At 40.1% G+C, this 55,413-nt stretch overlaps 1 protein-coding gene across 2 annotated transcripts; it reads right to left on the bottom strand.

Moving 5' to 3' along the window:
- Positions 1–16,507: 16,507 nt before the first annotated feature.
- Positions 16,508–38,497, bottom strand: LOC130922940 (integrin alpha-M-like). Of its 2 annotated transcripts, XM_057848228.1 has the most exons (30): positions 38,207–38,497; positions 38,010–38,112; positions 37,834–37,937; positions 33,181–33,251; positions 32,401–32,515; positions 28,325–28,452; positions 28,105–28,247; positions 27,875–28,025; positions 27,638–27,788; positions 26,384–26,457; positions 26,194–26,308; positions 25,975–26,111; positions 24,760–24,906; positions 24,475–24,684; positions 24,191–24,324; positions 23,923–24,065; positions 23,690–23,844; positions 23,497–23,619; positions 23,339–23,412; positions 23,132–23,273; positions 22,901–23,011; positions 21,143–21,222; positions 20,491–20,577; positions 20,350–20,419; positions 20,186–20,284; positions 20,010–20,090; positions 19,819–19,929; positions 18,044–18,157; positions 17,871–17,981; positions 16,508–17,791 (listed from the first exon to the last, which is right to left on the bottom strand). In XM_057848228.1, exons 1-30 carry the CDS (start codon positions 38,241–38,243, stop codon positions 17,678–17,680), a joined length of 3,435 nt encoding a protein of 1,144 aa, XP_057704211.1. In that variant the 5' UTR covers positions 38,244–38,497; the 3' UTR covers positions 16,508–17,677. The 2 variants fall into 2 exon arrangements, with proteins under 2 accessions (XP_057704211.1, XP_057704210.1); XM_057848227.1 differs by having other exon boundaries at positions 26,194–26,457.
- Positions 38,498–55,413: the final 16,916 nt, after the last annotated feature.

Genomic DNA, 55,413 nt, shown 5'->3' with positions numbered 1-55,413 from the left:
TTCAAGAAAGAGACCAGGTAATATGTCCGACTTGCTGAACCTTATTAAATGGGCACGTACTCATGAGTGCTGTCAAGGAAACAAACTTAACCAAAATAATTTGTTTTTACATTTGAGGAGTACTTTTAAAAATATAAACAAAATGTCCTTCTCATTCAAAACAAAATGATAATGCTTAATAGAAAAAAAATACGCCTCAGACTTGGACACAACAAATTGGTATGTGAACCAGAAGATAAGATGGTTAGTAATAATACTTGTAATAATACTTTCAAATGATTTAGAACATCATTAAATTAAAACCACATCGCTTCATCGGACATAATGCTTCCAGTGGTGGAAAGTGCTTTATTTACATCATGCTATCTTAATACAAAGAACAACTATTCTATTGTGTCTAGATGTAATGAGAGGAGCTGACATGTCTCAATGAGCAGTTGATATGGTGTTGCAAAAACTGTTGAATTCTCTTTAACCTTTATGCTGCTGTTGACGGCGATAGATGTCCGATCCAATTGAACTGGAAGCGGTTGACGGTGAATGGTCATGTTTCAGTGCCATTCAGTGCCGTCCAATCTATTTGCATTGGTACTAATGCAGATTTACGGATGTAAAGCAGACCTTTGCATATTAAATTAATACCATTTAAAATACATATGGCGGAAAACACAGACAAGACTGAAAAAGCAGTTTCTGCTCTTGCACTCCTCTTTAAAGGAAACTGCGGTATTTTAAACCAAAACAACTGTTGTGTTTCATAGAACAATATGTCTATATTCATGATTCATGTCGAATGAAGCCCCTGAACTATTTTTAATTTGTCCCTTTTACCCTGGAAACCCCTGTTTACAGACATCGCGCAACCGCTTTTGTTGCTGGAGCCTATGCCAGTTTACTATTGGCAGTAGGCAGGGTACACCCGGAATTGGTTGCCAGCCAATCGCAGGGCACAATGAGACAAACAACCATTCTTGCACATACTCATACATATGGAAAATTTGGTGTTCATTCAGCCTAACATGCATGTTTTTGGGATGTGCGAGGAAACCGGAGTACCCACTACTCCACACGTGAAGGCCGGAGCCGGGATTGAACCCCTGATCTTAGAACTGTGAGGCGGACACGCTAACCATTTTTCCTAATAAATTACCATAATTTCTGTTGTTTTGCAATGGTCGGTTATTAATATATATATTGTTTACATTTCCAAGATATTTTGAGATACAAGTGTTATGAGCCTGGTCAAAGACATTTCTTCCCTTTGTATCAGAAGTGAGCAAACTGGGATCTGAAAAGCCACAGGGGGTGGATGGTGCAGTGGTGGGATGTGTGGGTTTGACTGTTTCCTGAAATCGGATTAGCAGCTACTCTACACTTAGATGGAAGGGGCTTTAGTTTAGGCCAGTCTAAGACCACCCATCAGGTAAACAGGTTAGCTCCTGTGGAGCTAAAAAGGAAAGTGAATGGTGACAGGTGGGGTGGGGGGTGCTGAATGAGTGAAAGGGATATGGAAATACTAAGAAGGCTTTATTGATCTGACGTAATGTAGGTAAAAGAATTCCAGTTTGAAAAGATTCCTGACTTTTTGAAATGTATTCTCAAGTAATTTGTGAGCTTTCCTTTCTCAGACAAGCTCTTTGGACCTTTACAAAAGACCAACACAATGTATCCCCCCCTTGCCAAGACATCAGAACCTTACTGTGTCATGCCGCCGCCGCAGCGTCCCACATATGCCCCCCCAAATAAGTTTTCTGGCATCCGGCTCGCAAACAGCCTCTCTGCTGTCGCTGCGAGCCACCGAGGCTTTGTTAGGCGGGCCTTCTTCTGAGCCCGCAGCCTTCAAGACCCCCATTATGCAGCAGGACTCAGCGGGGCAGAAAGAGCAGGAGTGTTTTTGGCCAGTCATGTGGGCACACAGGCATTATACACTCTTCAGTGGCACTGCGGATATTTTGGAAGTCTTGCAAACAGACAGGAGGGCCGTAAAGAGGAAGAAGTTTTAATAATTGGGAGTTATATAAGTTTTCAAATCCTCACAGGAGGATTGCAAGTTTTCTTCCTTACGCTTTGGCCTATTGTGGCTGGTGACAAATCCTATCGTTGAGGAAAAGGTTAAAGAAGTACAGTCAAGTGATGTCAGGGAAGAGCCTCTAATTGCCTGTTTTGACAAATCAAACATGATCGTTTATACAGTCATCGTATGCGTGGGTCTTTTTTTATCAAGCCTGGACAGATTAATCAATTTGTCAATTAGTGATCGTTATATATGTAGAAAGGAAAATAGCACGGTGATGATACGATGATACAGTACAGTGTATAAAGAAATGAATGGGTTTTACAAAATGACTGCCTATATTTTAGTTTAATTATTGGGCTTTTGCCTATTAAGGAGCGTGCCTAATGTGTAACAATACATCGATCTGGATAGATAAATCAAATGGTTAAACAACGATCGAATCAATCGAAATGCAATACATGGATCAAAATCGTGTTCTATCAGATTTGCACTTTTGTCGGATGGGTACCACGCAGCAGTTTCATTTTCCGCATGAGTAACTCAGACGCTAGAGTGGGGACACACATGAGTAGGTGCTACTAGACACATAAAAGTATATAAAACTGTTGGTGCCAGGATTAGTGATCTGATAGCTAAAAGTAGGATGTGAACTCGTTAATACGCACAGGTGATTTGCCCCAATACTGGATTCCCTACTACACATGACTGAAATTGTTTGCACTCTCACCATACTGTATTACCCTCCTATCTGATCTATCTCACCTCTTCATATGGTTTAGTATCCCCTCCCCACACAGTGTCCCCTTGGTAAGAGTGGTCATAGCAAGATAGCAATATTACTTACCGTATTTTTCGGACTTTAAGTCGCAGATTTTTTCATAGTTTGGCTGGGGGTGCGACTTATACTCTGGAGCGACTTATGTGTGAAATCATTAACACATTATTATATCATTTCACATGTTATTTTGATGTTTTGGAGTGACACTGATGGTTTGGTAAACTTGCTAGCATGTTCTTTATGCTATAGTTATCTGAACAACTCCTAATAGCTATGTTACGTTAACATACCGGCTACTTTCGCATTTCGTTGTTCATGCATCATGTAACATTAGCATACTGTACACTTATTCAGCATGTTGTTCTCTATTGTATTCCTTATTTTAAATTGCCTTTCAAGATGACATATCTGTTCTATGTGTTGGATTTTATCAAGTAAATTTCCCCCAAAAATGCGACTATACTCTGGTGCGACTTATATATGTTTTTTTCCTCTTCGTTGGGCATTTTATGGCTGGTGCGACTTAAACTCAGATGCGACTTATAGTCCTAAAATGCGGTACATTAGCTAGCATGTATATTCAATCATTTTTTTTGTATCACTCTTCCCTCTGTTCCTTCTTTCTCTCTGTCCCTCCCTTACCATTTTCTGTCCAATTGTCTTCTTTCAATAAGCAACACTATACAAACAATATAAATAAATACATTAAAACTGTTCTAGCTTTTCGAAGCACTCAGATATTACCATTCTCCGTGCTTAAGGAGCTGAACAAAAAAGGTGCACTTTTTTTGGAAAGAATGGTTTTGATTTAAATGTCTTAAAATTTGTCAAACACATTAAAATTGTTTTACATTATACACAGCTAGTTGCTAGTGGGCGACATCAAGAGCTGGAGGTGGTGAGTCAGCCTGTGAGTGTCAGAGTGTGAGTTGTGGACGACAGCAGCTCTTTGCAAGAGTTTTCATTTTGTACGTCATTGTTCGGTAATTTTGGCTTTCCCAGATGCCAGCACATTTCTGTCAATAAGTACAATCGGATGTTGATTTGTATGTATCTCAACAGCCATCGCCACCTACTGGCCTGGAATGCACAATGCAGCTCTTTTTGACATTTTTGATGGTCTTTGTAAACAGGCATATTTTTGGCAACATTGATATCTCTCCATATTTCTCGAATTCCTGTTGCGTAAACAAACCTTAGTGTGTTGTCGAGCTTATATCAAAATCCACCACCGAGAGTATCAGCCTCACTTGGAGTTTTTACTAATCAGGGCTGGAAAAACTCAGGGCTTCCTGCATCTCAAACATCACTGTTTCTGTCAGATCCCCTCGCAAGTGCATAGCAGACGAACTGAGGAGCTCTGATCAGCAGTGTTGTGTTGTTTTTCTTTTTTTTTCTCGCAGAGCATCACACTGGGGAACACGTGTGTGTGTTTGAGATGCAGGGATGCATGGTGCTAACCCTCCCCTGAGTGGTAATGCATGAAGTGTTCACAAAACATTGTTGCCGCCGCTGTTGGTTCTATGTTAATAAGGGTTGAATCGGGGCGGGGGTACAGTGAGTCCAATAAGACTATGTTTTGTGTTTCCTTATTATTATATCTAAAAACATAAAGATAAACATAAACTGAATTGAAAAAAATAAGGGAATAAATAGAAACAAATATATGAATAAATAGAAATAAAAGAGGCCTTGAGTTGTTTAAGTGTTTTGCTGCCATTGACGTCCAATCCATTTTGACTGGCAGGGAGGGAGGAATTATTTGCCTTTTTGTGTTAATATCCACAGTAGCTTCTATTCATCTCCTTTGTTATTAGGTTCACTGACTGTATTTAAAGCAGTCAATAAATGATCAATGAATTTTTGTGCTTTTTGAGCTATATGTTAGCGTGACGCTAGTGGACGTTAGATAAAATGACTTGATTGGTTTCAACATTTTGGAGTGACGTTGAAGCCTCTTATTTGATTTTGTGAATAAAAGCATGTGAATAGGCAGTAAGGAATTATTTAAATGGGTGTTATGGTAAGTTTATGTGTGCTTTAATAAATTGATTGGTTTAATAAATCAATAAAAAATGTGTTTAAAGAATGTTTTAGCTGTAAAACTATCAGAAATCCTTTTGATATGGTCTTAAATGTGAATTTTTTACTTACTGGCTGACCCAATGCAGATGTACTGTCATCACTAATTAATGCTTGTGTGATCAGTATAATGCATATACTTTATACGATTATTTTGTTATTGGACCCCCCCCCCCCCCCCCCCCCACACACACACACACACACACCTACTACCACCCCCCATGACTCAACTCATCAGCTCAAATATACAGTATATAATGTTACATGCGATACTGTTATGCTTCCCTGGCCATAATTTCTTTGCTGTACATGTGCATTTGAAACAAATGTAACGGTATCATTGTTTTTCAAAACAGTTGTTTATTGGGACAAAAATCTATATACTGAGAAAAGTTAGACTATGAATACTGTCTAATTTTATAACTATGTCATTATTTCCCAGAGTAAAACCAGATGTTTGAAAAATATTATTTTATCCTTTATTTGAGGAGTAGAGAAATGAGAGAATATTATTTACTGTTAAGAAACTCAAAGACAAAGGTTTGGGCAATTTTGTGGTGAAAAACGTCTCTAAAGATGAATTGATTATCAAAATTGTTTTTGATTAACTTGATAATGAATTAGTCATTGACAAGGCAATTAATTAGGACAGTGCTAATCCTGTATAGTGATTGAACTTGGCAGAAATTTACAATAAATGTTCAAAAGTCCACTTGCAGGTAACATCGAAGCACAAATGAATAATAGGGACGATATGATTTATAGGATTTTCGTTCATCCCGAAGTATTTGTAGCATTATTCTGCTTTGTGTCGAGCCAATTAGAGTCGCTGTGTGTCGTTCACATTTGAAGCTGTCAAACGACTCCACGTCACTCAGTTATGTGTGGTGGTAAGTCGCAAGCCTGTAAATGTATTTATGAATGCATGATTTGGTGAAAAAGTCCACTCGCCTCTCCCCTCTTGCTGTCTAATAACTGCTAACCCCAGCTGTGAGTGTGTGTGTATTTGTCTGCCTGTGTAACGGCGAGGCTCGCTGAGGCACTGAGGCGGAACTTGGCCCCAGTCAGACCGGTGCACTGAGGGCAAAGACCAAAGGAGGAAAAAAAAGCCTCCAGCCGTGCTTTCCCTCTCTTTCAATCTCACTTTTCCGCCGGGATTTGGAACTAGGAGATGTAACATGTATTTATTTTGTACACAACACTCAGGGATTCTTTGCTGTTTTGTCCATGTGCATAAAGCCCACTTTGCTGACCATGAAGTGTCAAACAAGCAAGAGGGAGTACTAAAAATCAACTTTGCGGAGGATTCTGTTCTCCCAGCATGGAGCCAGGGCCACTAGTTAAAGCGTTTTCATGCTGAATTTGAAATCAGATTACACTCAATTGACTTCATGGGTTTAAAAGGACTCGATCCTATTAATAAAAGAATAAAAGAGACTACAGGAAGAAGAAAAGGCGGTGATTTTGCCCCTGAGGCCGTGGCCCCACCAGTGGGACTGGAGGGCTAATCTGCCATGCAAATTAAATCCTGCCTCCATAAACCGGGCCCCCCTAATGTCCCCCATTACACACCTTTTATTTGTAGTGATCTGATATTGCTGCGAGAACATCAGATTGATATGGGAATGATTGCTGGTAAAAATGGAATTTGCATCCTTTCGCATGCCAGCAAACTGCATTTTTCCCTCGGAGTGCTGAGGGAATATTAGACCGTGTTCCTCAGATTGGGACTGACACTCATATATGGAGGCTATACTCTGTGGACCTCCTCCCTCGAAATAATCTGCCAGGCCGAGTTCCAGGCAGGATTATGATGCAGTTGAGAGTGAGAGGTTTAATCAGCGAGCGTGGCAGTATTTGCGCGGAAACACACAGCTTCCCTTGCCTTTTCTCTTTGCTCTTAATGAGCTTGCATTTGGCTTCATTCCTTGGAAGTCTACCTCTCACACTGTTTCTATTGCGCTGTCAAAAGCACCTGTAAAAACACACATATGTCACATATCCTAATCCGATTTGCACTTAATCGTGACGGGGATTAACACGTACGGACTTTCGCGGCAGAGCTGTGAAACTTTCAGTGTTCTTGCTGCTGGTATTCTGTGCCAGAGTTCACCTTTCAGTGAGCTTGGCACATGTTTTTTCAAGACGGACACTTTTTATGAGGAATTACTGTAAAGTTGAACTGGAAAGATACATATGTGTGCACTGCTTGGTTGGTGAGAAAGTGTTTACTGTTACTTGAGTGAGAATTAAAGTGCCTATAACACCAAAATGCATGTTTATTTCATATTTCATGCGGTTTTATGCTCCTGAATGAAATGGACCGCTTGGATGTGTGTCGAAGCGATTGTTTTATTTATTAAATTTTTGAATCCCTCGCTATAAAAATGAGTGACTTCCTGGATTTACGAAGACTGCGAATGTGTCGTCAGCAGCAAAAACATCTTCAGTATACAGCCAATACTACGTTATGCAAAACGACTGCGGATTTAGCTGATTCATTTTTTTATTTATAGCATCACACCAGCTAAATGTGCTGCAGGGATTTGTTGCTGCACCAGGGAAAGGCGTGCGAGCCTTATTGGGTTTCAAAAAGTTCCCGTTCACCCTCGGACACAACTGTGGGACCATTGGACTTACGAGGAAGTGAGTGAACATCGTCTTTTGTATTATGTCAAATACTGGGATCATGACACACGTTTTAATACGAAGGTGGCTTGCATATTGTGGCTGACAATGCTTCTTGATCACCGAGAATGCCACTCGGCCGACGACTGGCAGCTTGTACTCGGCTTATTGCCCTCTTTGTGAGCCCGATGTTCTGTCAAATTTTTCACCCCATCAGAAATTGCAACTTTGTGGTAAAAATGGCCGCGAATACAGCAATTACAAAGTAAACACTACAAACTTTCTTTAAATAAAGGACTATGTACTTTAATTTGATCATGGACGGTCATGTGGAAAAGTTCTCCTCAGACACATCCTGCCATGTTAGCTGCACAACAACTGCACGCCGCTCTCTCAATGTTTACGTCTTCGCCATGTAGTTAAGCATTAATTTATGCCATATTTGTGTTGACCATGTGGCAGCTACGCGCTCCTCCGACGTCGGCCGGTTTGTCCGGCGCTCATTCTCCAGCTGCTTTCCCGGCAAACGAGCTCTCCTGCCCGCAGCAGGGGAACGACGAGCTGTAACTTGCTCCCGCCGGGCGGGTTGCCAATCGGCGAAGACAATCGACAACCCCGCCGCAGTGTCCTGGGTAGTTTTGAGCGATTTTTCGCTTCGAAAGGCGAGTATAAGATTTTGAAAAGTCACTTGGTTTGGGTTATCATTTCGGCTAGCAGTCACGCCTCCTGGTTTGTTTATGGTCTCCGAAGCCGGGGCAGGGAAATGACAAACGCCGGACTAACTCCGGTGGCATAAAATGCGCAAGAAATTGACAGTTTTGACCATTATGGAAATTTAGCTAATTTTGCCATGTCGTACTGAATAAATGCATTTTTAATATTTCATATTCCATTTAGCACAAGACTATTATTTGTCATGACCATACCATTTATTTAGCAATTGGGGAAAAATACTTCGATAAAAAGAATATCCTGTAAAAATAGTGGAGTAAAGAGATTGAAACAATGACATTTTGCGGCTCTCTTCGTCGCATTTTCCTCGTTCTGAATAATTCTCCCTCATTGGGCCGAATTCTAAATCAGATAAAACCATGACCCTGCCGACGTCATCCTCCTGTTGAGGACGCTAGTGCGCTATAATGACAGGCAGGGGCTAAACGGCAGATTAAAAGACTGATTTCTCGTCATCTGCGCTTTGCCAACTTGTTGTATAGTTGAATCATCTCAAAATATGATTCTAATTCACATAATAACGCTATTTAAGACTTTTTTATCCTGTCATAGGTATTTTAAGGCAGTACTGGTAGTAAGCATTCAGTCACAATGGACTGGACATCTATCGGCGTCAACGGCAGTAAAATATGATCATCCACTATACTACAACTAGATTTGCTCTAAGTGTATCCGTTTAGTTCTGTGTTGCAAATGAAGAAAATGTGCTCTTGAAATTTTATGACAGAAATAATGTGTTGTTTCAGCGTGGGCGGAGCAATGTCACCATCCAATCATATCTGGGAAAACCCATCTCTGTCTACTTTTGTTGCCTTGCTTTTGGACCAATCCCTTTCAGATCCACAAGCCTCCTACGTAAGATAAACGCAACAACGAAATGTATCCTCTGTCTTTGATGTCAACATCCTGCCAAATAAAAAAATGAATATCCACCTTTCAAACAAAGGTATGCCTGGGAGTGTGGACCTCATTTCAAGCACAATTAACTTGAAATGGAGTGCTGCAAGATCAATAGTCCCCAGTTGATCCAGAGGGAGCTGTCAGTCTATGGAAATGGCACACATATGGTAATATCCCCAGCTTAACAACAATTTAGAGGATTTACTGTTGCTGTTTTCAGACCCACATGAATAACAAACAGTGGGCCACCCCCTGGGAACCATTTTGTTTTATCCCAGCTTCAATTAATCTTTAAGGGGGAGGATACCATTCGGAGAAATGGCAGGGGGGATACTAAAAGGGCGTTTGTAGAGCTGAAAAGGTAGATTGCTAATTATGGTCATCACAAATAGACCGTCAGCTAATGCGAGTGCTGTTAGGCGGCATGTGTTGTGGTATCAGGCATGTTCATTTTCTAATTAGGTCAGCATGAACAGACATGTTTGACAGGCACGTACTGAAAAGTATATGGATTTAGCCTGCACCTTTTGCTTAAGACATAGAAATAAGTGAGAAAGATGGTGAGCCCACCCATTCATCTTCCTTTTCGCTCATTCTCACGGGTGTTGCAGGGGTGATGGAGCCCATACTAGCTATCCCAGTACACCCTGAATTGGTTAGCAGCAAAAACGAGACAAACAACCATTCATACACAAATTCATACCGACGTACAATTTTGGAGTGTTCACTCAGCCTACCATGCATGTTTTGGGGATGTGAGAGGAAACCTGAGTACCCAGAGAAAACCCACGCAGGCACAGTGAGAATATCAAACTCCACACTGGAAGGGCGGTGCCCAGGACTGAACCCTTGATCTCAGAATATGATACTAACGTGATAACCACTCATACAGCGTGCCACCCACTATAGTTATTTGAAATTAATCTGACATAATCAGGGACGGTCACAGCGAGTGGACCGACAGCAGCCTGTTACCGATCGGATTGAAGCCAATTCAGAATTGATTTACCTCCACTCGACGATTGATGAAGTCCGTCCGCATTAAACCGCAGGCTTCTCCATTGGACATTAGAATTGACTTTTGTGGGTAGCCGTCAGCTCAAGCCAGGTGGGAAATTGAGTTACAAAGCACAGGTATGAGATGGATTGATGGCTTCTGTGGCAGCGATAACATTTGTATCTGTCTTTTACAACTGGAGTAGTATAAGAGAGAAAGGAACTGAGTACTTTGGTGAAAATCCATATTGGGCATTTCAGAATACAGTGGCGCTTTCGGCTATGAGTTCAATTTATCCTGTGACTTTGGTAGTTATCAACATTTTCCCCAAACTTTACAGTGGAAAGACAAACCGTAACACTTGTGTTGGAAATGTTAATTCATTTCCAACACCACATACACTTGTTAGGGTTGTGGAATGTCAGAGCCAATCCAAACTTTTGACGAAAGGTGGAGGACTACACCTTGAACTGGTTTGCCAGTCAGTGGGAGGTCACATCACACCGTCAGCGAGTGGGAATCCATTGCGCACTGCCAGGTGTATGTACCACTACACCATCAGTGTATATTACTAGAGATGTCCTCACGTCATTTTCAAAGTATCGGAATCGGCAAAAAAATATCGGCCATGCCTTTTTTTAATATATATATATATTTTAATTAAATCGTTTTCTAATTGTATTTAACGTTACAGACGCAATATGTTACACTCATCCAGAGTCTTTAGTTTAGGCTTAAGGTAGGGTTATCAAATTTATCCCAATAACGGCGGTAATTAATTAAAAAAAAAAAGTATCACGTTAAAATATTTAACGCAATTAATGCATGCGCTGCACGACCCACTCACGCATTGTCGCGCTCAATCTGTAATGGCGCCGTTTTACCTATATAGAGAGATAAAAGGCAGCGTAAAATGAGTAGAGTGAATTTTGGCAGCCTTTGGAGCCTATTTTTAAATGGCTAAAGCCTTACAATCCCTCTCCCTACATATCATGGGAAGTAATGTGGGGAAGCAAGGTAGCAATTGATCTTTTTCTTAACACCTTGTGATATTTCCCAACGCAGAGAAGATATATGAATTGGTAGCACTACGCACAGTCATGGTTCCACTTCCCATCATGCATTTAGGCATGGCTACAGTATCATTTACTGAAAGCTCAACAAATACACTAGATGGCAATATTTAGTCACAATTTACAAAGTCACAAGTCTTTCTATCCGTGGATCCCTCTCACAGAAAGAATGTTAATAATGTAAATGCCATCTTGAGCCTCTTCATGGGTCAGGGGTTAAAAAGGGGAGAAGGGTGTGGAGGAAATATATTCTGGTACACTAGGGCTGTCCTAAACGACAAATTTTATCCTGATTAGTCAGCCGACTAGTTTTACGATTAATCGACTAATCTAATAATTTTCTTTTTTTTCTTTCTTTTTTTTTTTTTTTTTACTAATTTAGCAATGAAATTTTTGTTGACGCTTATTAATTCACAAAACTATTTTGGAACACTTAAATTCTTTATTAAAGTACAAATAATCATGTAAATAACAATAATTAATCACAAATAAACAATGAGGCTAAAGGCTGATAGCATTTACTAGTGCAAAAGAATGGAAGGTAAACAGATTCAGAACACTGACTTTGCCTTTCCAACATTATTCAAAACAATTCTTAAAAATAAATTCTAACAATATTATTATAGTATACTACTATATATAATAGTAGTATAATAATTACAGTAATTATTCATTGCCAATCATATTTGTCATGAAGTGTCATTTAAAAGCTATTCTTATTTTGTATTATGTAGTATTTACTCAACAATATTAATTCTGAAGTATGTGGGATTAACTCCAGAAATCATTATTTATATGAAGAACATGATGTGCTTTTGCTGTTAACCAGCTGTTGAGTGTTATTGTATGACTGATTGGAACTGTACTACATTGTTTCGCCACAGGGTGTGCTGTCGTGTATTTTATGTTCGGTGTGAAGAAGAAGAAGAAAGTTAAAAGAGGCATTAGAGGCCTGTTCTCAACTTCTCCCTCACTGCACTTTGGCTCTCATGGAGAGCACGTTCGCTAATGTGTTAGAAATAAACGATAGCCGACGTGCAAAGTAGCAAGTGAGCTGTAAAAATCGCGAGCTTAGTGGCGTGAAAACTGCGGGAGAGCTAAGTGAAGCTAACAAACAGCTAAGCGATAATAAACGGCGCTAAATGAAGCTAAGCGACTGATACTCTGTCCGTCGTCGTGGAACAATCAATTGTAGTGCGTGTGTGTGTGTGGTTGGGGGGGGGGGGTGGGGGTAATATAAATGCAGCATTCAAATGGCTTTCTTTTTTGTTTTGTTATTTGTTTGTTTGGTATGCTGACATAATTACACATGAGGAACAGTTGGGGGTGCTGCTTGCTCTGGTGGCCCAAGCCGTTGCTCATTGGGGCAAGGGCAGCTGGTTGGGGGCCTAAGGCGATCATCTACTACGCCTGAATAGTAGATCCGCCTATGGGTATATAACTTGATCGGCAACTTTCAGACATAGCGAAATGTACCGCTACTGTACCGGTTCTTTCACATGAAGCATGCGACTTGATCATGACTGTTTACTTTTCAATATTCCAAGAATAAAGGAATAAAGTTAATTTACTATACCGATCTGACCCATTAATTTGTAAGAGACCAGACAACAAGTCCTCGATCACGTTTATTTAATAATATTATTATTACTATTTTTTAATACAAAGAGAAGACGCTATGAATAGTTATACTTCCTTTGTTTAGCCACAGTGTCCCACGCTGTCCCATTCAAAAGTTATTTCTCTTGCTAAGCCCAAGAATCAGATCTAATTTATTGATAAGTTAGTAAATTTGTTATTTGTTCACTGCTTGTCAAATATTTCTATTTTGTCTTACATTGAGGAAAAATGAGGAAATCTAGTACATGTGAAAGGGTATGTCATCAACTTCTGTGTGGCGTTACATTACCTGCTGAATTCACACATAAGGTGACTTGGCACTTGTGACCAGGTTACGAGCTGGTAAAGTTCCGGCTAATGTCCAAATCAACCGAGCTGGTACATGAGCGTGTACCGGGAAAATACAGTAACCTTATCGGACTTCAGAGCATGTCTAAAAGGGTGTATCTTTGCATTATAAATGCACTTTCTTTTTTTTTTTTAAACTATGGTCACAATTTCATGCAGCTGATTGATAGTAGCCAATTAGCTATTGCGTTTGCCTTGTCTATTCAAACCACATTGAACATAAAGTTGAACATGGTATTGTGGGGATACTTAAATACGGAAACAAGGTTGGCCCTCGAAGCAGACAACAAGCGAGGGATGCGTACAAGTGTTTATTAAATACAAACAAAAAAACAACACGCTATCGCGGAAAAGTGGAAACAACAAAAGGTGTCCGTGACAGCAGGTCGACGGGGCTCAATAATATTACCTGTATTGGCCCGAATATAAGACTGTGTTTTTTGCATTGAAATAACACTTAAAATGAGGGGGTCGTCTTATATTCGCGGTGTAGACATTATACCGATTCACGACGCTAGATGGGGCCAGATATCATTGAAGCGATGTTCTGTCATGACAGATCTCAGCTACTTTGAAGTTGAACCAGTTTGCATTATTTTATTGCAATGTTTTTCCTTATTAGGGCCCGAGCACTAAGCGTGCGAAGGCCCTATTGTTTTGAAAAGGATTATTATTATCATTTTTATTTTTTATTATTATTATTTTTTTTTTTTTCAGGGCAAATGAAAACGGCCAATTTGGAGGCCTGAACATGCACGAAAAGTCACCAAAATTTGCATATACGTGCGGAAAATTGTACATTTCCATAATTTTTCAACGTTGCAAAAAAATCTAACAAAATGGCTCCGTGGCGCCCCCTTGAAATTTTAAAATTGGCCTATAACATTAGGGTCTGTGAGCGTAGAGCAATGACATTTGGGGAGTCTATAGACTCCACTCACCAACGTCACACAATGACGTGTCGCTTTTTCCGGCCACCATATTGTCCGTCATTGTTTATCTGTATTGTCAATGGTTTCAATTTGTCGTGCAATTTATAGTGCAATTCATGGAAGCCCCGGTGCTTTCAGACGCTGTAAACTCATTGGATGCGTTGCATAAAAGGCGTTATGTGGAAAAGCTTCAGTCTATCCATTTGCCAGATCCATATTTGATGCCGAAATCGATATTTTTCGACCCGCTGTCTTCGCCGTCTCTGCCTGACATCTGCTACCCTGATATCTACAACTATCTTGTCCACAGAAACTCAGCCATTCTCACGAAACTTTGAAAAACTTTAAGAGCAGCACTCTAAGCAACATTACCCCGTGTGACCCTTTACTTTCAATTTTCTAAAATGGCGACTGTCTCAGGAAATTAGAATATTGTGTATTCTAATTTCCTGAGACAGTCCTGTATATATACACAGAACTGTCTCAAAAAATTAGAATATTGTGTATTCTAATTTTCTGAGACAGTCCAGTATATTAATTGTATGACAACTGTCTTATTATCCCCTTATAATTATATATTTTCAGGTAGTTCATTCACAACGTCTGAGTGTATGTTGTCGGGGATTAGCCTAGCAATGATCTTAATTGTGGTTGTCAGCCCAAAACCCTCTAAATATATATTAAATGCATCTTACCAGATATAAAATGACTACTACATAATCTGTGGTAATCGTTTGGAGCCCAGTTTTCTCGTCGAATTGCAGCAGCCCATCTCGCTCTCCTCTCCGGGTCTCTCGGAATCCGGTAGAACTTCAAGTCTCTCCATCTATCTTCTCTGTTATTGCAACCGACTGCCACACACGCCTTTACCATTTTGGTTATTAATGTTAACGAGCAGAAAAACACGCCATAATAGGAGGAATTTACGTAGCTGTAATGCATCAACAGTGATGAGTTGACGGACAATATGGCGCGGGGGCGTGGTTGTGACGTCATGTGAGTAGGGTCTATTGAATGCATCTTACCAGGTATAAAAGGACTACTACGTAGTCTGTGGTGATCGTTTGGTGCCCAGTTTTCTCGTCGATTGCAGCAGTCCATCTCGCTCTCCTCTCCGGGTCTCTCGGAATAAGGTAGAACTTCAAGTCTCTCCGTCTATCTTCTCTGTTACTGCAACCAACCGCCACACACGCCTTCACCATTTTGATTATTAATGTTAACGAGCAGAAAAACACGCCATAATAGGAGGAATTTATGTAGCGGTAATGTGTAAACACGACGAGCTGACGGACAATATGGCGCGGAGGCGTGGTTGTGACGTCATGTGAGTGGGGTCTATACCTTGTCCAAAACCGCTCCAAAAAAGCATTGGCACCCATATTCCAAACCCAACAGGAAATCGGTTATTCTGGATCAAATATGACATTTTTATCGATTTATAGGGTGCACATTTGAGACCTTTTCGCCGAGGGAGTTAGTTGGATCATCTTCAAAATTGGTATATATCAGGAGACATATGAGATCTTAAGTTTTTAAAATGGTGCGTTTTCATTCACGGGTCTGACCTGGGCGTGGTGCCAAAGTCGGCCATTTTTTCGGCAAAATGACAAATTCAGTAAATGATTAATAGTTCCTTGACACAACGTTCAATCTTTTTGATATCTGGCATGTATGTGCGGTATCCCACCCTTAACATGAGTGCATTGAAATATTACCCATTAGGCCTAGCGCCCCCTAGTGAGAACAGGAAATGCCTTTTTTTTACGAGACAGGTTCCTCCTCCAAGGGAAAAAAAAAATCTGTTGGCCTCAAACCTGCATCAGGGGAGCATTAAGACCTGTGTTCAGGTGCCTGATGAAAAATATTGAGGTTTCGTTGAAGCGGAGGGGTCCAAACAGGAAAGTGAAAATGACCGTCAACAATTTGTCTCGCAAAAAACTTTGAACAGTAATAACTCGGCAGCTATACAACATACCTGCGCCAAACTTCCCGTGCTTGTTGAGAGTCATACCTTGAATGGTCTTATAGGGGTCATTTACATCAACTCTACAGTGCCAACTAGTGGCGACAGAAAGGAGTTTTAAAAAAGGCCTTTCCTATTGGTTTTTTTCAACGTAGAGCAATGAAATTTGGGAAGTCTGTACCTTATGCAAAACTGTTCCAAAACGTCTCTTGCACCCATTTTCCAAATCCAACAGAAAGTCGGATATTTTGGATCGAGTGTGAAATTTTTATCCATTTGTAGTATAGTTGACATTTGGAGGCCTGAACATGCACGGAAACCCACCTAATTTTGCACATACATGCGGCTTTGCGTGGATTTCGATAATCTTGTGACGTTACAAAAAAATGTAACAAAAGGGCTCAGTGGCGCCCCCTTGAATTTTTCAAAAAGGCAATTCCTATTAGGTTTTTTTAACGTAGAACAATGAAATTTGGGGAGTCGATACCTTGTGCAAAACTGCTCCAAAAAGTCTCTTGAACCCATATTCCAAACCCAACAGGAAATCGGGTATTTTGATCGAATGTGAAATTTTTATTAATTAACAGGGTGCACATTTGAGACCTTGTCACAGAAGGAGTAAGTCGGATCATCTTCAAAATTGGTGAGACTATTCAGGAGACATAGGAGATCTAAAATTTTCAAAATGGTGCGTTTTCATTCATGGGTCTGACCTGCGCGTGGTGCCAAAGTCGGCCATTTTTTCGGCAAAATGACAAATTCAGTAAATGACTAATAGCTCCTTGACACAACGTTCAATCTTTTTCATATCTGGCATGTATGTGCGAGTGCATTGAAACATTACCCATTAGGCCTAGCGCCCCCTAGTGGGAACAGGAAATGCCTTTTTTTACGAAACAGGCTCCTCCTCCAAGGAAAAAAAATCTATTCACCCAAAACCTGCATCAGGGGAGCCATAAGACATGTGTTCAGGTGCCTGATGAAAAATACTGAGGTTTGGTTGAAGCAGAAGGGTCCAACAGGAGAAGTGAACATGAGTGAAGCCATTTCGTCTCACCACAAGTTTTGAACAGTCATAACTTGGAAGACCTACAACATATCTGCGCCAAACATCTCGTGCTTGTTGAGTCATACTCTGAAGGGTCCTGTAGGGGTCATTTGCATCAACCCTACAGCGCCAACTAGCGTTTCGAGCATGTTAGGTTCTAATGAGATTATTTGAGAGGAGGATCTGCCATCACCCTGATCTGCACACTGTCCGAGTTGCATGACGTTGCGCTAGATTGCCAGGGCCCGTTCAGTCCTGCTTGCAGGCCTAGTTGTTTTTGTTTGTTTTAAATGAGAAATATTTTTAATATTTTCAACAATACAATGAAATGCAAAATAAGATACAAAATAATGATACAATTCTAAAGTTGTTTTGCAGTATGTTTTTCATGTTGATGCAAATACGGCAGGTGTCTTCAGCTTATAAACACGCTGTAAAATAATAGTGCAAAAATGTCATCTTTTATCTGAAATTCCTTAAAATGATGTGTTGAATGGCCATTAGCAAGACGAATAATTGACATTGACGTCAGTGTTTTGGATAGCTGAAAGCAAAAGGCTCAAAATAATTTCTTGAATGTTATTATTGCCGTAAGTGTGGCTTCGTCATTCACTGCTACTCCGCCGTCAGCCTCATTGATCACATACTTGTATTTACTGTTGAAAAATCCAGCCTGTGAATACAAAGTGTTGGAATGCTATCAGGATGTATTTGTGTGATTTATTCATTCCTTCAAGTCCTTATTTTCTCACCTTATACAGGACAATTGAGAGTATAGCCACTATTGCCAGTCCTCCTATGGAACCGCCAACTATCGCTTTGGTAATGTCTGGTTGGGGATACACTTCTACCTCTGTTTCAATCTAATATGGAGATAACATTTGAGCCAATACATTCAAATTCTGTCACCTAATTGTAAAATTACCTTGTGCATGGGAGGGTTACTATTAGATGATGTTGAAAAGAAGATGTACTGGTTCAGGTCATACTCAAGACTGGCCGTGCTGATGAACATTAACTTCGCCTTGTTGAGTCCGACCTGTTTTAGAGTAACAGCTGTGTTAGATGGGCTGTTCACTTCAGTACAAAGTACCACAACCCGATAACATACAGTGGGACAAATAAGTATTTAGTCAACCACTAATTGTGCAAGTTCTCCCAATTGAAAATATTAGAGAGGCCTGTAAGTGTCAACATGGGTAAACTCAACCATGGGAGACAGAATGTAGAAAAAAAAAACAACAGAAAATTGCATTGTTTGATTTTTAAAGAACTTAATTGGAAATCATGGTGGAAAATAAGTATTTGGTCAATACCAAAAGTTCATCTCAATATTTTGTTATGTACCCTTTGTTGGCAATAACGGAGGCCAAACATTTTCTGTAACTCTTCACAAGCTTTTCACACACTGTTACTGGTATTTTGGCCCATTCCTCCATGCATATCTCCTCTAGAGCAGAGATGTTTTGGGGCTGTCGTTGGGCAACACGGACTTTCAACTCCCTCCTCAGATTTTCTATGGGGTTGAGATCTGGAGACTGGCTAGGCCACTCCAGGACCATGAAATGCTTCTTACAAAGCCACTCCTTTGTTGCCCTGGCTGTGTGTTTGGGATCATTGTCATGCTGAAAGACCCAGCGACATCTCATCTTCAATGCCCTTGCTGTTGGAAGGAGATTTTCACTCAAAATCTCTCCATACATGGCCCCATTCATTCTTTCCTTTACATATAGCAGTCGTCCTGGTCCCTTTGCAGAAAAACAGCCCCAAAGCATGATGTTTCCACCACCATGATTCACAGTGGGTATGGTGTTCTTCGGATGCAATTCAGTATTCTTTCTCCTCCAAACACGAGAACCTGTGTTTCTACCAAAAAGTTCTATTTTGGTTTCATCTGACCATAACACATTCTCCCAGTCCTCTTCTGGATCATCCAAATGCTCTCTAGTGAACCGCAGACGGGCCTGGATGTGTATTTTCTTCGGCAGGGCGACACGTCTGGCAGTGCAGGATTTGAGTCCCTGGCAGCGCATTGTGTTACTGATAGTAGCCTTTGTTACTGTGGTCCCGGCTCTCTGTAGGTCATTCACTAGTTCCCCCCGTGTGGTTCTGGGATTTTTGCTCACCGTTGAGATCTTGCATGGAGCCCCAGATCGAGGGAGATTATCATTGGTCTTGTATGTCTTCCATTTTCTAATAATTGCTCCCACAGTTGATTTCTTTACACTTAGCTATTGCAGATTCAGTGTTCCCAGCCTGGTGCAGGTCTACAATTTTGTCTCTGGTGTCCTTCGACAGCTCTTTGGTCTTGGCCATAGTGGAGTTTGGAGTGTGACTGACTGAGGCTGTGGACAGGTGTCTTTTATATCGATAATGAGTTAAAGCAGGTGCCATTAATACAGGTAACGAGTGGATCCTCCTTAGACCTCATTAGAAGAAGTTAGACCTCTTTGACAGGCAGAAATCTTGCTTGTTTGTAGGTGACCAAATACTTATTTTCCACTCTAATTAGGAAATAAATTCTTTAAAAATTAAACAATGTGATTATCTGTTTTTTTTCCCACATTCTGTCTCTCATGGTTGAGGTTTATCCATGTTGACAATTACAGGGCTCTCTAATCTTTTCAAGTAGGAGAACTTGCACAATTGGTGGTTAACTAAATACTTATTTGCCCCACTGTACATATGCTTGTGCGTTACCTGCTGGATCCATGCTGAACTCATATTGCCAGATATTTCGTACTGCTTGTTCTCTAAAGTTTCCATGAACCTGTTGCAATGAAACACCCTGCACGTAGCAACTGAGCAGTCCTGTGGACATTCAAGCACATGATATGCATGTATACCTAACAAAGTGCTTACTTCTAAACAGATGGCTATGCTGCTCTTACCACGATCTTATTTCTTTGCACCAGTTCAACAAAATTTGTTATATTTGCGCTTTCATCATTGCTAAACTGGCAGTCTGGAATCTGAAATAAAGACAGTTCATGTCAACAGAGATGTGAGGACGTTCAAGGTGTGTCCAAACAGCTATAGTTACAGATACACTGATATGATGGGCTACCTGCAAACTGTTCAAATTCTGCCAGATGTCCATTTCACCAAGCTTCACTGGCACTCTGATCACAAATGTGAGGTTCAAGGCTCGGATGGTATTGGAAACCTAATACAAGCAGTGCTTAGTCTAATATAACAACTTGTACTTTTTTCTTTTTATAATAATCTTACCAAAACTGATTGCTGGATTGATTTTTGCACATCATTTTTTCCATAGGTGAAATAGATGTAGCTTAGCGAACTGAAAAAAAAAAAAGTAATAATTATACACTTAAGTAATGATCAAATTATCATTACTATCCATTTACACACCTTTCCATTGTAACAAAAATGCTGTACTTCACACCAATGTCTTTGAATTTGTAAGGCTGACTTAAAGCCGAGTGCTGCGCATTCCCACTAGAACAGAAGACAACAGTTGAAGTGTGCAAAGAATGATGATATCCTAGCCTGGAACTCCAAACTCAGCGCTGTTACATCTATAGAGTGTAGGACCCAGCTCTTTATTGGCCTCTCGAGCCCGAACAAAATCATCCGTGCAATCAGATTTGTTTGCGTGACGTGCAACGTCACTCTTGCGCGTCGGAACTCGTCTCCACAACAACACAGATGGTGAACGGGAGAGCCGAGAATTTGTTCCTATCCGCGGTAAATTCAGTTTTGAATGACCAAAAACGCATTGAGTCGCTAAAACCAACAGTCTGTCTCGCGTTAGCCATGTTGAATAAACTTCTCCGTTTTCCGCTCCCCTCGTATCTTTATGTCCTCGCGCTAGAGTTTCTTGTCGCTTTACCAACGTCACTTCCGCCCTTCGGTGATTAGTCCACTCCGCTGTCTGTTTGCTGTGGCTTGCTCCGCCCAGGGAATTTGACCCACGAAACAGTCGCCAGACTCTATAGCTGGAACAGCGGCCAGTCTGGAGTTCCAGGCTAATGATATACCACAAACTGGTGGAAAACCCTACCTTGTTGCATTTGCTGTGACAAACATCCTGTTGTCCAGTTCGCTGTTGGTGTCAATACTGTACGTCACCACGAAGGTAGCCTGAAATGTAATCGAATTAAATATGTTTAATTTGGGTCTTTGGGTTAATAGAATATTATCAGGTACTGTTCTACCAGAGGTGGTAAAATCAATCACAATCTGTACTTGAGAAGTACAGATACTTAAAGAGCATATGACACCAGAAAAAAAGTCTTAAATGGCATTATTATGTGAATTAGAATCATATTTTGAGACGATTCGACTATATACAACAATTTAGCAAAGCGCAGATGACGAGAAATTAGTCTTTTAATCTGCCGGTTAGCCACGCCTACCATTATGGGGCTTTAGCGTCCCCAACAGGTGGATGACGTCAGCGGTAGACTGGGCTCATCGGTTTTACTATTCAGCCCATTGAGGGGGAATTGTTCAGAACGAGGAAAACGCGACGAAGAGAGCCGCAAAATGTCATTGTTTCAGTCTCTCCACTCCCAATATTTTTACAGGATATTCTTTTTATCCAAGTATTTTTCCCCAATAGCTATATAAATGGCTTGAGAAGGACCAGTCAGCCCGTCGAGGGGGAACTATTCACAATGAGGAAAACGAGACGAAGAGAGCGGCAAAATGTCATTGTTTCTGTCTCTTTACTTCAATATTTTTACAGGATATTCTTTTTACCCAAGTACTTTCCCCAATTGCTAAATAAATGGCATGGTCATGACAAATAACAATCTTGTGCTAAATGGAATATAAAATAATAAAAATCCATTTATTCAAGACGACATGGCAAAATTACTCCATAATGGTCAAAACAGTCGACTTCACCTTTACTGTCACACCTCCCGAACGATATTTTATGACACCTAAATCGGACATATGTAATTTCCCTTCCCCGGCTTCGGAGAATGTAAACAGACCAGAAGGAGTGACAGCTAGTCGACATGCTAACCCGAAACGAGGGACGTTTCAAAGTCTTCGAAGTGGAAAATCACACATAACTAGCCTGGATTATTTGACATGACGACCCGGTTGTCGAGTTTCTTTGCGGATCGGCAAACCGCCCGGCGGAGAGCAATTTACAGTTCGTTCCCTGGAGGAGGGTGGCTGGAGTTGTTGTGGAGCTAACGTGCTAACAGCTACCTGCTAATGAGCATGAGGATAGCTTTTTACATGCCTATCAATGATCAAACGTAAGTAGTCCTTTATTTAAAGGAATTTTATAGTGTTTACTTTGTAATCACTGTATTCGTATTTGACATAATACAAAACAAGATGTTTACTCACTTCCTTGTAAGTCCCATGGTCCCACAGTAAATATCCACGGTGAATGGGAACCTTTTGAAACTCCAATAAGGCGCATACGCCTCTCCCGCATACAGAATGATTTTTCTGCAGCCGTTTGGCTGGCGTGATGCAAAAAATAAAAGTATTAATCCGCAAAATCAGCTGAATCCTTCGTCCTCATACACAACAGTACACTGTATAGTGAAGAGAACGTCTTCTACCGTACACGTCACAGCGCCCTCCTCCTCAATGAGAGACCGAAGCCGGAAGTCACTCATTTTCATGGCGCGGGATTAAAAAAACTAAATAAATATAGCGATCGCTTCCACACACATCCAAGCGGTCCATATCATTCAGGGGCATAAAATACCGCGTGTATTATGAAATAAACATGCTTTTTCGTGTCACAGGCACTTTAAGTGAAATCTGTTAGTATTGGCACGGAGCAAACCTTTGCGTTGCTTCTGAAAATAGGTTTGTCAATGGTGCATTCTGTCCTTCCACGGGCTTGACCACCTTCACTGTCCAAAGAATTGCACTCAATTCGTCCCTTTATGGAAGACTAACAAACAAACAAACAAACAATCATGCCTGTGTAGATTGTCGGCCATCTAGGTGTTGCCAATTCACAATCCAGAATCCTGCTAAGTGAAGAGGAAGTCTGGTTCATGTTCACCCTTACCTGCAGAGCAGTAAATTTCCTGTAAGAGAATCCGACTGGGTACGTGAGAACAACAAGGGTGTTGTAGGAGTTTTCTCCCTGGTTTTCCACAGATATGATGACGTTCAAGAGTTCATCAATGCCCACTTTAACCTCCAAGGAGCTGCTCCGTAATGAGGGAAGTCAGACATTGCAGAAGCACAACTTCAAATATGATGAATGTTTTACCTGCTGAAGTTAAAATCAATGTTGAGGTTATCTTCACATGTGTTGTCCTCGCCACAATCGATCTCAAAATACAACTGTGGAGAGCAGAAGATGGATGACATTGAATCATTGTGAGATGTCTACACGTTATGAGGCATGAATGGATGAAGGTGTCTCACCGGATAAGGGGTCATTTGGGCCTGTTGAGCCAAAGAGGGACTCAGATTATTAGCGGCGGGCAAACCTTCAAATGTGAATTGAAGCTCATTGTCAAGAGGATTATAAGAGTCTTCTGGGCAGGGCTGCAAAATTCAACATGTTATGGAAGAGTATCCTATGAGGTTTTTGGCAATTCACTATCTGGCAACCTACCTCGATGTAGAACTTGACTTGGAAGCATTTTGGCCCTTGTAAGTCGAGAATCATGGTCCTGCTTGTTTCCCGTTTTTTTTCATTGAAGTAAGCTCGGTTGCTGGGAACCTTGCGGGTGGCGTCCAGCGTTAAAGTATAATTAACTCTCGCTCTTGCTGTGACATTTTTGATTAAGTGTTAGCAAGATACCTGCACGAGTCATTGAATGAAGATACAAACGGATTTTTAAGCACCTCTTTCCAGGGATGAGATGTTGCTCATCAAAAAGCAGATTTCTGCATTGAAAAGCGTTGGGTTTTCACAAGTAACGTTTTCTGTCAAGACTTGTTTTGGGTTGTAGGAGAGCGTGCTGTCTACCATTACTATGGGTTTGGATCTGGGAACAAAGAGGTAGACACAATATTTACACATTACAACAAGTAGTAAAGTCAAAGTGTGAGTAACTTCTGTATTACTCACAAGATATTGCCCTAAATAAAGTATCGGTGGAGAATCATTTACCTGAGTAAGATGACTGTTCCTTTTGAACCCACTGCAAGGTCACTCAGGTTATCCCCGCTGAGATCCGCTGAAGACTGGCCGATGGACATACCAAAGAACCTGAGACCTGAGTCCGATTCTGATCCAGCAATCCTCTAAATGAGTCAGTGAAAAACTTTTTGTTTTATTGTGTGAGTGGTGGAATCACAACACTGTTCAATGTGGTGTGTATTTTCATTTTAATAGGGGTTATATTGCATAATTCATGTGTGTGTAGGGAAGATTAGTTGATATTTGCAATTTACTTGTGAGAAAGTAGCAGAGATTCCTTTTTGCTCGCCGTGAAATATGTAGACGCTGCCCTGGCCGTCATCCTCCAACGGTGCCCCGACCGCCAAGTCGTTAAGTCCATCTGAGTTGAGGTCAGGCAGTATGGCGAGGGAAGAACCGAATCGCCCTCTGGTAGATGGGACTCCTCTCAGGATTAAAGGAGTCTCGAACCGACACTCTACTCTCTGGTGGATAAATAAGGACGAAAGTCATTGTTGAGACAATCTGAAGAGAAAGCCCCCCAAAAATGAGTACCTCACCGAACGGTTCATGCTGCAAACGTAAACCCTCCCCTCTCTATCGTCCTCCACAAACATAGGGGCAGAAATGAGCACGACGTCCGTGATGGCGTCTTGGTTCACATCCATGGCACAGACCACTGCCCCGAAATATTCACCTATCTGATACTAAAGCCAGAATTAAAAATGTTTTTAAAAATTCCAAAGATGAATGTTTTATGTACAATTTCAGTGGCACAAAGTAAACAAGAACAAGCTATGCTAATATTTACAACAGTACAGTAATCCCTATTTTTTGCAGTTAATGGGAACCCTCCCACCCTGATAATCAAAATCCGCGAAGTAGAGGTGTAGGTTATTTACATTATTGTTTTTTTTTTTTTTTTTGTGTGTTCAATATATTTATTCAGATTTAGCATTGAAAATAGATACATATAAAACATGATTTTCCTTTTTTTCTCACAAAGTATAATTATTTTTTAAATTCTTCATTGAGTGAGTCCTCTCAAAACGACTCATACTGCTTAGACCAGCATATGACACCACAATGAGTTGCCATAGCGACTACAGTCAATGTTTAAATAGCTAAACGAGGCAATGGCCTTTGAAAGGTAGTTGTCTGGCCACTTCAAAGCATCTCTCTTGTCACTCATTGTTTACTTTAACAAGCTGCAGCTGCCTGGTGGGAAAGAAACCCTTTTTTTTTTTTTTTTTTTTAAATGGAAAAAAAAATCACGATGGATGGACTGAGGGCGCGAAGTACCGAGGGATCACTGTAGATGCATTTTACACTACTATTTCAGGTACATTAGAAAAAAATCATATAATACTGAAATGCCCCAAAATCTACAGGAAGTGACCCAAGGTCAGCAGAAAGTGAGGCGGAAAAGCCAGAAAATCAACAGGAATTGACTCAAAGTTAATAGAGACCCTAAATGAAAGGAAGTGACCTTGAAATATACCAAAACCAATAGGTAGTGATCCCAAAATGCCCCCAAAAAACAGTAGATGCCCCAAAATAATAGGAAGTGACCTCGAATGGCCCCAAAATGAGTAGGAAGTTACCCTAAATTAAATTTCCACAATGTGTAACTACTAAGGACATTTTTAATCTCAACAAGACTTTTTCCTGGTTAAATAAAGATTAAATAAAAAAAAAAGAATAATTTCCCATAACTAGTGGCCAGTTCTGAAATCAAAACTGGATACAAACCATGTGACACTGTGAGAGCATACCTGCCATACAAAGGGGTCTATTGTTTGTATAGCTGTGTTTTGAAGAATCACCATAACAATTCCTCTATGTTGATATCTTGGTGCACCAACTACCGTCAGTGTTTCAGAGTGCGTTTGGGCAATGGTTATGGAATAACCTGAAAGTTAACGAACAAGGCGATAAAAATGTACAGTGTGGCTCCAGATCCAGCAGATTGAAGGTGATTGTCATATACGTACCCAGATAGCTGTCAGGATCAATGTCCGTCGGCAGATAGGAACTCTGTTCCTTGTCTGTGTATGTATGAAAACCTCCTCTCCAACCGTTCGCCCCGACAGAAGCTATTTGTATTCCCTGGAATGACCACAGAAACGTCAATAAAATTTGCGACACGTATGTTGGTGTGTGTATAAGTGCTCTGTTTATTACATCAGGCATGTAAGCGGCACTGAATCCATGCTGAGCCATCTCCATTTTTAGCTTCTCACCGCTTGTTTGAGATCCTACGATCGCCACAAAAATACATAGTAAATCATGCAGATTACTACGAAAATGTTGTGATTTAAAAAAAATAATCTATCCATGCAGTGATGTTTTGGGGCTGTCGTTGGGCAACATGGACTTTCATCTTCCTCCACAGATTTTCTATGGGATTGAGATCTGGAGACTGGCTAGGCCACTCCAGGACCTTGAAATGCTTCTTACGAAGCCACTCCTTTGTTGCCCTGGCTGTGTGTTTGGGATCATTGTCATGCTGAAAGACCCAGCCACGTCTCATCTTCAATGAAGATTTTCACTCAAAATCTCTCCATACATAGCCCCATTCATTCTTTCCTTTACACAGATCAGTCGTCCTGGTCCCTTTGCAGAAAAACAACCCCAAAGCATGATGTTTCCACCCCCATGCTTCACAGTGGGTATGTTTTTCGGATGCAATTCAGTATTCTTTCTCCTCCAAACACAATACCTGTGTTTCTACCAAAAAGTTCTATTTTAGTTTCATCTGACCATAACACATTCTCCCAGTCCTCTTTTGGATCATCCAAATGCTCTCCAGCGAACCGCAGACGGGCCTGGACGTGTACTGGCTTCAGCAGTGGGACACGTCTGGCAGTGCAAGATTTAAGTCCTTGGCGGAACATTGTGTTACTGATAGTAGCCTTTGTTACTGTGGTCCCAGCTCTCTGTAGGTCATTCACTAGGTCCCCCCCCCGTGTGGTTCTGGGATTTTTGCTCACCGTTCGTATCATTTTGACGCCACGGGGTGAGATATTGCATGGAGCCCCAGATCGAAGGAGATTATCAGTAGTCTTGTATGTCTTCCATTTTCTAATAATTGCTTCCACAGTTGATTTCTTTACACAAGTGAAGAGTTACAGAAAACGTTTGGCTTGTTATTGCCAACAAAGGGTACATAACAAAGTATTGAGATGAACTTTTGGTATTTACTAAATGCTTATTTTCCACCATGATTTGCAAATAAATTCTTTAAAAATCAAGTAATGTGATTTTCTGTTTTTTTTCCCCCCACATTCTGTCTCTCATGGGGGAGGTTTACCCATGTTGACAATTACAGGCCTCTCAAAACTTTTCAAGTAGGAGAACTTGCACAATTGGTGGTTGACTAAATACTTATTTGCCCCACTGTATATATATTTATTGCTGAGTACTTTCCATTTTTACCTTCAATAGCAAAGATGCTGTCCTCCAAAGTCTTCTTTATTGCATCAAGCGCGCGGAAGTTCCTCACGTGAAACACATGCTTTTCCAGGGGAAGAGATGCGATGGTTTCCAGCTCCGTTTTTGCATCAGAGCTGTCAAATGCACTCCCCACCTTGTCAAAAAATGTTTGAAAAAAATGGGTGTGTTTAAGAATTACAAATTCCAATTTACTGTGAACGTTCTTGACATACAACTTACCCCAATAGCAAATCGAACTATATTTTTTGTCTCGGCTGCCTTTATTGCGTATGGTAATTTGGTGCTATCGCTAGATTTTCCATCTGTGATTACTATAAGAATCTTTTTCACATTCAACCTGGAACCTCTTGTTTTTAAAAAGACTCTATTCCTATTAAAACAAAGAGCACCTTCAATAAAGAGTATGCATTCAGATTATAGAAGATGTGTGGAGAAAAAAAAAAACATACGCAACACTTAGAATTGCACTGGCTGTGTTTGTCGTTCTTTTTAATTGCTTTATCCCTTGAATGTCATTTCTCCAAGTTGCAAAGTTGAAGGTAGAAAAATCAGAATGGACTCTGGGCTCGTTGGAGAATTGGATTATGGCAAACTATGGAGGAGATTAAAAAAAATGTACGTATTAAAATACTGTACTTACAAAACAACAAAATAAGCCAAGTCTCTCACCTTGGAATCTTTGCCCATAAAGGAGTCGATGAGACCTATGACAAAATTCTTCATTATCTTAAACTGTTCGTTGTCGACGCTGCCCGACCCATCCAACAGAAATGCGATGTCTGCTGTACTACGACACTCTTGTGAAAAACGAAAAAGGACAATTATTGTTTTCATCGTACTGAGGGTCATTTCTAAAGTCTAACATCATGAAATTATGAAAATAACCTGCCCCAGAAAAACGATTAGATTAATAATTAGCCACAAGGGGGTGGGTTTGGTCTCAAAATTGGTAGGGACTAGAAATGTGATCGGGTCCGATCACGTCATTTTCAAAGTATCGGAATCGGCAAAAAAATATCGGACATGCCTTTTTTTAATATATATATATATATATATATTTTTAATTAAATCGTTTTCTAATTGTATTTAACGTTACAGACATAATGTGTTGCACTCTTCCAGAGTCTTTAGTTTAAGGTTAAGGTAGGGTTATCAAATTGATCGCGTTAACGGCGAGAATTAATATTTTTTACATTTATCACGTTACAATATTTAACGTAATTAACGCATGCGCTGCACGATTCACTCACGCATTGTCGCGTTCAATCTATAATGGTGCCGTTTTACCCATACAGTATATACAATCCCTCTCCCAGCGATTAGAATAATCGTGGGAATCAGTGTGGGGAAGAAAGGTAGTAGTTGATCTTTTTCTTAACACCCTTTGTTATTCCCAACGCAGAGAACATATATCAATTGGTACCACGACGCACAGTCATGGTTGCACTTCCCATCATGCATTTGGGCAGAAGTTAAATGGCTACAGTATCATTTACTGAAAGCTCAACAAATACACTAGATGGCAATATTTAGTCACAATGTACAAAGTCACATTTATCCTTTCAGAATTACAAGTCTTTCTATCCGTGGATCCCTCTCACAGAACGAATGTTAATAATGTAAATGCTTGAGGATTTATTGTCATCATAAACAAATACAGTACTTATGTACTGTATGTCGAATGTATATATTCGTCCGAGTTTTATTCATTTTTTTCTTAATGCATTGCCAAAACGTATTTGATCGGGAAAAATTATCGGGAATGATTGGAATTGAATTGGGAGCAAAAAAAAGCAATCGAATTGGGAAATATCGGGATCGGCAGATACTCAAACTAAAACGATCGGGATCGGATCGGGAGCAAAAAAACATGATCGGAACAACCCTAGTAGGGATGATATAACATATCAAGATATCCAAAGACCGATCTACAGTACATCTGAGGCATACTAGACTACCCCAAGACTCGAACCAAAGTACTCTCGTGAAATTCTGATGTATGATTTCATTTCACAGATTTCTTTTTCACGTCAGTTTGTGTTTATGTCAGTGTCCCCCTGAAGTGAACCCATTCTTAGATAGCTCCCAGTTTTTTTTTTTAATAAAGGGACTTGCACTCTCAAGCTACCGCGTTGCATTACCGCAATGCACACAATGCAAGCAAGGATCCAAATGAGGGAATCTAGCTTGACTCCGTCGTTCCTTGTGGAGGCTGTCCTGACCGCAGTAGTTTCGCAGGTTAGCAAGTTCACGCAGTTTAATTTTATGCTAACTGTAAAGCAGGTCTGACTTTCAGTAGCAAAATTAGTGGTGTTACCCCAACCTCCACAACATTGAGATCTTTTTAAGTTACTTGCAGTGGCTGCTGCTGGCCCAAAAAAACCTAATACTTCTCCCCTTCGTAGGGGGCAGAGGAGGCAGCATGATGTCGACATGAATCTCTCGGGGCTGTGTGACTGTGCATGTGTGTCTGTTTGGGGTGGGCGGAAGGGGCAAGTCATCCGCCAATCACCTTTCGTTTGAGGGTAGGGAGAATGGATCGGCACATTCAGCAAGTGAAAAGGGATAAACGTCAGTCTGAAAATAATGAAAATAGTTCACTTAATAATGGTAGGGTCTATTGTATTCTTACAAAGTATGGTAAGACAATCTAAATTACCTATATACAGTAACTGAAATCATTATACAGTACAATCCAAACAAGGTTGCTTAAAAGTTGGTAGGAACAATTTGAGCATCCTGAAAAGTTCGGTACTGTTATGTCCCTACTATGCAAACCTATGCCCTTGATTAGCTATCTGTGAATCGAATCATATTCCATGCACTGAATTGATCGCAACTGGAGTTTCCCGACTGAACTTTGTTGCATGAACTGATGAAGGCTGTTTTGGTAAGAGGTGAAACTTGATTTTATCGAAAACAACCAGCACAAAGCTATTGCGATTGAATCACTTCCCTGACAAGTTTGTTGAAACAGAGGTTTTCTATTTCTGTATGATCCTTTTCTATTGTAATCCAAACATTTATTTATGCTGTCATAAACGTTCATATTTGTTCTTTAAAGCGTACACAGGTCATTAAAGCGTGTTAGACAAATAACAAACAATATTGTGTGGGTGGTCCTTAGAGGCAGACAGTTGAGGCACAAGGCGGGGTTGCAAAATAGGTAGCCTAATAAGCAGTGTTGTTAATAACGGCGTTAGAATATAACGGCGTCACTAACGGCGTTATTTTCTTCAGTAGTGAGTAATCTACATAAATGCTTTTCTCATCTTGGCAACGCCGTTACCGTTACTGAGGCGGAAAATGCGTACGTTACTATGCGTTACGATGTAGGTTGACTGCCGCGAGAAAAGTCTGGAAAAAGACAGACTCACGGAGACGAGAGTGCAGAGCAGGAGTGGGGAGGAGGCAAGGGAGTGTGACGCCGTTGCAAATGCGATGCTGCTATGCTAGGTGGCTCCAATAATACCTGACTGTCGCCGATAGCCTACAAACTACGCCCACATGATGCTTCGGTAGATATCACATATATATAGAACTAGATGCAAATGACAGACACGGCGGCATTAGCAACATATATAATAAATAACTAGATGCGTTAGTAAACAGCTGCCATCTTAAAGCAGTTGACTTCTCATGAAGGCTCTGTTATAGAGAACCTTCCTGGCGAACCTAAGTCACTTTTTATCTAAAATCCTCCTAAATCGGCAAAACTTAAATCTATCTTTAAATGATGAAACAGTTTTAAAACTTACACATGTCAAAAATAGATGGAAGGGAACTAATGCAATAACTGTAGCAATTTTAACAACTTTAACGATTGAGTCACAACATTAAATAACTTGCACACATAGCAAAGGTTATTATCTAGTTGTTATTATTATTATCTAGTTATCCCAATATCCGCAATACACGTTGTCCCAAAAACCCTTTAAACTTCAGATTGTGTGACCAGTTTTTTTTTTTTTTTTTTTTTTTTTAGGGGGGAAAAAAAAAAAACATGAAAATTGTCACCAGTTACTTTGTCAAGTAACTAATTACTTTTACATCCAGGTAATTCAGTTACTAATGCAATTTCTTTTTGGGGGAAATAATTTGTAACTGTAATTAATTACTTTTTAAAAGTAGGATTAACAACACGGCTAATAAGTGGCTCTTATGATTCAGTTTTTAGGATATATGTCTTTGATGGAAATAGTATTTTTTTATACAGCAAGCTCATTTCAACATAGACTTCCTTCACCCTTCTCAGCATCCAGCTGTGTTCGTTTCCAAAGACTGTAAAAAATCTGGAAGCAACAAGGAAGTAGCAATATTTCTTCTCGAGGGGTAAGTTTATCACCTATTTTTGACGTTTAATTGATTATTCATTCACCATTAAAAAAAAAAAAGTTGGTGACATTTAGGTGTCTACTTTCAAGTTTGCAAGGACAGGGTATTGTTAAGTCGGCATAGCTGAAGCAGTTGCAGGCTTGGGCAACGCATACGCCATTCGCCATCAATCACAGCGGCTCTTCTCATTCCCTTAAGCGGCGGACAGTGAGTTCTTGCATGACTAAAGAAGAAGCGCAGTCGATATGTGCAGAGTACGTTTTTGCAAACGAGTTTACAGATCTGCGCTTTGAAAGTGCGCACTTTGAAGACTCCAATCGTCTGTTGATTTTCAAAATTTAACAAAGCTGACAAACAACAATACGTTCAATGAATTGCTTGCTATACTGAATGAATGAAAAAATGAGCACCATCAAGAAAAGCAGGCAGACGTGATCTGGGGACATTTGAAGGGGGTATCTCCAAGCACACACCGTTGAACATGGTGATGCTTTCACAGTCTTTTGGAATGGTGGGACCACATGCCTGCAAGTGACCAGATGTGATGAGTGGGAATGTAGTAATCCCTCGCTACTTTGTGCTTCAAACTTCGCACCCTCTGTCCATCCCAGATTTTTTTTCAGTCAAAAACTAAATAAATACATGCAGTATTTTATAAAGCTGTCCCGATCTGATAAGTAGTCTCTTACTCTCGCTTCTGCCACTTTTCTTGGTCAGGCAGTGCACTGAAGTTGCTTATTCAAGTTTACGATGATTTACAGCTGTTCAGGTTTGATCTTGCCAGAGATGTTTGGAAACTGAAACTTCAAAGCGCTGCATGCGTAAATCATCGTTTAACTTGTTAAACAATTGCTGTGGCAACTCATTGTGTGTAAGTGAGCAGTCTGAGCGCATGTGAGTGAACTCACTCAAATGACGCATTTAATAAACACAAGCATTTTCTACTTTATTCTTGTTTAAAAATAAGTGGGGAAAAAATGGAAAAAAAAAGTGAAAAAAGATGTCCTATATGTATCTCTTTCCAATGCTAAATCTGAGTAAATACATTGAACACACACACCAAACATTTTTTTAAATGTTACATCGCAGTTTTTCACATATCGCGGCAGGTTCTGGTCTCCATTAACCGCGAAAAATGAGGGATGACTGTACACAGATTTCACATATGCAAAACTATGAATATGATTTACCGTGATATCGTCAGTGGATGGATTGGCTGTCATGGTCAAGCCAAAAGACATGTTGACAGCAAAGTACGGCACTGTGAAGGATTAAATTAATAATATTTAAGTATTTGATTGACATTTTTATTATTTTGATACATTTTTGAAATATAAATATAGGTGATTGTAAATGTTTTTCCTGCAAAACAAAATCCAATTTTTCTAAGAGGCTTACTGAAGTTCTGCGTATGCATTATCCACATATGACACAATATCTACTAACAGATTTTGATAACAGGAAGTCACTGTAATTACTTTACTTCGTGCTGTTGTTTGCATGAAAATATTGTTAACTGCTTAGCCTATATAAACTCACTCTTTCAGTACGATTGACGGTGATACACGTCCAATTGTGTGGCTCTAAATTAAAACTCTTGTTTGTCACAAGGAGATGCCCACTCCATTTGAAGTGGAAGGACTTGCAGTGAATGAAGATTTGCTCATTTGATGTCAGTACTCCCACTTCAAATGAATTGGACGTCTAACGTTGTCAATGGCAGCCAAAGAACTTGCCAGTTGCTTACTTGGATATACAGTGAGGAGCAGAAGTATTTGCACCCCTTGTGATTTTGCAACTTCACCCACTGAGAATATAGGTAGAGGTCTGAAATTTCAATCATAGATGCATTTCCACTAATAGAGAAGTAATTAAAAAAAAATCCAGAACTCACATTGTATGATTTTTTAAATAATTTATTTGTAGTTTACGAGGGTTCGTAATTATTTGTACCCCTGAGAAAATCCGTTCTAATATACACTGCAGAAGCCTTTGATTGCAGTTACAGAGGTCAGACACTTTCTGTAGTTCTTCACCAGGTTTTCACACATGGAAACGGGGATTTTGGCACATTTTTCCACACAAATCAGGTTTCGGCGCTGTTATTGGGAAACACGAAGTTGCAACTTCATCTAAAGATTTTCTATTGAATTGAGGTCTGGAGATTGGCTAGGCGACTCCACAACCTTGATATGCTTTTTACGCAGCCACTCCTTGGTCAGCTTGGCTGTGTGCTTCGGACTATTGTCATGTTGGAAGATCCAGCCACGGTTCATCTTCAAGTCTTTGACTGAGGGAAGGAGGTTGTGGCTCAAAATCTGACGATACATTACACCATTCATCCTCTGCTTTATACAGTACAGTCGTCCTGTCCCCTTTGCCGAAAAGCAGCCCAAAAGCATGAGGTTTCCACCCCCATACTGCACAGTGGGGATGGTGTTCTTGGGATTGTACTGATCCTTCTTTTTCCTCCACACACGATGAGTAAAGTTTGCACCAAAAAGTGGTACTTTGGTCTCATCTGACCACATGATTTTCTGCCATGACCCCTTTGCATCATTCAGATGGTCTCTAGCAATCTTTATACGGACTTTCACATGTACTGGCTTCAACAGGGGAACCTTCTGAGCAATGCATGATTTTAAACCATTGCGCAGTAGTGTTCTACTCACAGTAGCCTTTAAAACTGTGCATCCAGCTCTCTTCAGGTCATTGAAAAGCTCCTGCCGTTTAGTTCTAGGCTGAACCCTCACTTTTCTCATCATGAGTGATGCCCAACGAGGAGAGGTTTTACATAGAGTCCCAGTCCGTGGTAGATTATCAGTCATGTTTAGCCATTTCCATTTTCTAAAAAATGCTGCAACTATTGATTTATTCTCACCAAGTTGCTTTCCAATTGTCCTATAGCCTTTTCCAGCTTTGTATAGCGCAACACCTTTTTTTTGGTGTCTTTTCAAAGCTCTCTGGTCTTGCCCGTGGTAGCATTTGCATTTTGACTGACTGTGAGGTGCACAGGTGACAATAATGAGCTCAAACGGGTGGTGGGTGGGTGGGGGATTACCAGTGTTGGGAATAACGCTGTTCCATAACGGAGTTATCTTTTCAGTAACGGGGTAATCTAACGATTTTTTCCGCCGTTACAACGCCGTTACCGTTACTGACGGTCAAAAGCGGTGCATTACTTATTTTGAATAAATTGAAGAAACTACCAGCTGGAGCAAGTCTACTCTGCTCTGTTTATTTGTCATCTAAGACTTGGGGTGCGTTCAAAAAACTTCAGAGCCGGTGTTTTCACACACAAACCGGAACAGCGCGTGTGGCAAACACACACACGCAAAACAGATGCAGAGGGATATGATGGCAGAGCATTCAGAGGAAAATTTGTCCTTTACGAGGTGGAGATATAAACACTATTTCAAGTTGGTCGAAATTAAAGGAAAGAACGTGCATGTAAAGTGTAATTTATGTCCCGGGGCAAAGCTTTTGTCGACATCTGTGGTAAGCAATTCAAATCTGTTTATTTTTGTTGCACTTCAAGTGTAGGATAAATCTGTTGCTGGTGAGGTGCAATAAATATTACAAGGTTCTATAACACAACTACCTGTCTGTTCTTTCATTTCAAATTTCAAATTCTTTGACATACAAAAACTTCTTTTTAAAGTAACGGAAATAGTTTCCTTTCCTGGTAACTACCATAATTTTCGGACTATTAAGCGCCCCTGATTACAGGCCTCACCCATTACATTTTTAAAGGAAAAAACATTTTGTACATATATAAGCCTCTCCTGTTTATAAGCCGCGTGTGTCCACATAGTAACATGAGATACTGTATTTATGAAGAAATACACAGAGCTTTAATAACATACTTTAACAAATCGGGTTATAAATATAGCGCGTGACTTACGGGAGTAAAGGAGGCACGGAAGAGCCAGAGACGTGCCTTCCTGTTGTTGTCGGGGTGTGTGCGCGTCGACTGCTCCAGACAGCAGTCATGTGTTCTTCCACGAGTTTCCAGAATAAAGAATTGCAACCCAACTAAGCGGGTGACTCTTTGTCAACGTTACAAAACCCTAACTTTTCTTTCCAAAACGGGACTTAGCTGACTCCTCAAGCTCACTCCTGAGCGTGTGTCGTCCTCTTCGTCACACAGCAGACCGGCTTTTCGAAACCCGTTGGTGATGGTGGATTTTTGTACACTGCTCCACGATGTCAGACTTGTGCAGAAGTTGCTTTTCGCGTGCGGCCAGTTTTGGTAAACGATCTCTCATCCAAGCCTTCAATTCAACTCGGCACGTCATATCCATTTCTTCTTGCATTTTCAATGATGCGGGTCTGCTAATTTTACTAATGCACAAAGATGAGGGTCTGCTACTTTCATTCGTGCACAAAGCACAAAGTTAAAATAGGGGTAAGAGTGCAAACTAGTGTCTTCCTCAACACATATATTCCACGTGTTTTATTTACTGTTAATTTTATGCTCGAGCGCTCCTGGCGGTTGTTAGAAAAATTGATAAATTGGCTGCATCATTGCATACGCCGCAGGATTCAAAATGAGGGAAAAAAAGTAGCGGCTTGTAGTCCGGAAATTACGGTAGTTACTTTTAGTTTTTTTAAGGTAGAGTGAAAACTCTGAGTGTCATAATTATTGCTGATTCTCAGGGGTACAAATTAGAGATGTCCGATCGATCGGGTCCGATCACGTCATTTTCAAAGTATTGGAATCGGCAAAAAAATATCGGCCATGCCTTTTTTTAATATATATAATATATTTAATTTCATCGTTTTCTAATTGTATATAACGTTACAAACATAATATGTTACACTCATCCAGAGTCTTTAGTTTAAGCTTAAGGTAGGGTTATCAAATTTATCCCGATAACGGTGGTAATTAATTTAAAAAAAAATGTATCACGTTAAAATATTTAACGCAATTAATGCATGCGCTGCACAACCCACCCACGCATTGTCGCGCTCAATCTGTAATGGCGCCGTTTTACCTATATATAGAGATAAAAGGCAGTGTAAAATGAGTAGAGTGAATTTTGGCAGCCTTTGGAGCCTTTTTTTATTGGCTAAAGCCTTACAATCCCTCTCCCTATGACTAGAAATATCGTGGGAAGCAATGTGGGGAAGTAAGGTAGCAAATGATCTTTTTCTTAACACCTTAAGTTATTTCCCAACGCAGAGAAGATATATCAATTGATAGCACTTCGCACAGTCATGGTTCCACTTCCCATCATGCATTGGGGCATGGCTACAGTATCATTTACTGAAAGCTCAACAAATACACTAGATGTTGAATGTATATATTCGTCCGAGTTTTATTCATTTTTATCTTAATGCGTTGCCAAAATGTATATGATCGGGAAAAATTATCGGGAATGATTGGAATTGAATCGGGAGCAAAAAAAAGCAATCGGATCGGGAAATATCGGGATCGGCAGATACTCAAACTAAAACGATTGGGATCGGATCAGGAGCAAAAAAACTTAATCGGAACAACCCTAGTACAAATACTTATGAACCCCAGTAAATTACAAATAAATTATTGAAAAATCATACAATGTGAGTTCCAGATTTTTTTTTTTTTTTAATTCTCTATGCATCTATGATTGAAATTTTAGATCTCTACCTATTTTCTCAGTGAGTTAACTTGCAAGAAAACAAGGCATGCAAATACTTCTGCTCCTCACTGTACATCAAGGGATGTACTAATGGCTGTTAGAAAATCAGTTGTTTGTTTGCATTCGAATTTCAGTTCTCATGAATTGATGATTTACCTTCAGCACAATTGTACAAACAATTCCTGAGTAATGAACCACCATGAAAAGCAAGTCGCTTACCTGAAATTTCTAACGCATTGCAAGTCGAGGTGTGAACAGAGCAACTGAAGATTTGTCCTCTTCTGTTTGATGAAGTCTGAGCAAGGGGCGCACTGACAAGTAAACTGACAAAACAACCAGACAAACGATATCATAACAAACTGTAAAAAGATTTGCAATTCAATTCCTTTACTCACTCTGATTGTCTTTGCGCTATCTGATATCCAAAACCCTCTGCTGAGTTGGTCAAGGTTTTCCACGCCACAGGGTCAATATTGAAGGCAAATGCAGCTTCCAAGACTTAGGGGAAAGAAAAAAAATCTATTTGTGGAAAACTGTCTCTTTATAAGGTATACTGAAAAGAAAATTTCAGTTTAACAGACTCTTATCTTACCTGACATTAAAAGTGTGATGAAAATGAGGAAATCCATTCTGTTAAACCCACAAATCTCCCTGAAACACCGCAAATGATGCACTACAACAACCGAGCAGGAACTTGGAGACAAATGACTTGTGTAATCAATTCTGCAAAAACTGAAGGAGAAGAAAGAAAAACTTGATGTAAATTCACAGTATTGTCTCACTTTTTGAACAGCACGGAAACATCAGCTAAGTGCCGTTTTGCTGGCGCTCTTTGGAAAGAAAAGTTAAGGTATTGTAACGTTGACAAAGAGTCACCCGCTGAGTTGGGTTGCAATTATTTATTCTGGAAACTCGTGGAACAACACACCACTGCTGTCTGGAGGAGTCGACGCGCACTAGTGATGTGTCGTTCGCGAACAAACCGGCTCTTTGAAGTGAACGACGGGAGCGGAGCCGTTCCTAATAGGAGCCGATTTTTTTTTTTTCAGTTTTTTCCCCCCCTTCAGTTAAAGCCACAAGTGATTGGTCAAGATCCGTGGTAGAAGAGAGAGGGGAGGATTACACACACACGCTGCAGTGAGGAGAAGGGGGAGGGGTTAGATATATACTAATCTATATATATAATATATTTGGATAATATATGGTTGTGATATGTTTTTTCTTAATGCCAATCTTCGCTAAAGACTAGCTAAAACTTTTCGCTGGATGCTTTTTTTCTTTTTGTTTTACAAAATTTATAATTTGTTGTGAGTGAATCAAAGCTTACTTGTGTTGTTTTACTGTAAATAGTTCAAAGCATATAAATAGTATACACAATCAGAGATTGGAACTTTTTGTTGACCTTTTTTTGAATTGGGTCTTTGTTTTTGTAGCACTCCATGTTGTACTCCATGTTGAGTATGTTCAGAAGAATAAAAATAAAGCCATATAAATAATAAATATTTGATATACTGTATATTTTTTACATTAGTAATTCGTTTTACACATAATTTGACATTATTTTTGGTAGTAAATTATTTTTAGCAACAAAAAGACTGAGGAGCCATTTGGGAGCCGAAAGATCCGGCTCTTTTTAGTGAGCCGAGCCAAAAGAACCGGCTCTCTAAAAAGAGCCGAAATTCCCATCACTAACGCGCACACACCCCGACAACAACAGGAAGGCACGTCTCTCGCTCTTCCGCACCTCCCTTACTCCTGTAAGTCATGCGCTAGATTTATAACCCTATTTGTTAAAGTATGTTATTAAAACTCAGAAAGCTCTGTGTATTTCTTCATAAATATCTCATGTGACTATGTGGGCACACGCGGCTTATAAACAGGAGAGGCTGATATATGAACAAAATGTTTTTTCCTTTAAAAATGTACTGGGTGAGGCTTGTATTTAGGGGCGCTCAATAGTCCGGAAATTATGGTATTTGCTTCACAAGCACAATAGAAGTTCAAATAAAATCAAATGCATCTTTAGAGTCATTGTTTTCTGTTTGTTTGATTTTTTTTTTTTCTAAATACACGCAGTAACTATAGTGTTTAGTCTTAATGGTACAGCATGGGTGCACGTAAGTAGATCAAAAATTCACGAAAATAGTAGATTTTATCACAAAACATTCCTAAATCACTCATTTATTAGGGCCCGAGCACTAAGCGTGCGAAGGCCCTATTGTTTTGCAAAAGATTACTAGGGCCCGAGCACTAAGCGTGCGAAGGCCCTATTGTTTTGCAATGGATTAATATTATTATTATTTTTTTTTTTTCCAGGGCAAATGAAAACGGCCAATTTGGAGGCCTGAACATGCACGAAAAGTCACCAAAATTTGCATATACGTGCGGAAAAATGTAAATTTCGATAGTTTTGCAACGTTGCAAAAAAATGCAACAAAATGGCTCAGTGGTGCCCCCTTGAAATTTTAAAATTTGCCTATAACATTAGGGTCTGTCAGCGTAGAGCAGACATGTCCAAAGTCCGGCCCGGGGGCCAAATGCGGCCCCCAGCCTCTGTCATAAAATCAATAACATCTGGCCCGCACACAGACTTAATAAATTGGTCAGCAGTATTGCCACCAGCATATGAAATAGCTTACACACTAAATGCTGCTCCTCATTTACCCAATAAAAGGCAGCAGCACTCTAAGCAACATTACCCCGTGTGACCCTTTACTCCCAATTTTCTAAAAACAACAAAAAAAGTTGACTGCGACGGCCGACGCTTCAAGGATAGGTGAAAATTGGACTATTTCTTCACTGAAATACGCAAAAACCGTGTCTGCCTCATTTGCAAAGAGACAGCCGCTGTTTTTAAAGAGTTCAATGTGAGGCGATATTACCAAACAAGACACGCTGACCTGTACGACAAGACTACAAGCAGCGAGAAATTGAAGCAACTTGAAGCTAGTTTAATTTCACAGCAGCAGTATTTCGCAAGAGTCCGAGAGTTGAAAGCGAACGCCACAAGGCTACTTGCGAGATTGTTTAAATTATTACCGTATTGGCCCGAATATAAGACTGCCCTGATTATAAGACGACCCCCTCTTTTTCAAGACTCAAGTTTGAATAAAAACTTTTTGAACACCAAATCAATTTTTATACAGAAAAAAAATACAGTACATCTGAAACAAATGATTATAACAATATATTTGAGAGAAAAAAAATGTTATTTTGCCCCATTCAAATCTTAATATCTGAACATTTAAATATGTAAACTAAAGTGCAATCACATTCGTAATGAAAGGCTTCTGGTTTTTGAAATGCAAATAAACCAATCTTTTGTGATAAAACAGCAAAATTGTAATAACTGTATTAACCATCAAAGTGAAGTCTAACTGTAGTCTTGAAACTGAAAGGAAAAACACTGCAAAAAAATAATGCAAACTGGTTAAACTTGAGAGTAGCTTAGATCTGTCATGACAGAACATCGCTTCAATGATATCTGGCGCCATCTAGCGTCGTGAATGGGTATAACGTCTAGACTGAATATAAGACGACCCCCACTTTTTCAGTCTTATTTCAATGCAGAAAACACCATCTTATATTAGGGCCAATACTGTAATTAAAAAAGATAATGAGGCAAATGTGACACACAGAATGGCTTGCTAAAATTTGCTTAAATATATTGTTCTCTAAGGTGGTCAGCCAAGGTCGGCCCCCCACATTTTTACCACACCAAATCTGGCCCCCTTTGCAAAACGTTTGGACACCCCTGGCGTAGAGCGATGAAATTTGGGGAGTCTATACCTTGTCCAAAACCGCTCCAAAAAAAGCATTGGCACCCATATTCCAAACCCAACAGGAAATCGGTTATTTTGGATCGAATATGAAATTTTTATCGATTTACAGGGTGCACATTTGAGACCTTTTCGCCGAGGGAGTTAGTTGGATCATCTTCAAAATTGGTGAGACTGTTCAGGAGACATATGAGATCTTACGTTTTTAAAATGGTGCGTTTTCATTCACGGGTCTGACCTGGGCGTGGTGCCAAAGTCGGCCATTTTTTTGGCAAAATGACAAATTCAGTAAATGACTAATAGCTCCTTGACACAATGTTCAATCTTTTTCATATCTGGCATATATGTGCGGTATCCCACCCTTAACACGAGTGCATTGAAATATTACCCATTAGGCCTAGCGCCCCCTAGTGAGAACAGGAAATGCCTTTTTTTACGAGACAGGTTCCTTCTCCAAGGGAAAAAAATCTGTTGACCTCAAACCTGCATCAGGGGAGCCTTAAGACCTGTGTTCAAGTGCCTGATGAAGAATATTGAGGTTTCATTGAAGCGGAGGGGTCCAAACAGGAATGTGAAAATGACCGTCAACAATTTGTCTCGCAAAAAACTTTGAACAGTCATAACTCAGCAGATATACAACATATCTGTGCCAAACTTCCCGTGCTTGTTGAGAGTCATACCCTGATGGGTCTTGTAGGGGTCATTTGCATCAACTCTACAGTGCCAACTAGTGGCGACAGAAAGGAGTTTTAAAAAAGGCCTTTCCTATTGGGTTTTTTCAACGTAGAGCAATGAAATTTGGGGAGTCCATACCTTATGCAAAACTGCTCCAAAATGTCTCTTGCACCCATTTTCCAAATCCAACAGAAAATCAGGTATTTTGGGTCGAATGTGAAATTTTTATCCATTTAAAGTACAGTTTACATTTGGAGACCTGAACATGCACGAAACCTCACAAAATTTTGCACATACATGCGGCTTTGCGTGGATTTCGATAATCTTGCGGCGTTACAAAAAAATGTCACTCATTTTTCTAATATATGTCCAGTTCTTTTCAGGTTGGTCATTATAGTTTCAAGACCTTTTCAAATACTTATTTTACGGCCCATGTCCACATGTCTCTGTCTGTTGCCGTGACGACCCTTTATTCGCTCCTTTTTTGTAGTACTCTGTCTAATAGGGGTTTTTATCTCTTAGGTGTGTGAATGTAAAGAGGCAACTTTCGAGCATGTTAGGTTCTAATGAGATGATTAGAAAGGACGATCTGCCACCACCCTGACCTGCACACTGTCCGAGTTGTGTGACGTCCGAGTTGTGCTAGATTGCGAGGGCCCGTTCAGTCCTGCTTGCAGGCCTAGTTCAGATTTGTTTCAAGACTACAGTTACAGTTAGACTTCACTTTAATGGTTAATGCAGTTATTTGAATTTTGTTGTTTTATCACAATAGATAGGTTTATTTACATTTCAAAAACCAGAAGCCATTCATTCACGAATGTGATTGCACTTTAGTTTACATATTTAAATGTTCAGATATTAAGATTTGAATGAGGCAAAATAACATGCCTTTTCTCTCAAATATATTGTTATAATCATTTGTTTCGGGTGTACTGTAATTATTTTCTGTATACAAACTCATTTGGTGTTCAAAAAGTCTTTTTTCAAACTTGAGTCTTGAAAAAGAGAGGGTCGTCTTATAATCAGGGTAGTCTTATATTCGGGCCAATACGGTAACTAGAGGGTAAACTAACACGATAGGCAGAGAGCCAAAAAGGCAAAACAAACACTCAAATACCTGCACAAGATAGAGGTTTACAAACCATAGCAACACATGAACAAAAACCCATGCAGGGGCGAAAAAGTACAGTGGGGCAAATAAGTATTTAGTCAATCACTAATTGTGCAAGTTCTCCCACTTGAAAATATTAGAGAGGCGTTAATTGTCAACATTGGTAAACCTCAACCATGAGAGACAGAATGTGGAACCCCCCCCAGAAAATCACATTGTTTGAGTTTTAAAGAATTTATTTGCAAATCATGGTGGAAAATAAGCATTTGGTCAATACCAAAAGTTCATCTCAACACTTTGTTATGTAGCTTTTGTTGGCAATAACGGAGGCCAAACGTTTTCTGTAACTGTTCACAAGCTTTTCACACACTGTTGCTGGTATTTTGGCCCATTGCCCCATGCAGATCTCTAGAGCAGTGATGTTTTGCGGCTGTCGTTGGGCAACACGGACTTTCAACTCCTGCCACAGATTTTCTATGGGGTTGAGATCTGGAGACTGGCTAGGCCACTCCAGGACCTTGAAATGCTTCTTACGAAGCCACTCTTTTGATACCGTGTCTGTGTATTTGGGATCATTGTCATGCTGAAAGACCAAGCCATGTCTCATCTTCAATGCCCTTGCTGATGGAAGGAGATTTTCACTCAAAATCTCTCTATACATGGCCCCATTCATTCATTCCTTTACACAGATCAGTCATCCCGGTCCCTTTGCAGAAAAACAACCCCAAAGCATGATGTTTCCACCCCCATGCTTCACAGTGGGTATGGTGTTTTAGGATGCAATTCAGTATTCTTTCTCCTCCAAACACGAGAACCTGTGTATCTACCAAAAAGTTCTATTTTGGTTTCATCTGACCATAACACATTCTCCCAGTCCTCTTCTGGATCATCCAAATGCTCTTTAGCGAACCGCAAACAGGCCTGGACGTGTACTTTCTTCAGCAGGGGGACACGTCTGGCAGTGCAGGATTTGAGTCCTTGGTGGCGCATTGTGTTACTGATAGTAGCTTTTGTTACTGTGGTCCCAGCTCTCTGTAGGTCATTCACTAGGTCCCCCCGTGTGGTTCCGAGATTTTTGCTCATCGTTCTTGTTATCATTTTGATGCCATGGGGTGAGATCTTGCGTGGAGCCCAAGATCGAGGGAGATTATCAGTGGTATTGTATGTCTTCCATTTTCTAGTTATTGCCCCCACAGTTGATTTCTTTACACCAAGTGTTTTACCTATTGCAGATTCAGTCTTCCCAGCCTGGTGCAGGTCTACAATTTTGTCTCTGGTGTCCTTTGACAACTCTTTGGTCTTGGCCATAGAAGAGTTTGGAGTGTGACTGACTGAGGTCGTGGACAGGTGTCTTTTATACTGATAATGAGTTAAAACAGGTGCCATTAATACAGGTAACGAGTGGAGTCTCGTTAGACCTTGTTAGAAGAAGTTAGATCTCTTTGAAAGCCAGAAATCTTGCTTATTTGTAGGTGACCAAATACTTATTTTCCACTCTAATTTGGAAATAAATTCTTTAAAAATCAAACAATGTGATTTTCTGCCCCCCCCCCCCCCCCCCCCCCCCAAATTCTGTCTCTAATGGTTGAGGTTTACCCATGTTGACAATTACAGGCCTCTCAAATCTTTTCAAGTAGGAGAACTTGCACAATTGGTGGTTGACTAAATAATAATAATAATAATACATTTTATTTCTACAGCGTTTTTCAAAACACGCAAAGACGCTTCACAAGAGACATGAAATCATAGTACGATAAAAAGGTATTAAAAGGATAAAAAATTAAAAGCACAATCAAAAGAAGTAAAAATATAACAGCTAGGGGTTATGGTGGGTAAGAAAGAGTGAACAGGTGTGCTTTCAGTCTAGATTTGAAAAGTGATAGAGTAAATATGCTGCTGAGATCAGGGGGTAGGGAGTTCCAGAGCTGGGGGGCGCAATGACTAAAAGCTCTGGAACCAAAGGTGGAGAGGCGGACACGGGGGACGGAGAGGGGAAGAATAGTGGTAGAGCGAAGTGAACGGGTTGGATTGTTTAGAATCTTAGAATTTTAAATACTTATTTGCCCCACTGTAAATGTAACGAGACAATAGTACGAGGTGTCGAATGGCGATCAGCAAGACAATGTCTTGGCACCCTTCTCTTGGATCACCCGTGTTCAAGTGCTGTATTGATGAGCCATCATTGGATGCAGGTGCGACGTCGGGAACGCCCCCACAATCAGCTCTGCAACCAAAACACTATCTCACCAGCAGCAGAATGTCACAGGTATAGCTTTGTGCAGAAGTGGCAAATCTGCTGAAAGGGTAGGTGTCTTTGAGAGAACTACCTCGGATGTGGAATGGCAGGTGCCAGAAAATAGCCATCCTTATGTCGTCCTTCACCTGTGTTTTTGAATGCGATGCTGTATCTAGTTCACAGAAAAAAAAGTAAGAAAAACAACAAAAATGTAAACACAGGTCGCATAAGTGAAATGAAAACATTTTTTTTTTTTTAGCAGACAGCGATGCTTCCAAACGCTAAACCCCAGTTATTGATGAATACAGGCAGACATATCGAATAGAGATTTAACAAATCTTCACTTTGGTCGATGGTTTTTCCAAGACTCATTTTCTAATGCTGGTTAATGCTTTGTGTGTGGATGATTGGCCAAATTGTTCAAAATATCTTCATTTAATATGATACCCTGCTTTGTGTGAATAAATCCTAAAGCTCAGGGAATTCTCTCGCCTGTATCCAAGGGAGTGTGTTGAACGAAATCTAAATTGCCACAATCATTTCGACCTGTGATGGACCTGAGGTGATGTTGGTAAAGAAATGAATAAACGGAGGAAAAGTGCAACGCGGAAAAGGGGCCTCTTTCCTGACTCCTGCTTTTATCATGTAAATCAAGCGACTTGGACCGTGCTAGGGACGCAATTCCCCAGCCGCCGTTTGGGCCAAATACAACTTTCCTGTGCTTTAGGGCCACAATGAGAAATGTATTGGGAGCCCTCAGTTTTAATTTACTCCGAGTGGCAGCAAAGCGGCACGAGGGACCTCATCTCACGACTGCTACGATGGCTTCGGCAGTGGTGACGGGAGGGGGACGCTGTATATTGAAATGCTTCCACAGCCCCGTCTCGGCGCTTGTGTGCATTGCAGCTTGTATGGTAACACCTCTCTGGTTTTCCAGTTCCCAGTCACAGCTGTAACGTGATGAATTGCAATAGGAAACGGCGCGTCAGTCCTCTTATTATGTCTTAAAAAAAATCCCAAAGTGCAAAGAGGGGAAAGAATCCGCCAAAGAGGCACTGCCTTGAAATTGACAGCTGTTATTGTGCCGTGCCATCTGGTACATTTGTCAGGGAACAGAAAAGGGTTAATATTCTATGATGTGTGGAAGCAGCGGCACAGCCAGAGTGTGATGTGGCTTGCCAGGAGCCCGTTTGTGAGAAGCCCGCAGCATTAGCATGGCATCGTTGCAGCCAATGTGGCTCATTTAATGGGTCAAAACAGTTGGGAGAGTGCCAGAAGCCACAGCAGCAGAATTCCAAATGGTGCCAAAAAGAGGGAAGTTTCCAGCTTTTCTTGCAACTGTGCTGTTTTGAGTCATCATAGGCTACCTAGCAATTCTATAATCTTGCTTTCCCCCTTAGAAAATCCTTCATTTGAGAAATCTTTTCTCTTTTCATTGCTTGCTCGGCTGTTTGTGTGTGTTGGAGTCTCCCCTCTGCAGAACTGTCATTATTCATTGACCACAGATGTAAATGGGTCTAAACAATGGGACCGCACGTGCTGTGGGCATAGCAAGCGCCCCAGGAGAGGACAAGGCCTGCTGAAATTAATAGGCCTCCTGTGGCTTAAATAAGCAATGGCAAAATAAGCCTAAATATCCCCCAAACACATGACAGACATACAAGGCCCAAGAATCTGAACAGCAGGTAGTTATATTGAAGAATTGTTGGAGTGAGCCGTGTTTAAAATACACCACCGTATTGCAGCGTTTGGACTTGTCCAAATAACCGACATCGTATTGTCATGATATCGATGTAAGACAATTGCCAATTTCATGGTGATAAACAAAATTATATTTGGTGGTATTAGTCTGTCATGATTCGATTAATGAGCCTTGATCGAGTAAATATGATATGTCTACAATTAACACAATCAGATACCTTTTACCTAAAGCAACTAAAAAGATACAGAGCTATTTGGACATTTTTTGACAATTTCATTGTTGAGCCGTAGACTTCATAACCTACTGACATGACACGGGAAACGGGGCTGATTTGTAGGGGACCTATTTTCAAAAATTTCAAATTCAAATATTTACAAAACCAAAGCTGCTACCGACCTAAAACCAAAACAGGCACCATTCTTAGCCATATATGAGTCTCCATGAGCAGCGGCATAAAAAAAATTCAAAGTCGTTCCCTTATAAAACGCAGATTAATTATTTTCTATATACAGTGGGGAGAACAAGTATTTGATACACTGCCAATAAACCCATTGGCAGTGTATCAAATACTTGTTCTCCCCACTGTAAGTATAACATAAGATAAATGGCTATAAAAGTCTCAAATTTTACACTAGATGCACAAAAATCACCAAATGCAGAGATAATCACCTATATTTTCAGGATCAATAGCAATATTTAACATATCATATAAGTTTTTGATCAAAATAGCAACTTTATTTTATTTACTGTTTTCAACAGCTAATAAATCACTCAATTTAACATCAGAAACTTAATACATGAGGAAAACCGGCAGAATCAATTATAAACAATATGTAAATAGATTATTAATACATTCTATAAACAATCACAACTTATTATAAAATAGAATAGCCCTTTATTACCATTATACACTATATACTGTTAGCGAATGAGGCTAGCGGCCGCCTGGCCTAAACAGAGCTTTTCTGGTGAAAATTCTTGTTGATAAATGCTTAAATCCCCGAATTCTTCATAGATATGGACGAAAAACAGTCTTGATTCTTTGTCAAAAGCGGAGAAACCGTGCAGTTAGCATTTATTTAATGTATATTGTCGAAGTACAATGCTACTATGTTAGCGAATGAGGCTAGCGGCTGCCTGGCGTAACAGGAGCTTTTCTGGCAAAAATTCTTGTGAATAAATGCTTAAATCCCTAAATTCTTTATAGGTATGGACGTAAAACATTCCTGATTCTTGGTTAAAAGCAAAAGAAACCATACAGTCAGCGTTTATTTTACGTATATTGTCCAAGTACAATGCTATTCTGTTAGTGAATGTGCTAGCGGCCGCCTGGCGTAAACAGAGCTTTTGTGGCAAAAATTCTTGTGAATAAATGCTTAAATCCCTGAATTCTTTATAGATAGTATGGACGTAAAACAGTCTCGATTCTTGGTTAAAAGTAAACTATGAGGCTAGTCAGTTAGGAAAATTAGCCGCCTCCATGTGTAAAGAAAGAAGAAAATTCCTGTGAATAAATGCTTCTATCACGCATGCATGGTACGAAAAATATAATATTTACCTCGACTCCTCGAACAAATCACTCCTGAGACAGTCCTTCCTGTTTTTTTTTTCAGTACAGCTTTCATGATTAAATCCAATCGTAAGCAAATCCAAGCTTAAATCCAACATGAGCGTGTGCCGTCTTCGGCTATTACTAAATGAAGTCCGACCCCCATAAGGCGTCGCGCAAAGAATGACAAAGTGACACGTCAATAGTAATAAAGTCTGTGGTTGAGCCATTTCAGACATTTGAATGAGCTGGATTCTTTTTAACACTGTACTTAGTGTAAAAGAGAATGGAAAGAGAAAAGAGATCCTGATTGATGTTTTGTGTTTTAATTAATTGGATTGGATCGTTGCAGCTGAAGAGCGTTTCAGATTTCAGTGTAATTTTACGAATATAAACTTCGAACAAGTTCGTCAAAATAACCATGTCATTTTTAACGCGTAACTGTGAGGATAATTTGTGGGGTTTTTTTTGCTTTGTTTTTTTTTGGACTCCGTTAATAGTCCCTTCCCAAACGCGGAAGTGTGACGTAAATTCCTGAACGCAACAGAAGACTATCCACAGCGAGCATAGCAGTAGCAACGATATCAGTTATAGTTCCACTGAAAGTAACCATTTAGGATCGCTCTTTCGTGACGCTAACGATGGCAAAGGCTCCCAGGAAAGATTATGGTATCTACAATTAATCCCTATATGTTTGAACCTGAGGCGCCATATGACGACGATTTACTAGGCACAGTAGACGTTGGTGATGACGCCGGTTGGTAGCTCGACACTTCACGAAAGGAAGAGTCGTAGGCATATACTGTAGCAACGTGATTTCTCTTGGAACCTCTTTTTCCTCAGTCATTGTGTGATATAGTTATCAGTAATTGCAAAAACAGACGAGTAGTTACATAGATCTAGTAATAAATGTATCAGATTGACATGAATAGACCTGTCAGCTGTCTTATGACAGGCAAGCAACAACAACAAAAAAAACAGGTTGCGATAAAGTAATAAACGTATCAAATTGCCTTTAAGGGTTTACTTAAGTCTTTGAAAAACCGAGGTTGTATCCTCTTAGGCTTTCAAAGTTGTCGTCGGTTAAATGTTGAAAACAAAGATGCGATCGAGGAGCCGGGGAGAAGTTCTTCTTCTTGACTCTCAGAAAAGATTTCCAAATCCTTGCAGAAGAAGGTTTTTTGGGTCACTCATAGAGTGTTGAACCTTCATGTGAGCAATTCATCGCTACACGTCGAGTTGAAATGAAAAATCTTTCGAGTAAACCCAAAAAATATTTGCACTATATGGCGAGAACATATTGGAGTGCTGGCGAGGTCTTCAGGAATTGACATCATCAGGTAGCGGCCGGCAGCGAGGCGCATCCCTCTTTGCTAAGGTGTTGCTATGGCTGTAACTCAAAAACTACACTGTCAATTCCCAAAAAATGTTGGTAATTTGAGTTTTGAGACGGCGAATGATGCATTCAATACAATTTAACCGAGTAAAACGCTCATGAATTGAAATATTCACCTGCCCTTTAACCAACCGATTTATTGATTCAGATTGATAAGGGTGTGCCAAAAAAATCAATTTTAGATGCATCGCGATTCGACACATGACGATTCGATTACAATTCATAAATGTTTAAAAACGATGATTTTCCCTAATCGTTTATGACAGCCGCTAGTAGCAGAACGAAATTCAAGACACGTCTGCTGCCCGGACACCTTTTACGGAGGCACGCACAACGTTATGATGGATGCAACTGGTTACTGAGCGAGAGATTTACTCATTTTCAAAAGACTCGTAAATAAATTTGTGTATGAGACAAGCAGGGACCCGGCGGTCGCGCTTTAGGTCCTCTCCTGTGCGCAAGTTTTTTTTAAGAGTGAGAGGGGAAGAGAGATAGTTTGTTGCACCTTGTCTCTCAGTTGTCCAGCAGTGGGTTAAAGTCGTGTTATTTGGAAAAAGTCCCTATAGTGTTTTGCTAAGTCCCGTGTCTGTCTAGCAGAGGTGAGTACACGAACCCTCTTGTACTTTTTAGCTTTTATTGTTGCTGTTTTTGAGAGGTTACTAGTTAGCGTAGAGCGATATGCTAATTAGCGTCTTCGCTAACATGTATTTTGTGCGTTGTTTGGTAGTGTACAAAAGTTATTCCAGATGCATAATGTTTAAAACCAGGATTAAGTACAGCGGTAACACTACAAACATGCAAAATAGTACAGAAATCTGTGAAAACAAAGTATATTGGTTAAAATAAGTCTTTTGTTCTAAATACACTTTGTTTGTTTCCAGAAAATGTGGAATGCATTCCACCAGTGTAAATTTTATTGTATTGTTAAAGTGATCCTCTAGTTTTAAGACAAGTAATTCTTAAAAGATACATCTTAGTATGAGTTATAATAATTTGACATTAAATCCCTCTTAATGTTTTCGTTTTAATAAAATTTGTAAAATTATTTTAACTGATTGTTCGCCATGGTTGTTGACGTCGCAGTGCTGTGACGTCACAAATCCCGCTGCCGGACTTCGGCGTGTCATTCATTAGCAACATCTCGTCAGTTCGTCCCTTCCAATTTGAACCAGAGCCGAAAAGTGAAGAGCAGGACAGCACTGTCGGTCGTTCACAAGACGAGCAGCAAAGGCGAAATGCAGAGCAAGAAATACCTGTTGAGGCAAGAGTTGGGCTAAACTTCTGATGTACTTGCGGCAAGTGCATCTCGATGACAACGGAGCGAGAAAGCGTATGTTGTCGAGAACTCAGGTTTTTGTCAGCAGATCTTCAAGGTGAGTTATTGCGTCATCAAACTCATTCCAATATAATTGTGTAGATTGTTAGCATCCAGAGCTGTCGTATGCTTTACATACAGTACAGGCCAAAACACATTGGCATTCGTGCCTTTTTATTTTCTTGACCATTGACATTCTAAACTCTCACTGAAGGCAATAAAACTATGAATGTGTGGCGAGCTAGGGAAGGATGCGGAGTATCAAACCACGGAGCTAATCCGCGTTGTTTTATTGACATTTAGGCTGCAAGAAATAGCAATGTCTGTCTGGCATGCGACCCGCGGAAGGTAACAGTTATTTCCAGCTGTTCCCTTCACAAAGTACCCCCCCCCCCCCCAACCACACAACGTGCCGACATAATTTCCGCCGGTGAATTCTGTTATAACTTGCTACAAATGCACACGTGTGTATTGTGTACTTAGAAAAAAGGTGAAATAACTAAAAACGTGTGATATTCTAGTATCTTCAAAGTAGCCACCCTTTTCTCTGATTACTGTTTGGCACTCTTGCCATTCTCGCGATGAGCTTTCAGAGGGAGTCCCCTAAAATGGATTTTGACTTCACATGTATGCCATTCCGGCGATGAGAATTTATTGCTTTATCAATGGGGTTGGGACATTTGTGTTGCATTGAATGAATTGCATTGGACGTGCTTTGATCAGTTTGAGTGGCAGCATCACTCATATTAGCTGAATACTGAACACACACTGCCTGATGAACTGACAGTAGAGGTGAATTATTAGCTTCCTCTGTGACTAGCGGTACGCCCGAAGGTTCGCCTCCCGCTGTAGCGACAGGAGCGGCTTGGGTGCTTAAGAGGGCGGCCAGAGTGTCTCGTCTGTCTCGCTTCATTGCGCGCATTTCACTCGATATCCGAGCAGGCTGAGGCTTCTTGTGCGGGAAAATAGTTGCAACAGCATTTGGTTTTAGTCTGCGCTTATATCTAGCCGCTCCGGTGAGATCTTTCATTAGTTGTCATCTACTAAAATCCTCAAACGCGGTAGGACAAAAATGGCGACAACAAAGCCTTGGTTGTTTGGGAAGATTTGCTTGTCTACAGGCATTTTCCCAAACCTATAACTCTTCTTGTCAACAGGAAATTTGTGGAGACTCGCATCACTCTCCTTGTTTCCATTTGACTCGAAATTGCATCCATAAGCAGCACATCGTGGCATTTTACTTCGCGAGTTAAGCCAGTAATACACAGTTGTTGTACACACGCTACACGATTGGAAAAATATCATCTACGTCATCACTCCGCGCCCGCAGAACATGGCGCCAACTATCGGTCAAAATATGCACTAAATATTATAAAATATTTCCATTGATTTAACATTTTATGTGTTTCTAACGACATATATTAATACAAGAGAACAATTGTGATTTATTAGAGCCTACATGTCTTTAAAATCGAGGATCACTTTAAGAGAAATGAGTACTGCCTTTTAAACTGGTTAATGTTTTTGCACTTTCATGTAAAAAAACAAAAAAAACAACAACAACAAAAAAAAACAGTTTAAGGGCAGCTTTTTTGTCTATGGGTATGTTTCCATTGTTCCTGTTAAATCATTAGGATATTTTAAATAAATAATGGACATAAATTTGTTTGGCTACTTTAGTAATGCACGATGCATCGATAATCGTGATAAACGTGATCATCGTCAATACCGTGATCATCATTCAATAATCGAATTGTAGCATCCTGAATTGTAATCGAATTGAATCGTGAGGTGCCTAAAATGGCACACCCGTACAGATTGATGTCTTACACCCCAATTACACTGCAGATCATTTTCAAGACACGAGAAAATTGGGTAGCTCTAACTATTTTTGAAGGACAAGGAAAGACTGAAAAAGTTGAAACGATGCCCACTTCAGCAAATACCCCATATGGGCTTCTTTGCCCCAAACCCTTATGTTGTGGGGGAACAAAGCTGACAAATATGGCTGTAAATATGGTTTGGCTGGAGGACACATGCCTTTCTCATTGTGGAAGCTGATAAACAGAATGGCCCAGCATTTAAAGAGACCGGCAGGGGGTAAATTAGTGCTCCGAGATGAATTATCATACAATTAAGGATGCTAGCGAATGCCCGGGCAAAATATGGCGGCAAGACCTTTCCTTTCATCACAATTTCTCAAGCACTGCACTGAGCTGATTTCCATGGATGGTCATTTTGGATGAGATTTGTGCTGGCTTTTATTCAGTCAGCAGCTCCATTTTGGTGCCGTGCTGTGATGAGTCTGCTGAGGTGGTCAATAATCTATTACGCTGCACTCTCACAGCAGAGTGACAAATGTCTGTCAGAGGAATAGACCCTCAGAGGTCACAAGTGCGCTACTGACCTCAGACACCCCGCCAGACTGCTGCATGCCAAATATGGTAGCAGGGGGCAGTCTGTTTTTCCCCAACAAAACATGCAGATTGTAAAAAGTTAAATGACCTTTTCAAGTGCTCACGCACTCTTGTACTGGCTGCCCTGTATCCATGATATGGTAATCGGAGTGGACATTTACCATTTAAAAGTCAAATCAATAGCGAATTAAATTTTTTAGCAATGCAAGCGACCCTCGGAATCACCAGTAATTAATCTTGACAGACTCTGGTTACGCTGTTCTCGTGTCACTTTGCCCCAGGGCACAAAAAACGCTAGGAGCTACCGACTGCATGTAATTGTAATAATTCAATTGCATGATTTTAATGTATAGGTAATTCTATTAGCAGTGGATTTTACTGCTATTTATTTTCGAGAGTGGGAAAATGAGAACGGGAGTTAAATGATACTTCGTGAAAATTGATTTTTGTGTGTGTTTTAACTCATAAACTACCATTGACGGCAATAAACGTCCAAACAATTTCAGCTGAAAGGGGGTTGGTGGCTGTCAGCCCTCCCGATTGAAATAGATTGGGCGCCTACCTCTGTCAATGAGTGAAAAAAATTCACACATTTTCCCCATCCACAGTATGCCAAGATACGGTATATACGATGTTTGGTAGTGTTGTGCTCAAGAGCACAGTGTTCGAGACCAATATGTTTCTGTGTATATAATGTATGTATGAGAAAAAATATGAATACATATCACACCCAACTCGGACATGTGCTTATATTTCAAAATATTGTGTAATGGTTGACTCTTTTGCCTTTGTTCTTAGGTATTCCTTTTTTACCCTAAGTTCACACATACTTTCCAATGTTTTGTGTTTTTCTCTTTCATTTTTTACCTTCTTGTTTTCCCTTTTCCACTTAAGAAATGGGGGCACCGATAGTGAATGTTGATGGCCACTCGGTAGTGAACAAAACAGCTAGATGACGAGAATGATGATGTTTTACCTTTCAATCGATTTGATTGGATCATTGCTTAATCAATTGCTGTATCGGTTAAGATAGATTTTTTGTGACACCGCAATTGGATACCCTAGCAATGGTTTTTGTTTCCCTATCTGTAGTTATCCATTGCAAATGTAGCTTTTCTGATTCTCTTTTTGTGAAATTTCGTATTGCATTTGGAATGAGCAGTGGAAAACATAATGAATTAGGGCTGCAGCTATCGATTATTTTAGTGGTCGATTAATCGACTACTTAGTTCGAATAATCGAGTAATCGGATAAGGAACATAAAAAAATAAGATATCTGAGCTGAGCCTCAAACGGTGTAATAAATAAATAAATAAATAAATAAATAAATGAGGATCTATGTACAACAAAAGAATAATTAGCTAACTTACATAGCAAACGTCTGCTAGCTTAAATGCTATAAAATGCTAACTTTATTTTTTTTATTTTGCAAAGCTCCTAACAAATGGTTCAGACACATTCCCCCAATAAAATGGCTAAATATACCTTTAAACTAAATCACGAATGCATTAAAAAAAACATTAGCTCAAACAAAAACAACAAAAGAATTATTAGCTAACTTACATAGCAAACGTCTGCTAGCTTAAATGCTATAAAATGCAAACTTTTTTTTTTTTTTT

This window comes from Corythoichthys intestinalis, chromosome 10 (genome assembly GCF_030265065.1).
Source record: "Corythoichthys intestinalis isolate RoL2023-P3 chromosome 10, ASM3026506v1, whole genome shotgun sequence".
In the NCBI taxonomy this organism is placed as follows: Eukaryota; Metazoa; Chordata; class Actinopteri; order Syngnathiformes; family Syngnathidae; genus Corythoichthys; species Corythoichthys intestinalis.
The sequence above is the reverse complement of the archived record's forward strand: the minus strand, read 5'-3'. Positions and strand labels throughout refer to the sequence as shown.

What these genes read in the sequence shown, in the direction of transcription:
- LOC130922940 (XM_057848227.1), bottom strand. Translation starts at nt 38,243, where the DNA reads ATGGATTTCCTCATTTTCATCACACTTTTAATGTCAG. An exon ending in CATCCACTGACGATATCACG is followed by an intron (nt 32,516 to 33,180) that starts GTAAATCATATT and finishes GGTCACTTGCAG; the next exon opens with GCATGTGGTCCCACCATTCC. An exon ending in TTTGCAGCATGAACCGTTCG is followed by an intron (nt 24,685 to 24,759) that starts GTGAGGTACTCA and finishes TTTATCCACCAG; the next exon opens with AGAGTAGAGTGTCGGTTCGA.